The sequence below is a fragment of the Aotus nancymaae genome, unplaced genomic scaffold, assembly GCF_030222135.1.
Source record: "Aotus nancymaae isolate 86718 unplaced genomic scaffold, 86718_ANA_hifiasm-v0.15.2.pri h1tg000053l, whole genome shotgun sequence".
Lineage (NCBI taxonomy): Eukaryota > Metazoa > Chordata > Mammalia > Primates > Aotidae > Aotus > Aotus nancymaae.
In genome coordinates, this window is record NW_026988467.1 from 26,624,909 (window position 1) to 26,696,412 (window position 71,504).

At 51.6% G+C, this 71,504-nt stretch overlaps 1 long non-coding RNA gene across 1 annotated transcript; it reads left to right on the plus strand.

The window, feature by feature from the left end:
- Nucleotides 1-20,016: 20,016 nt before the first annotated feature.
- LOC105708408 (uncharacterized) lies at nucleotides 20,017-24,392 on the plus strand. The gene is made up of 3 exons (XR_001105294.2): nucleotides 20,017-20,635; nucleotides 23,312-23,473; nucleotides 23,844-24,392. It is a non-coding gene; the product is annotated as an uncharacterized LOC105708408 (long non-coding RNA).
- The last annotated feature ends 47,112 nt before the right edge of the window (nucleotides 24,393-71,504 follow it).

The window sequence follows — 71,504 nt, forward strand, 5'->3', positions numbered from 1 at the left end:
GGAAGGCCCTGACCTGCGGACCCAGTCACGGCTAGCGAGGCCTCCAGCTCCCAGCACCAAGTCATTTTAACAGCTGAGGCTCCAGGCCCTTCGCTCCGGTTCCTGCTGGCCTGTGTGGAGCCTGCGACTATTCCTCCAACACCCATGGGTAAACGTCTCCTTTCCAGCAGATGGGAGGGTAATGGGCATCTGTGACATGTGGGGCCCTGCCTGAGGCCGGCAACCAGGGAGCCAGGTGAGAAGAAGGGGGCAAGTAAAGCCAGGACTGGGGGGCTGTGTGAGGGGGAGGCGGATGAGCCAAGACCTCAGTTCTCATGCCAGTCCCACCTATCAGCAAGCACCATGTTGCTCTTGCCCATCCGTAGACCAGAGGTGAGGTTTATGTCACCTGGTCCCAGGCAGGGCTCCCATTCGGGGCTCCCACTGGGGTTGGTGTGAGGATTAGAATAATTACCAGATGTAAAGCTGAGAACGGGGCAGAGCACACAGCAGGCGCCTACTGAGTGCTCGTGGTGATCGTTAGTCTAGACTCTAGGACGGAGGCTGGCTCTGTGCAGCATGCTCACCTCTGTCGTTAGACGCCAGACCCTGGGTGAGAGAGGCTGAGTGACCAGCTCACGGTCACATGGTCAGAAAAGCAGGACCAGGCTTCAAGTCTCCATCTGCCCCGAGGCCTGGGCTTGCAGAGTCCCCTTAGTGACACCTACTGGCCTGAATCACTGGATCCACTGCTCCCAGAGGGGCACTGGCCACCTTCCTCTGAGGAGGGATCAGCTGGAAGCAGGCTGCCCTCTCTGACCCACAGCATGTGGTGGACTCTGCCCACGTGTCACCCTGGGCCAGGCCTCTGTCCCCGACAGCCCTGAAACCGCCTCTTCTCTGGCCTTCCTGCCTCCATCTCCCCTTGGTGATCTGACCAATCACTTCCATGATCCCTGCTGGCCTGAGAATGAAGTCCACACACCTCACCTGGCATCCAAAACCGTTGTCACTCTGGCCTCACTGACATCTCTGGCCTTGTGGAGGCCACAGCCCCATGTACCACTTTGGTCCAGCCTCCGTGGACCATCCCCCACCACTCCCGGCCTTTGTGCATGCTGCTCCCTCCACCTGGGATGCCCTTTTCTACCTTGAATGCCAGATAAACTCCTACTCATACCTCAAAGCCCAACTAAGATTTTACCTCTCCCCCCCAGGGCTGACCACCTGCCCCATGTCCCCTTCTCTCCCATTCACAGGTTCTTCATGCCCTAACCCTGAATGGCTGTCATTCTCCATTTACAAGCCTTCCACCTTGGGAGACTCTCAGGGCTTTAATGGCCGAAGCCACGTCCAAGTACACAGAGTGTACTTGGAGAGTTTTGTCATCATTTGTTACTGAGCCCCATTGCCTTTGTACATGATGTCGTGTACAATTTCTTCCCACTCGTCCCCAGAGCTCTAGGTCTATCGTGGCTTTTTCTGGGAACAGTAGGTTATAGAAAATGAGTTTGCATTAGGTCCCTTAATTGGGCCTCTGAGACCGAGGCTCCACTAGCTTTCAGCAGCTGCTTCAATACTTTGATATACTGTTGCTGTGAGCTGATAACTGTTGTCCCATGATGAAACCCTAGCTTGAAAATCCCCTCGAACTTGGAAATCCAAGTAATTGGAACCCAACGCGCACCAATGACTTACTGTGCAGTCACGTCACTTTCATTTTCAAGGGTTCCGTCACCGTTGTTGCAGCGTTGCTCACATGGGCACCACCTGCCTGGTCTGCCCCGCACACCCTGGCCGAGCGACGATGAAAGGAGTACTCAGACACAGGTGTGCAGTGTAAGAGCAGCTAGGCGACTGCCCGGCTCTAGTGGCCAGAGAGCAGCCCCGAGTAGCCGGAACTACTTGCTTTTATTCAGTGCAGGCACGATGCTGAAAACCTGGAGCAAACACAACCCGCAGGTAATTAACATTTATCATTCCCCTTTCAGGGAGTGTCACATGTGCGGATGATCAAAGCTCAGTTCTTGGTCAACATAAGTAAACAAATCTGTTTAAGATAAATTACCCACACTCCCTTGTACCTACTCCTTGCCCTTTGCCTCAGGGTTATAGAACAGCTACCTTCAGCTGTTTTGCCCCAGGGCTCTGCCAGAACCTTCCAACCTTTCAGAAGGTTTGCGTCCTTTCCCTGTAGTTTTTCCCACCACTCTGACCAATCCCCCACAGTCACTCACTCATTCATTCACCTACTCATGCACAGGTCTGCACGGAGCACCCACTCCAGGTTCCAGGAGCTGCGGCTACAGCACAGAGAGTCAAAGCCTTCCCGCAGGAGTCTGTTCAATACACACCCTAGAAAGCATGTGATCATGCCTGAAATTAAGCACTCTGAAGGAGAGGAAATGGACACTCCGAAAGGGCAAACAAATTTAGATCAAGGCTGGGCTGGCAGTCAGAAAAGTGTCCTGAGGAGGCCACAGGATGTACAGACTTGAAGGGAGACAGGAGCCAACATGGTCACACAGGGGGCAGGTCCCAAGTGGAGGGAGCAGGGGAGTAGGCACTCCGGGGACGGAGAAGAGTGTCCAAGAGGGACCTGGGGCCTGGGACCTCCAGGGAGGGGGACCGCGGTGGGGGCAATGAGGTCAGAGCTGTGGTGGGGGTCAGGTCACTGCAGTCCTTATGGCCCTGAAGGGTGGAGACCCAGTTATGAGCAGAGGGAGTCCCTGACAGGATCCAAGCAGGAACACGACATGATCAAATTTTCATTTTGAGCCTGTCACTCTGCTGATGGGTGAGAAATGGATGTGGAGCCAGGTAGGAGGAGGTGAGGCAGCTATGGGCTGTGATCAGGGTCAGGGGAATGAAGAAAACAGGGGGAGACTCAAGGGGAAATTCAGAGGTTGGTTGGAACAAAGAATGAATGACCACTTGGGCGAGGGGCTGATGGCAGTGTTATGGGGAGTCAGGCAGTGGAACTGCCCCTCAGATTCCCCCCACTTCCAGCACTTGGCAGTCCAGGTCCCGGGGTGATCGGGGCCCCCAGCATCATGACTGAAGAGCTGTGTCCACCTCTGAATAATCCCCATGTGCTCTCTCAGGTGGAACTTGCTGCCCTGATGGGGCTGAGACACAGAGTTGGAGGAGGAACCAGGCTGGGGGCATGAGGTGTCTCCCTCTGAATCTTCCTGATGGGTTGGGTGACCTTGTGCAAGACCCTGCCCTCCTCTGGGCCTCAGTTTCCCCATCTGTAAAAATGAAGAAGTCCCTTCCAGCTTCAAGCTTTACCAGTGAAACCAGTCTGCCACCCCCAGTCCTCCCCCACCACCACATGAGCAAGGCCACAAGAGTGCACAGGGTTTTGGGGCAAGGTGACCACCAGTGAAGTTCAAATGGAGTCTTCCATGGAGGCCCCAGAACCCGGTGTCCTCCCTGTGGTGGTCTCGGTGGGAACTGAAGGGGTGGGTTACTGCTGTGATGTTCAGAAAATGGCCCAAGTACTCTCCACACCTACCCACCCTGGCATGAATTCAGTTTGGTAAAGTGGTAGTTATGCTGGAAATTTAATCAGCATTTTGGATGATAAAGGAATTGAAAAATAAATTGCAAGTGTCAAGCACTGCATTAGGGGAAGTGATGGAATGAGGCAGGGGGCTGGTTTTCATAATTGCAGGATTAAGAACCAAGGGTGACGGGGCCAGAGGAAAGGGGGCATCCCATGTGCTGGAGCTGGATCAAACCAGCTCATGGAGCTGATGGGTAAACGTTAAAGAGTTTTGTCAGCATGCTATTTAAACACAGACCACTATTAAAATTAAATTAAATATTATTAAATTAAATTAAATATACTATTGCTAACATCTGATGAAAAAATTACATTAAACACAAAGGTAATAGGTACTCAGAATTAACTCCTAATTCTTTTTTCATATTGTGCCATTGCATATGCCTTTGAGATTATTTACAGCTATCATATCTATTGAGGTTAATCTATTTGAGGTTACTTACAGCTATTGTATGGTGGAAATACTATGTCATAGCATGTTACGTGTTTCTCTCTCAAACTTCCTGTTCAGTGACAATTCACTGAGAGCTTGATGTTGACCATGGTGGAAGTATTTATACCACAGAGATGGGCAAACACCGCTAGTCAGGGCTTATTTTCCTGAAGAGCCAGTTGTTAAACATTTACCAGTACACTACTGAGTTGGGAAAGAGGAGAAGGCAAAGGCAAGAATAGGAGGAGATTCCAGCCTGGAGGCGGAGTTAGCATTAGAGACCATCCAGCCCCAATCCCGAGCCACCACACACACACTGCTTCTTGGGCAGCTGAGCACACACACACACACACGCACACATACACGTGCACGCATGCACACGCACACACACACATGCACACATACACACACGTGCACGCATACACACACACGCATGCACGCACACGCACACACATGCACACATACACACACGCGTGCGCGCACACGCACGCACACACGCATATGCACACACGCACACATGCACACATGTGCATACACACGTGCACGTGCACACACATGCACACATGCGCACGCACATGCACACACACATGCACACACATGCTCCCTGAACCTCGTGACTCAGGAGGGCCCAGGGCCACCTCGGGCTCCTGCCTGTGGACAATGCCTCTCCCTGCCCAGGGCTGCCCATCTGCACAGCAGTGTGGGCATCGGGCAGAGGCTTGGCAGGGCTGGCTCTGCCTCCTACCTCTCCCTGAGCTGCCCCATCTTTTCATGGAGCTTGGACTCTGACAGCCCAGTGCACCCCGGCATTGAGGGGGGGCTTGTGATTGTCCCCCACACCTTGCACTCATTGTCCTGTGAGACCCTCCTTGACCATGGTTTCAGAAAGTCTTTGAAACATGGAGGCTGTCACCACACAGACGCACTGGCAGGCATGCTTACTGTAATGGTGGCAGGAGCTGAGCCGCAGCCATCTCTGTGGTTGGAAGCCTGGTCTCCTTTGTCCCACCTTACATGGGTTGCTTGAGTTACCTACTTGACTCATGAAGACACTTGAGCTTATGTCTCAGCCTGCTCTTTACACAGATAGGTAAACTGAGCCCACAGAGGGGCAGGGACTCCTCTGTCCACCCTATCCTGGAATGCCACAGGCTTGAGGACAGGAACAGATACAATGGGGTTACCATTATATCCCCAGTGCCCAGAACCAGCCTGGCATTTAGGTGCACAATAGGCATTTGTGCAGTGTTGAACTTGTTGACTCACTCAGTGAGTTAGAGACACAGCCACAGCTCCCAATTCTCAGGCCAGGATCTCCCCAGCCCCAGCTGGTTCTCCCTTTACTGCCAGAGCCCAAGACACTGCCTTCTTCCTCATACATGTGGACAGGCGTACCCTGACCTCAATCAGCTCAAATGCCTAACAGCCCGTTCCGAGTTAACCCCAGAGAGGAAGGCGAGCCTTCTGCAGGAACCATCATTTATCATAATCTTTTTGACCACGAGGGTTGTTTTTAACATTTAATAAAAGTGTGGGGCCCCCACTTGCTACAAGCTGTCCTTGTAAATTGGAGGTAGCAGAGAGCAGCGGTGGTGAAGGCTGTGGTTTCGGGCAGAACTGAGGTCAAATATTCCATTCACCACATCTGGCTGTGTGTCTTTGGATATGGCACTTTAATTCTCTGAGCCTCAATTTCCTCATCCATAAATGGGGATAACAGTACCTACCCTCAACAGGTGTTGTGGGGACTAAATGAAATATCCCAAGTAAATCACTAAGCCCAGGGCCCCGGAACACAGTAGGTTCTTAAGGAATGGTGGCTGCTATTATTAGATCACTGCCCCAGCGACTACCATGAGATCCCAATGATGGAGGAAATATACAATGGACAAAGGCTGCTAGAAGTGCAGAAATGTTTCTCAGTAGCACATGCAGAGAGTACAGTGGGGCTCTGTTATGCGGCAGGCCAATTATTCTGTCTAGAAACAGCACTTGGTACCCAGGTGAAGTCAGGGCCCCTTGCAGTCAGCACCCAACAGTTTTGGGCCCCTAGGTTGGAAACACCACCCGTGGCTGTAGTCAAAACCAGTGGAGAGTTCTGCACTTCAGTTGGGGTGGCGGTAACAGGCGCCACCGGCCCAGCCTGGCCTCCCTTCCTACCTCCAGGCCATTTCCTGAGTCAGAGAGGGCAAATCCTCCCCTGTTCACCCCTCCAACCCCAGACACTCAGGCCTGAGTGGTTTTCTTCCCTATGAATACAACATCATCTCACAGGATGGACCAAGTGATGTAATAAAACTGGCTCGTTGTATCCCTGTACATGGAGCCATTTAATGAACACATGACTGCTGGCCCTCCATGGCCCCTGAGCCATATGCAAATAAAACAGGTTCCACAGTGTCACTTAATTAGCTAGGGAGGGGCAGGACACGGGGAGAGGGAGGAGAGAGTATGGGACAGAGGTAGAGAAAGAGGGGTGGGAGGAAGGAAAGAGGTGGTTAGGAGAGGGTCAGAGAGGATGAGGAAGGGCAGGAGGGAGGAGAAAGGGTGGGGAAGGGGAGAGGTAATGAGCAAGGAAGGGAAGAGGTGGAGAGATAGGTTTTTAAAAATGTGTATTTGACTCTTCAAATCTCCCCTGAACAGAGGACAGGGTTGGGCAGTCTCATTCCCATTGGAAGTCAGGACACCAAGTCCCACTCTGTGCTATGCAGGGTACTGGGTGCTGGGGACCCATGGTGGATGAGACAGACAGGGTCTTCCCTTGTGAGACTCACAGTCTGGTGGAGGAGGCAGGCACTCAGCAAATAATCACATCCATAACACACAGATATGCGGGCCAGCGGTGTGGTCATCATATGGTGATGTTTAGAAGAAGTGCAGGACAGCAGTTCAGAGGGTGAGCTCTGAAGAGTCACTGTCTGGGTGGGCATCCCAGCCTTGCTACACACAGGTTGTGTGACCTTGGACTAATTACTTAATCTCTCCGGACCTCAGTTTTCTCATCTGTAAAATGAAAGCAAAATACCTAGTTCACAGGATTATTGGAAGAACTAATGTAGCCAGTATGTATAAAGCAATTTGAACACTGCCTGTGACAGAGTAAGCACTTGGTAAATGTTAGCTGAGAACACTGACAGCTAAAAAGGAGGGAAAAGGGTTGGAGGCTTCTGAACTAAATCAAGAGGGTATGCTAGGTCATCTCTGCAAAGCTACTTAAGACCTGAGGGCTTATCCAGATGTCAAGAAGAAAGAAGGAAGAGACGCCTTGGGCATTTGTTTTTTGTTTGTTTGCATCCTCAATATATCCTCCTTCTCTGTTTAACATCGCTCTAATTTTCCTTTGTGAAACAAATGACTCCCCATCTCAATCCATCCAGGTGGAGCTGATGCCACCCTGTGACTTCAGAGTGGGCCCACCACCCCTGCCCGTCCCATCAGCGATTCTTCCACTCTGCAAGGATGGAGAAGTAGGCAGAAGATCCAAGCCAGGCCAGAGAGTCATACTCTGTTCATCTGTTGTGCATTGCTATAAAGGAATAGCAACACGAATGGATAATTTATGAAGAAATGAGGTTTATTTGACTCACAGTTCTGCAGACTGTACAAGCATGGCGCCAGGATCTACTCAGCTTCTGGGGAGGCCTCAGGAAGCTTTCATTCATGACCGATGGTGAAGAGGGAGCAGATATGTCACATGGAGAGAGGAAGCAAGACAAAGTGGGGGAGGTCCCAGACTTTTTAACAATCGGATCTCACAGTAACTCACTGCAATGGGGATGGAGCTAAGTGATTCATGAAGATTCACCTCCGTGCTCCCACCAGGCCCCACCTCCAATACTGGGGATCACATTTCAACATGAGATGTGGAAGGCACACACATTCAGACCATATCACACACCAAGAACTTTTACTAAAATTATCAGGAAAGAGAGTGGTGAAGCCAGTGTGGTGTAAATGTGGGGATTTCCATAGGATGGCATTTCCCACCAGAGGGGAGAGCATGCCTGAGGATAACTCCATGTAAAAGCACTGGTCAGGAGATGGAAGACAAGGTTATAAGATGCTATCCCTTAAGCCACTGGATTCAGCTGTGCTGAAAGCCATCAACCCTCAGACATTTTAGTTGAATGGGTCAATAGATGCCACATTCCTTCTCTGCTTTGTTTAAACCTACAGGGCTTAGATTTCCACCCTGGAACTGAAACTGTACTAACAAGTAAAGCACATTCTTGGCCAAAAAAGATGACTTGGAATGAAGCTTCACAAAATCCCCAAATAATGGCAATAAGCCTGCAGCACTGTGGACAAGGTGAGAGGAGCCTCTGTGTATCAGACTTAGGGGGACCAAGAAGGCCTGTTGTGAGCTGGGTAAGGGGTGAGGACCAAAGTGGAGGCTAAACGACTCACTGTACTCAGCGAGACGACTTCAGTTTCCTAGGATAGATGTCCTCCAGGGCCATCCCCAGGAGCCTCACTTCTCCCCGAACCCAGACCCAGCTTTGTCCACTCCTGAAAAGTCCAGAATCAAAGGGCTTTGGCCAATCAGGACTGGAAGGGACCATTGATAACACTCATCTTTTCTTTCCTTTTGCATTGGCTAAGTAGTATGTATGAGTACGTTCTCGTGGATGTAGTGCATTCTCATGCAGGTATCTGGTAAAAAGTCTGGCCATGCGGAGAAAGAAAATAACCTTGATTTACAGGTAAGGGTGGGCCCAGGCACCTAAATTGCGGGGAGGGTTCCGTGAGATAATGCGCGTAGAGTGAACAGTGCCTGGTACTTAGCGAGTGCCCCAGAGTGTTCCTGGTGCTCTTGTAGCACACTGTGGATGCTCGTCTGTTTCTGCGAAGGCTCCTGCATTGATCTCAGGGGACCTAAAGGGCAAGGACCAGACTGATTCGCCTCCTTTTCCTGGGAGCCTAGAACAGGCTCTGTGAAGAATCCAGATTAGCAAAGTTTAATGAAAAGATGCATGAAGGAGGAGTTGGGGTGCCAGTGTGTCGGGGGACCCAGAAAGGGTCTCTGAGGGCAGATGATTGACAGAGGGGTGGCCCCAGATTCCTCCACCCCATTTCTTACACCTAAAAAGCAAGAAGTCCTCACTCTGTGGCTGGCTAATGGAATGCATCCCCACACCTGTGGAAAATGAGTGCTGAGTCCCTTTCATGGAGGAGGAGAGTGAGGTCACCCTCTTGGTTTCTGTCCAAGGCCAGCCTTTGGGGTGATTCATATGGGTCATTTGTCAGTGCAGACCTGGCCTCAGGGGCTGTGGGACCACACTGAGTTGAAGGCAGCAGGTTCCCAGGAGCAGGGATTTCTCCTCTGCTTGCCAGAGGCCATCCTGCAGCTGGACTCAGTCATTCCTCCTGCCCCCACTGCGTCTCCCTGCCCATTCACTCAGCAGGAGCCCCTGTGTTCTGCAGCCCACACCTGGAAGTGCCCTCCTGTCTCTGCTCACTTTTGAAGAATCCAGTTAGTAGACATTCCATTTTCACAAAACACTCCTCTTGACATCCGTCCTCCCGAGCACGAGCATGGGCTAACCTGCTCCTCACCCACTCTCACCATCACGTGTCAGCACAATCTGCCCCCTCGAGGAGGCTCATCAAGCAATACTCAGCATGTGCTGAGTCAGCAGGTTGCTCTGGCCCTCTGGTCTTCATGCTGGGACAAGGCAGTCACCAAACCTTGTCTGGTTCAATGTTCGTCTCAAATCTCTGCACAACACACCACCACCAAAAACAAAGCCACTTACATGATGGGTCTTTTTTTTGGAGATGAAAACTAACCTTTAAAAATGAAGAGGAACCTAAGACATTCCCAGGTAAACAAGAATGGAGAGAATCTACTCCAAGCAGATCTACTGTAAAATGGGATTCCTTCAAACTGAAACGAAATGACCCCAAACAGTGACTTGAATCCACGTGAAGAAATCAAGAGCACCCTCAAGTAACTACACGGGTGGCACATGTTAGAGTCTCCACTCTGCTTCTGTCACTGTCCTCCTTACTTCAGCTAATACAACAGCCCTAGGCATCCATTTCAGCTCTTACTCACATCCATCCCTTCAATGCCATTCCCACTGTCATTCATTCATTCATTTATAAAAGGATGTATTTAGATATCAAAAATATATCCATTTGAACATTTTAATAGAAACACTTGTTTCATGGAGATATCCTGAAATCCCAAATCAAACTCAGTTAAAGTACATCTTGGTGTCCTTGCATTCTGTGTCAAATTTTAGCAAAATTGGCCAACTCTTTTGAAACTTATCATAGCATATATATAAATTTGAAATCCTTTAAGGCTGTATACAAAAGAGGGTCTTCAAGTTGCTTATAAAATTAAACACATTTCCCATGTAATCCAGAAATCCTCCTTATAGATATTAACCCAGGTAAATTGAATACTTCTGTTCACACAATAATTCATATACAGATATTTATAGCAGCTACATGCATAATTACCCAAACTGGAAACTACCAAGATGTCTCTCAATAGGTGCATGCAAATGGTGGTATAGCCATGTGATAAAATACTGCTCAGCTATATAGAGGAGCAAGTTTTATTCGCACACAGGAGAATATTGACCTGTTGAACAAATTTAATAATGTAGCGTAATATTTACAAATCATGTAGAAGTAAAACCTATAACAATAGCACAACGGTGGGAGAGGAGAAGTGGAAGTAGACTGCTGAAAAGGTTCTTAAAGTGAGAAATGGTGTAATGTCTCCCGGGCAGACTGTGCTAACGATGCCTGCTATAAACCCTCAAGCAACCACTAAGATGAAAAGTGTAGAGTTATAGTTAACAAGCCGACACAGAAGACAAAGTGGAATCATAAATAATATTCAGTCCAAAAGAAGGCAGAGAAAGAAGAAAGGTATACAAAGGACGAATAGAAAAATAACGAGATCTAAATTCAAACCCAATCAAATCACCATGACAATCTCCTTTCCCAGGGAAGGAAACCAAGACACAGAGAAGGAAAGGAGCCTGCCCAGCATTATGGAGAGAGTATGGAGGGGGCCTGGCCTTCAGCTCAGCCTGTGGGGCCTGCACTCTAACCCAATGGGGAGCTTTCCCTATGGCCAAAGACCTGGAAACGTCTGCTTCCCAGCATTTTGCCTTCTGCCCGATCCCTTGATCCATGTGGGCACAGGGCTGGAAGGAGCCACAGCAATGATCTGTTCAACCCCTTCATTTTATAGCTGGGGAAACTGAGGCCCTAGGAGGCAAAGGCGCTTGCCAAAGGTCATGTCCTGAAGTAAGGCCACAGCTGGAATCACAGCCCCGCTGCCAGCCGGGTCTCTCCCACCTCCCCCACTCCTGGGTTTCTTCGTTCCCCCCACAAACTGCTGTGGCGACACCCGCCCTTGGTTCTCCCTCATGTCCCGGCAGGCATTAATAAGAGTGCCCATCATTGCATTTGAATCATCTGGAAATGCTCCTGAGGTGCTTTCCAGGAACCATTTATTTGAATTTCTTCCTCCATATAAATACGTGCAGAGTCATCTGTCTTCCGCAATCGGTAAACACCGGGCTTCTGACAGTGTTAGTGACTTCTCACTTCTCAGAGGGCTCTTGGCCCGTCAGAGCTGGGAAACCCATGAGGGATCACTAGCGCCTGCTGGGGAAACTGAGGCTGGGAGAGAAGGGACTTTCTCGAGGAGGCACCTTGCAGGTAAGGAGTGAAGCAGAACCTGAACCCGGGTGTTTGGGCTCCTGGATTTAAATCTCCCCTGAACAGAGGGCGGGATTGGGCAGTCTCATTCCCATTGGAAGTTACATGGATTCTGCTTTTTCACTGGCGCTTGCACCTGCTCAGCCTCAAATGTGGCTTTGAGACTCAATTTCCAGGTGGGGTCATGAGGTCAAGGTCACCTTGTTTCTGCCCCTGAGCACCAAACCATCTGATTATTTTTTAAAATAGTTTCATAAAACAAATGATTCACACTCTCTGTGAAACATTCAACTGATACCAAAATCTAAAGAAACAGACTGTTAACGAGAGCCCTGAAGCAATGCCACTAGCTTTGGGGGGATACTCTGCTAATCATCCCTGGCTGCTTGTTCTTCACACTCTAGTTCATGCTCTGTCTCCTCCTGTCCAGCTCGGCACCAGGGAGGCTGCCCTGTGTGCACTACTTCAGGGGCGCTCATGACAGCTGGCTTCTGTTGGGTTCAGCCAACGGGAGGTGCTGCCAGGAGACCAGAAGATAGGAGGAGAGAAGGTCAGGGTACTTTTTCCTGCTTTTTCCTGGATTCAACTTCATGTCTGCAGGTGCAGGCTTATGCAAGGAGCAGCCTTAGGCAAGGAGCAGGTAGTCATGGTCAGGGGAGGCGATGACAGAGATGGCATCTCCTTCACTCCTCAGCTCCTCCCCAGCGTGCCCCGCTTCCTCCCTTTCCCCTGCATTAGCTTTTGCAGAGGACTCTTCGGGACCTGGCATTGTCTCTTTCTTTGTTCTTCATAGGCATCCCCAGCCACATTGCAAATGCCATGAAGGCAGGATGGAGTCTATCTTGATCACATGTACGCCTATTTCCCAGAACAGCATCTCTAGGTGCTTAATAAATAACTGTGTTATGGATGATGGGAAAAATGAAGAGCTCCCAGCCTGGAGGAGGATGTTGGAGGATATTGGAGGAGGATAGCCAGCGCTCAGTAAACCATCCTAGGGGTACAGGGGTGGTTTAGGGAGAAGTCATGGAGGAGAGGCCTGAGCAGGATGTAGGACAGGAAGGGGCAAACCTGGGTCAACACTCAGTCACTCCCTCCCTCCCTCAATAATCAGACATTCCCTGGGCACTTTCTTTTTTGTTTGTTTCTGTTTGAGACAGAGTCTCGCTCTGTTGCCAAGTTGGACTTCAGTGGCGCGATCTCGGCTCACCGCAACCTCCGCCGCCCAGGTTCAAGCGATTCCTCTGTCCTGGGCACTTTCTGCGCCCCAGGCACTGAGATGGAAGTAAATGCTGGGCACGTCAGACCCTGTACCTACCCTGAGGAGCTGTCAGTCCAAAGGGAGGGACAGATACTCCCCTAGGCACCTGAGATTAGAGAGAAAAGAGCTCTGGTAGGGTATGCGGTGACCGCCACTGGAGTGAAAGCAATATTTACTGAGCTACCAAATCCCCTGGGCCTTCGACTCTCAACCAAAAGAGTCCAGCTGCTTTCACCTAAGAGGGAATGTAGTTGCTTGTAGAGCTGAGAGAGACAGCAGGGAATAGCCTCAGGCACAGCTGGGCTCAGGGACTCCAATGACATCACTGGATGGCCCATACTCCTCATGTTTCTCCACGTTTGCTTCTGCCTGTGTAGGAGCAACTTTCTCTTTGCTGTGGGATTTATTCATGAGGTAGGAAAGGGAAGGTGGAAGGGGAATCATAACCATTGGCAGCCCTAAGCTTAGGTCATCCCATCCAGTGACTCCAGCGGGGAGAGAAGGGCTCTCTCTTATAGCCATAGATAAGGTCTCAATGAAGGATTCTAATAGGCTGATTTTGGCCACATGCTCTTCTTGGACCAATCACTATTTCCTGGGGGAATGGATTGCTGTGATTGGTTTAGTCTAAGCTGATACCTCTCTCTAAGGAGAGGGGTGGAATAGAGTCACTGACCGATAATCTGGTCAGAGTATCAGGGTCTGGGGAGTGCAGGAAGCTTACTTTCCCAAAGGAAGGGTGACAGGAGTGATAGGTGCCAAAAACAGAGGGAAAGAGATGCCGGATGAACCAAAACAGCCCAAGTGCAAATTGCAGTAGATATTATGATTTCCTTTTATAAACAGAGAAACTGAGTCTCAGAGAAGCTAAGAAATTGGCATAAATTAGCAAGTGGCACAACAGACCCTTGAACCCTTCTCTGCTAGACAAAAGTGCCCCATGTTTTAGCCCATGGACGGCAGTGCTTCCCAGGAATACCGGCCTCTGCAGGCATCTCGGCACCTCCTGAGTTCCAGCAGGTTTAAACTCATAATTCCAGCTGAAATAGGAAGATTCTCAAAGCTCAGGCATTCAGGGCCCTCGCAGGCCCCATGGCTTACAAACCTCATCTTCATGATGGATTTAATTTAAGGCCCCCTTTCCTTCTGGATCACAGTGTGAAGGAAAATGCCGCTCCTGGCAATTTCTTGTCAACTGAGCCATGCTGGGAGTGAGCGCATCAAAGGGAACTGAGACCATGTCGGTGCTGCCAGGGGCAACGTCAACCTGGAGGTGCCGGGAGCATTAAGATGGCTGAGGCGTGAGCTGCTTGACATGTGACGATGTTCTCCAGTGAAGCACACAGCTCAGAGCACTCAGATTCAGCTAGAACCTCCACAAGCCTTCCCTTCTCCCCCGGCTCCTTTTCAGCAATCAGACCCTCCTATCCCTCCTGCCAGACCCAACCTGTCTGTTTCATTTAAGGAGTGATTCACAGCTTACAGCTCAACAGGGCTAGAGGGACCTTGTGGAGCCTTTATTCCAACCTCATTCATCTTTACAGATGAGAAAATAGAGCCCAGAGAGACTCAGACACTTGGTCAAGGTCAGAGAGTAAGTCAAGGGTGAGGCTGAACCAGAGAACATCAGGACCCCCAGAGGGAGGGTGTCTCATGTCCAGGTCCTGGCACGGACACTTTTACATGCATACTTAATCCTCACACAACGACCCTGTGCAGTGGGTGTTATTAGCCCCACTTTATCCTTGGGTAAAAGAAAGCTCTGAAAAATTAAATGCCATGCTCAAGGGCACACAGCTGAGTTTCAAACTGCTTTGATTAGCACAAAAGTCCAGCGCTGAAGCACTGTGTGGGTCATTTGTCCATTGGCTGTTTGCTCTCTGTGCCATGAACACCATGGTGTGATGCTGGATCCCAGCTGGCTGCATCTCCTGGACTCCCTCGCCTGCTGGCTTCCCTTTAGCACTGACAATGGAAAGTGTTAGTGAAGACTGAAATATGGGAGCTGGGGAGAAGCTGCTTCTGAAAGAGGTTCTGGCTGTACCAGGTAGCTACCAGCACAACGGTTCTTTGGTGACTCTGGCAATAGCTACAGTGGCCAGTTGCATCTGCCTGGGGTCTGGGTGGCTCTGGCAGCAGTGGACCTAGTGACGGATGACATCAGCAGGACATGCAGTCTTGAGCTCTGCAGCTCCACCTCCTCTGGTTTGTGCTGCCAGGACTAGGGCTTCTCTCTTTTTCTTTTCTTTTTTTGTTTTTTTGAGCTAGAGTTTTGCTCTCATTGCCTAGGCTGGAGTGCAGTGGTGCGATCTTGGCTCACTGCAACCTCTGTCTCCTGGTCTCAAATGATTCTCCTGCCTCAGCCTCTAAGTAGCTGGGATTACAGGCATCTGCCACCACACCCAGCTAATTTTTGTATTTTTAGTAGAGACGAGGTTTTGCCATGTTGGCCAAGCTGGTCTCGAACTCCTGACCTCAAGTGATCTGTCTGCCTTGGCCTCCCAAAGTGCTGGGATTACAGCTGTGAGCCACCGCCCCCAGCCTTCCTATCTTTTACTTTTTGTTCTTTCAGCCCTTTCACCACTTTTATAATCAGCTCCCTGCATTCAATCCCTTCCGTTTGCAATTTCTAGTGCACTTCCTGTTTTCTCTAAATGAGCCCTGAATGATATAGCACTTGGTATCAGCCGTGCCACCAGAAAACAAACCTTCAATAATGGGATTTGGGAGTGGGCTGTTCAACTTGATTAGGCTTAAACACAGTGAGAACCTCATGGCCAGAGACAATAGGATTGTGGTATTATGCCTTGGTGTTCAGGGACATTGAATCACTTAAATCATCACTTACGGTTGCCTGGGACAAAGTGCCTATTGAAGTCTGAGAACTGTCAGCCCTAGTGGCTGCTGCACTTGGCCTCTGAGGTAGTAATCATGACTATCAGAAGGAACGAGGGATGCAATGGCTACTTATGACAGTACTGGAGAGTTCATAGAAAGAAAATGACAGGCACCGCATTTCACCTCTCTGCTCAAAGCACGGACAGATAACCAGCGATTAGATTGCCCTCAAGGAAACTTTTGTGTTTTATAGCTACAGGGCAGACACAAATGAAAATCAGATCTAAAATGTCATCCTGTGGGTGGTAGAATTGCATCATCTGTTGGACTCCCAACCTTACTGTCTCTTACTTGAAAGCGAAGGCATTGATTGGGAAGGAGAAGGTCTCTAGGAATGAGGTGTATTCCATGTGCGTGTGCTGCCGCAACCCTTTTTCTAAATGACTTGTAAAACTGAGTAAGTCTTAGAGGCCAGAAAGGCCCTGCAGCAATGCCAGTCTCCAGGCCTGTGCCCTGACACCTGGGCCTTATAACCCAGTCTGTCTGGTGGAACCCGAGCCTCTATACAAGGAGAGATGCTGTCTGGGGCCAGCGGCAAGCACCAGTAGGAGACCCAAGCCCCAGTAAGAGACACCAGCAGCACAGCTGCCTAGGACTTTGGTGCAAAGCCATGTCCTCTTCTATAGATAACTAGTCTGCATCTGAGAAATAGCTCTTGGCTTTCTACTGAGCCCTGGTGTAACCAAGTGGCTTCATTTTTTCTAAGAAAAAGAAAATGAGTTACTATTGTTTTATAATGATTTTCTCTTCTTTTCTCCTCTCCCCTTTCCCTATTCCCTGTTTCCTACATAGCCCTTTCAGAAGTGCAGATGTGACCTTTCACCTCCAGGGGATGGCCCTCCAGGACTTGCCTGGGACTTTCACCCGTCAGGAAGGTATATGGAAAGCATGCCTGCTTTGCCTCTTTTATGACTTATTTCTGCCCAGGAAGGCACCAACTCAGCTGTCTGGTAGTTAAGACACCAGGTCAGGTGGGGGACCCCCTTTTACGACTTATTTCTGCCCAGGAAGGCGCCAACTCAGCTGTCTGGTAGTTAAGACACCAGGTCAGGTGGGGGACCCCCTGCCCTCACACACTCCCCCGGTTACCTTATAAAAATGTCTGCTTTCTGCTCCAAAGGTGAAGCAGGACATTTAAAGGCAGGACACTTTTTACCCCTTCCCCAAGCTGGCTCTGAAATAAATTCCCTTTTCCTCTAGCAGGCCTCACTCTTGTTAATGGGACTCCACAATGTAGAGAGCAAGTAATCTGCTGTTCGGTTACACCGGTAGAGGCGGAATGCCTGACCCTGGGGCACCAAGTGACTGTGACCCAGGCAGCCAGTCTTGACCGGGTATTGTCTGGTCCACGGGGTTATAGAGTCAGCATGTGCAGCAGTAGCCCATCATCGCTCTGGGCCTGAGCACATCCTGGAGGCAGGCAAACTGCACGGGCCGGCGGCGAGAGTCTCAGCGAAGCAGGAACAGGCACAAGCAAACCTCTCGAACATCGACCTGGGAAGGAAATGGCTTTTTATTCAGCCGGGAGTCTCGGCAGACTTATGTCTCAAGAACCAAGCTTGCTGACTAGAAAATCCTGGCCTCTTTTAAGGCTCACAGTCTTAGACGGTACATGTGAGAGGGTCGGGATCGATGAGGTAAGCGAGGGGTACCTTAGGTGGGGTCTAATCGTGATTAAGCAAGAACAATGCCTTCCAGGTAGGATTCCTCCACACCGTGCCTGTGAGCTATAGATAGGATAGGAACTGGCGGGGGAGCAGAGTTGGGGGGTTGTTCATCTGTAACCTCCAGGTTCCTCTAGTGACACCGGTTTTTTCTCCTCCGCTGACCTTGTGCCTTCTATTTTCTTTCTTTTTTTTTTGAGACGGAGTTTCTCTCTTGTTACCCAGGCTGGAGTGCAATGGCGCGATCTCGGCTCACCGCAACCTCCGCCTCCTGGGTTCAAGCAATTCTCCTGCCTCAGCCTCCTGAGTAGCTGGGACTACAGGCACGCGCCACCATGCCCAGATAATTTTTTTATATTTTTAGTAGAGACGGGGTTTCACCTTGTTGACCAGTGCCTTCTATTTTCAACTTTCACTTCTCCTTCTGAAATGCAAGGCTAAGGGGACCTGGTCTTAGAAGTTTAAGAGGAAGGGGTCTCCTTCTTCATCAGAACATCCTCTCCAGTGGCACTGCCATCTTCTCCTCAACCCACGCCTGAGCCTCGAAGAGCCTTCTCCTTCATCCGTCGTATTTGTTTCCTGTGACTTCTGGAACAAATGACCCCAAACTTGGTGGCTTACAACAGGAGAAATATATTCTCTCGCAGTTCTGAAGTCTGGAATCAAGGTGCCAGCACGGCCAGGCTCTCTCCATAGGCCGTAGGGGAGAACCTGCCTTGTCTCTTCCAGCTTTGGGGCTCCTAGCACTCCTTGGCTCGTGGCTGCATCACACCAGTCTCTGCCTCCATCTTCGCACAGACTTCTCTGCCCTGTGTCTCTGTCTTCTCCTTTTCTGTCTCATAAAGATGCTTGTCATTGGATTTAAGGCTTACCTAATCCAGGATGATCTCATCTTGAGGTCTTTACCTTGATGATGACTGCAAAGATCCTTATTCCAAATAAGCTCAGATTCTGATGTCTGGGTGGGCACACCTTCTCAGAGGGAGAGGAAGAACCATAGACCCACATCAGCTGACATACGCTAGACCAGCCAGAGGGGATTCTGCAGCACTCCAGAGGGACCTGAGACGGGAGAAAGAAGTCCTCCCAGTGGGCAGGTCTTCAAGTGGCACATCTCTCTGTCCGCTTAGCTATGGGAAAATAGAGGCAAAGATCTGATTCATAGGCAGTGGCTAATTGTTCAGTCAAATGATCAGGGACTTGGAAAGAATAAGATGGAAGGATTGGCAGTAAGGAGATTACGGCCCCAAGTGCCCGCCAGCCCTGATGCTGGCACAGAAGTGGCCTGGACTGCACCTTGCCCCACGGTTCTGTGGATATCTCATTTCCATGGTATGAAGTTCACTTTTTATTCTGATGACCAACACGGGGGAGACGAAGTCCCATCCATACAGTGAGAGAGTGGCTCCTGAGGTGAGTCACGCCTCCCCTTCCACTGCCTTTTGGCTTCCTGCCAGCTCCTACATTCCATGGACGGGTAATTACATTTTACATAGTTTTCTTTTTTAATACTCCAATAAATATCACCTGTAAAAATCCATTGGCATTTTCTATACTTAATGCATAATAACTGGTCTTATAAATCTAAATTATCCCTATAAATCTAAATTAAATGCCCAGGTTTAAATGTATTCATCATTTAATTAATAAAGTGTGAGCACATAACCACTACTAATCTGTTTACTTCAAGCCAACTTTTCCTCTTTAAAGGATGTATTTCTCTGCAATGTGTGGGTGGGAGGAAGGAGGGATCCCAGGGTCCCTGGAAAGTTTGCCAACTGTAGGCACTGCCCATCTTCAGGGTGCCCTCCAGAGCAGCCTGGGCCTCTTTGCACCTGGCCTCCTCCAGCCTCTGGGTCACTTTCCTTCCAGGGATAGAGGAGAAGGTGATCAGAGCGGCCTGAAGGTGTCGGTGTGAGCAGGAAACAAGAGGTCTGGCTTAGCCATGAAAGTGCTGTGTGACCTTGGACAAGTTGCTTACCCTCTCTGGGCCTTGGTTTCTCCTTCTCCATAATAAGGCAAGGACTAGATTGTCACAGAGGGCCTTCTTAGCAGCTGTGGGGAGGGAGTTGTGGGTTGTAGGGGGTTGACCCATGACAAGAGGTGTGACCTTCAAGTGACTTAACCTCAGTTTCTTCATCCCTACTTGCAGGGTAGTACGAGCCTCATAGGGTGTGGGGGAACCTGAGACAAGGAAATAGGTGGCGCGTGCTGAGTTCAGGGTCTGACCAGTCAGGTGTCCTGTGAATGTCAGCTGTTACTCTCCTCCCAGGGCCGCATCTCCTGGGTCGTTTGTCAGGTTATCAAAATGATATTAAGAAGATTTAGAGCAAGTAAAGTGAAAATTGGGAACACAGGGCTAAATTCTCAGTGCGCAGTGTCTGCATCTCCCCCAGGCTCTCGCTCCCTGAGCCCTGCCTTTGGTTTTAGCTCCTGCTGCCTCTGTTCCCAGTGTGCACAGCTCAAAGTCTGGGGCTCCAAAGGTCAATTTCTCTGAGCATCTGGATCTGGAATGAAATGTGCCTCCAAAAAGCCGAGAGCTCTCTCAGCATCGTGTTCACGTGTTCTCTGCACAGCTCAGGAGGCAGCAGCAGGGCTTTCAGGCAAGAGCAGCTCTTGGCATCCACAAGAACCTGGAACCCTCGGTGGGACCCAGGGCTGGGCCCCCAGCCCTCCTGGAGGACCCTGTCTGTAGGAGACTCCAGGATACAGCCTGGAGGTGAACCAAGGCAGGGTTTCCTAATTTGAGCAGGACAGTAGTGAAAAAATTGACCCACCTGTAACCAGACTCCAACAGAAGACTGAAGCTGTGCTTAGGAACTGCAGGACACCACTGCCCTTGACATTCCTGGGAGGATCCCTGAGCCTCCAGCAAGGCCAGGAGGGGAACTCCGGGAGGCTTGAAGTTTGCTTCCCACAGTTACGGGGAGCCGCATGACCTAGGAGGCCTCCACAGGAAACCCACCCTGAGATGAATGGGATCAACTGGGACCAGACTGGGCTATGCCAAGAGGTGAACGCTTGAATAACAGCATCTCAAAGAGATTCCTTTGTGTTTCTAGCTGTCAGTAAATATCTACCCAGCTACCCAGACTAAAAACCTGTTCATCGAGACCCACGATCCACTCTTCACCAACATCCAGGTGACCACTGAATCCCTGCTCACCCACCACCTCCCAGCTTCCTCACTAACAGCACCTGTGCACCCATCCCTGCTACCTTCATGGGTGACTGCCATGCGCAGTCCTGATGGACACTGAAGCCTCTCAACTGGGCCCAGTTCCACTACTCCCCCAGCTCTCCCTTCACTTCACCTGTCCCCCAGTCCTCCCTCCACGTCACCCTTCCCCCAGCCCTCCTTCCACTTCACCCTTCCCCCAGCCCTCTTTCCACTTCACCCTTCCCCCAGCCCTCCCTCCACTCTACCCCTCCCCCAGCCCTCCCTCCACTTTACCCCTCCCCCAGTCCTCCCTCCACTTCACCCTTCCCCCAGCCCTCCCTCCACTTCACCCCTCCCCCAGCCCTCCCTCCACTTCACCCCTCCCCCAGCCCTCCCTCCACTTCACCCCTCCCCCAGCCCTCCCTCCACTTCACCCCTCCCCCAGCCCTCCCTCCACTTCACCCCTCCCCCAGTCCTCCCTCCACTTCACCCCTCCCCCAGCCCTCCCTCCACTTCACCCCTCCCCCAGCCCTCCCTCCACTTCACCCCTCCCCCAGCCCTCCCTCCACTTCACCCCTCCCCCAGCCCTCCCTCCACTTCACCCCTCCCCCAGCCCTCCCTCCACTTCACCCCTCCCCCAGTCCTCCCTCCACTTCACCCTTCCCCCAGCCCTCCCTCCACTTCACCCCTCCCCCAGCCCTCCCTCCACTTCACCCCTCCCCCAGCCCTCCCTCCACTTCACCCCTCCCCCAGCCCTCCCTCCACTTCACCCCTCCCCCAGCCCTCCCTCCACTTCACCCCTCCCCCAGTCCTCCCTCCACTTCACCCTTCCCCCAGCCCTCCCTCCACTTCACCCCTCCCCCAGCCCTCCCTCCACTTCACCCCTCCCCCAGCCCTCCCTCCACTTCACCCCTCCCCCAGCCCTCCCTCCACTTCACCCCTCCCCCAGCCCTCCCTCCACCTCACCCCTCCCCCAGTCCTCCCTCCACTTCACCCTTCCCCCAGCCCTCCCTCCACTTCATCCCTCCCCCAGCCCTCCCTCCACTTCACCCCTCCCCCAGCCCTCCCTCCACTTCATCCCTCCCCCAGCCCTCCCTCCACTTCACCCCTCCCCCAGCCCTCCCTCCACTTCACCCCTCCCCCAGCCCTCCCTCCACTTCACCCCTCCCCCAGCCCTCCCTCCACTTCACCCCTCCCCCAGCCCTCCCTCCACTTCACCCCTCCCCTAGTCCTCCCCCCACTACACCCCTACCCAAGCCCTTTCTCCACTCCACTCCTCCCCAATCCCTCACTCTTCTCTACCCCTCCCCAGCTCTCTCTCCACTTCACCTGTCCCCCAGACCTCCCTTCACTACACCCCACCCCAACTCCTCTCCTCTCCACCGCTCCCTCACCTCTCCCTCCACTTCATTCCTCCCCAGCCCTCCTTCTACTACACCCCTCCCCCATCCCTCCCTCCACTCCACCCCTCCCCAGCCTTCCCTCCTCTCCACCCCTCCCTAACCCTCCCTCCACTCCACCCCTCCCCTAGCCCTCCTTCCACTCTACCCCTCCCCCAGCCCTCACTCCTCTCCAACCTTCCCTCATCTCCACTCCTCCCCCAGCTGTCCCTCTTCTTCACTTTTCCACCAGGCCTCCCTCAACTCCACCCCTCCCCCAGCTCACTCCACTTCACTCCCCCAGCTCTCCCTGCTCTCCACTCCTCCCCACCCCTTTCTTCCACTCCACCATTCCTCTAGCCTATCCCCTACTCCACTCCTCCCCCCATCCCTCCCTCCACTCCACCCCTCCCAGCCTACTCTCCATGCATTTCTAAAATGCACATCCCAGAGTCTCCTCAAGGCCTCCTGCTACCCAGGCTCCCCACCACACTCAAGGTCAAGGTCAGACCCCTCCTTGTGGCTCCTGAGGTCCCATGGGGTGCAGCCCCTGCTGCCTTATTTATCATTTTCTCAATCCTCGGCCACACCTCACCTCCCATGACCTGCGGGAGCCTCAGGGACTTGCTGTCCTGCTGGCATTTAACTCACTTGCCTTCTCCAGGGCCTTTGCATGAGCTCTTCCCTCGGCCCTGAAACCCCTCCCTCCTCACTGACCCCCTTGCCCTTGGGCCTCCAGGTCTGCATCCCGAGATGAATGAAATCAGCTGGGACCAGGATCTTCCCGACTGTCCAATCCAAGAGGGGCTTCCTCTGTGCCCCACAGTTCCATTCTCATCAGAAAACTGACCACCTAAATGGACCACCCATTTCTCTACTGCCTCCCTCATCTGACTGGGAGCCACCTGAGGGCAAAGGCACATCTCACCCATCCCTGTATCCCCAGGACCTGGCTTCAGGCCTGGCCCAGTCAAGGGCTTCAGTGCACATTGACAGAGGCATGAAGAATATCAAGTTGGCAGAGTGTGGAGGGGCAGTGTGTCCCAGTGGTCACACGGTGTGGCCAACACCATTTGTCACTAACACCCACCTGCCCTCCCTTCCTCCTTCTCTTGCCCTCATGGAGGATAGGTGCCTATTATTGGGAATAATTCTGATTGGTCTAAAGTAGCCATGGTAATCTCGTCTCTCTTGGCCAGTGATTGGCCCAGGATAAGGGACAGACTTATCTGGAATAATTCTGTGCCTTATTGCTCTCCTTCTTTCTGGCTGGCACTCAGACAAAATGCCTGACGCCGTGGCAGCCCCCTTGTGACCATGAGGTAGCAGAGAGACGAAACCTAACAAGCCAAGAATGGCAGAACCGAAAAGCAGAGACGCCTGGCATGTGATGGCATCATGAGTGCCCAGCACCAGCAATTGTCCTCTGGACCTCATTTCAGGTAAGAAAAATAAACCTGTATTTGCTAAAGCTACTATTAGTCAAGTTTTCTGTTACAGCCACACACAGTTGTCACAGATCCAGGCAGATCCCTATTCTGTCACTGACTAGTTGAGTGGCTTTGGACAAGCCACTTAGCTTGTGAGCCTCACTTTCATCCTCTGTCCAGTGGACTGCTCCCTTGTAGTATGCTTTTCGAGGCAGGGACAATAGCTGTCGTGTTCAGTGAAGAGCTCGTGCAAGCCTAACATTGCTAACATTCATCAAGAGCTTATTATGTGTCAGCAACTGATGGGAGCACTTTGCATAAATTATCTACCTTAGCTCTTCCCAGAACACCGGGAGATAAATAATATTATCACATTCTACAGATGAGAAACTGAGGCATAGAGTGGCCGAGGAACTCGTTCTGGGACCCGCAGCTGGTAAGTGACAGAGACGGATCATGAACCCAGAAAGTCCACGTTCAGCACGCACACTCCTGACCAAGATGGATCGTGAACCCAGAAAGTCCACGTTCAGCACGCACAATCCTGACCGAGACGGATCGTGAACCCAGAAAGTCCACGTTCAGCACGCACACTCCTGACCGCTGTGCTATCGACAGTGCCCTGGCACACGGTGGACGCTCAAAGCATAGTTGCTGAGTAATGAATGGACCAGAAGCAAGAGTTACTCAGGAACACACGGACCAGTCCAGCTCCTTCCACCACTGCCTCGGATTGCAGGGAAATGCTGGAGCAGGGATGAAGTGGGGAGCCCCTGAGCTTGCCCCCAACTCCCAATCAAGGCCACACTTAGGATTCTTGGCCCCTTTGGCGCATCGCTGGACTGGATTGACTAGACACCCTCTTAGGATCTTCTGTGATTGAGATCATGTTTGCTTTCATGTTAACTTTTATTACTTACTGATTTTTCCAGTTTGCTTTAGCTGTGTCTATTTTTATTTGCTTAAAGTAATAGATGCTGTTTGGTGAGAGCAGTAGGGTATGAATTCTATAATCACAGCCAGAGATCCTCTCCCATAGTAATGAGACCATTGCCCCCTGAGAGGCCAGGTGATGGGACCTGCCTATCACTCTGGCCACAAGGACTGGATTGGGAGGGCCTGAGGCGGAGGTGTTCTCTTCTCATCAGGGTTAGTGGTAGGAGCTGAGTGCGGGCGCGGGCTCTAGGTGAGGGGTCTGGGTCTGGGTCTGCAGGCAGAGGCAGAGGGTTCAGAGTGAATGCAGGGCTGTGTTCAGTGGGAGGAAAGGGAAGGCCTAGTGTGGAAGCCCCAGCAGTGCTCAGGTGGGAGGGGTGGTGGGACAGCGGGCAGGGCTGCCAGGCCAGCCAGGTCCCCAAGAGAAGGTGTGAATGGTCCCAATTCCCTCTCCATTCCTTTCACTGCTTTTGTTATCTCTCACCCCATTTATGCCTCTGGCAGGAAGAGGGACTTTTCTAGCTCCTAACCATTGTACATTGCTGCCCTGGCACACAGCAGGGGCTCGATAAAGAATCCTTCAGCAAATGAACCATCCCGTGCCATGAGCTGCTCGGCCACCTGTGTGCCAAAGTATTTGTCCCACCGTTCTTGGTAAATGAGTCATTTAGCATGCCAACTTTGCCAACAAGTTTATAAGGAGATGTTTACCTGAGAGTTGGGCTCTAGAAATGGATTTTCAGTGAATTGTCTAACTCGGAAGAAGAGTGACACAGTCTCAGAGAAAGGGGCAGGTTCTGGTAGGGCTGGGTGTGGCGGGAGATGCTGCTGCGGGGAGGTTGGGACGGGCCTGGGAGGGTGAGCCTAGGGATGTGCTCAGCCCGGAGGTGCTCCTAGAGGGCCCCGGGCTAGGGAAGCCATGCTTGTGTTTCGGTGGTAGAAAGGCTGGCCCAGGTGCCCTGTCCTCGGCCCTCACCCCTGCTTGTCTCCTGCTGACAGGAGGAGCAGGTGAGCACAGCCTGGGTCCTCTCAAGTCCACCGGGACCCTCATTCTTGCCTTTCCCTTATTTAATGGACGATTATTTTGATTTAAAGGCAACACTGAACCACAGCTGTGGCTGAGGAAGGAACACTGGCCAGTGAATGAGAAGATGTCAGTCAATTCCAGCAACCTCAGACCAATTGCTTCCCTCTTGGGGTCTCAGTTTTCTAGTCTGTAAAATGGGCTATTAAACTCAGTGCACTAAGGGCCCTTCCAGTGCCAATATTCTGGTTCCTTGGGCCGGTCTCAGACATCTCCATGGTCACTATGAGTCTATGTGTGGAAGGGACATTGATCAAGCACCTTCATTGCCTCCTTCAGCCCTCACCATGGTCCTTCCAGGGATTGTTCCTGTGACCCCATTTTCCAGACAAGGCATCCAGTGTCACCCAAGTGCCAGAGTATTTAAACCAGGCCAGAGTATCTCTGCAGCCCAAGCTTCAAACACCCCTGTACTCACCAGCTGTGAGGTTTTGGGTAAGTGGCCTCACCTCTCTGTACCTCAGCCTCCCTGTCTGTCAAACGGGGATAGTACTTACCTCAACAGGCTGATATGAAGGTTAAATGGGTTAGTATATGTAAGGTACTGGATTAGGCACTGGGCACACAGTAAGTGATCAATAGATGCTCACTGTTACTCTGCTCCCTGGAAACCCTACTGTTTGTTTTTCTTTTATTTTAGAGATAGGGTTTCACCATGTTGGCCAGGCTGGTCTCGAACTCCTGACCTCAGGTGATCCACCTGACTCAGCCTCCCAAAGTGCTGGGATTACAGGTGTGAGCCACCACACCCAGCCTCCTACTGAGTGTTGAGTGCACTGGAGGCTCCTTGTGAAGTTGGAGGGTGGTAGTGGTGAGAGTCATTGAAACGCTGAAGCCAGCAAGGTAAAGCCTGCTCAGTGTGGAGACGGCTCTTCCCAGCCCTCGCTCCGAGTTCCATGTCCCAAATCCTGTGCTGATTTGTGTTTAAGAACAATTAGAACACACGGACACAGGGAGGGGAACATCACACACTGGGGCCTGTCGGGGGTCGGGGGCTGGAGGAGGAATAGCAGGAGGTAGGGGGGAATTGGGGAGGGATAACATTAGGAGAAATGCCTAATGTAGATGATGGGGTGATGGATGCAGCAAACCACCATGGCATGTGTATACCTATGTAACAAACCTACACGTTCTGCACTTGTACTCCAGAACTTAAAGTATAATAATAATAATAAAAAGCAAAACAAACCACTTAAGGATACTTAAGTGTCAAGTAGGGTGAGATAAGAGGCCTTCTCCCGGAAGTCACCCTGAATTCTGCATCAAGCGGCTCTGCCCAGTTTCCTCTTCAACATGTTGTCAGCACCAGCACCCTCACACCAAAACTGATTATTGAGCGCCTACTATGTGCTGGGTACTGTGCTGCTGCTGAGCTTGCAATGCTGAGCCATACCTCCATTCAGCCCACCCTTGCTGTCCCAGAGCAGCTCAGAGCCTGGGTGCAGGTAGGGCACAGTTATCCAATAGCCACAGCACAATGTGGAATTAGAACGTGACAAGCTTCAGGAAGAAGGCAAATGTGCTGGGGTTTGTGCCTCTGTGTGTACCCACGAGTACATGCACATGCATGTGAGTGTGTACACACATGCCTGTGTCATTGTGTGTGCATGTATGTATGCATGTACCTCTGTGCATGTGCCTGTGTGTGCATCTTGTGCCCATGTACACGTGTGTGTGTGTATGTGTGTATGTGTAGTATGGGAGCTCAAAGAAGCATTCTCTTTCTGTCTCTTTTCACACACACAGCCTCTTCTGCCTGGTTAATTGCCTAAGATCGGCATCTTCCTCTTTTGGTCCCGCTCCCCACCTCTACCCCGCATCCCTCGCTGTCCCTTGCTCTGCTCCCTCAACCCTGCAGAAGAACCTGGCTAGGGCCCCGGGGAGGGTCACCTGTGCCCTTGACATGGTGGACCCTGGACCTCCCTGCTTCCCACCCACCCAGACAGTAACATCTATGAAGCTGTTTGTGAAGGAGGAAGATCCGGGCAGATGGAGATGAGCACACAGCTCCATACTTGATTACTCACTCGCATTAACGACAGTGGAGCAAGTTACCCGGATGACCAGTAGCCCCAGAGACATTTGCATAATTACGCCACTGTGGCACCATACCAATGAACCAGCCAATTCTGGCTCACACGTCTGATATGTCCCTGCCTCTATTGTCCCCCATGAGCACTCCATGAGGACAAGACCTGCCTCCCTTGTTTTCTGCTGCATTTGCAGGGGCTGGCACACATCAGATGCTCAGTAAATGTCCATTCCTTGCAGAAGTGTCAGGCCCTCCCTGCTGGCTGCCATGAACCTTGTGGGCTGGTGCAGGCCCAGCATTTGCTGCTGTACCTCCCCATCTCCCTGCAGCCGGGTGGTCACATCCCCCAAGCTCCCGACTTCACTCTCCCTCTTCCCTCCTGATACCGGAAGTCTCCGGAGAGACTTGGAAGTCTATTTGAGTTCAAATAAATAAGCACACACCTAAAAACACTGCTTGTCTTCCCCCACTTCTCTGCATCCATCCGAGTGCTGTTCTCACTTTCCCACCCCTCCAATCTCCAGCCCTCTGTGGCCTCCTTCTGCCCTCTCCCCAGGACCAATGGCCCCATTTGTTTTTGTTTTTTAAAGCAATAGAATGATTGAAGAACTAATAGTTGATCAAACATCACCTGCCTCCAAGTGGGGTACAGAGCAGCTAAGCAGAGACTGTCCCTGCTGAGTTGCAGGACAAGGGCCAAGTGTGGGCATTTGTGGCACCCGCATCACTGAGGGCCACTGAGGACCACAGCGTGCTAACCCACTGCCTACGTGTTGGTGGCCCAGGGCCTGTTACTTCCCTGCCCTGCCTAAGTTTTCTTAAGTGTAAAATGGAAATAACGATAATGCCACTTCCTAGGGTTGTATTAAATTCACATATTTTATCATTACTATTATAATAGAATATGATATTGTATTAATGTATAATACTATTATATAATATTATGATAATGATAAAATATATGAATTTGTATGAAACCAGGGCTAAACACTTAGGAAGTACTTAATTATTCTGGCTATCATAACGGCCTCATTATCATTCTCATTTTACTGAGCCTCACAACCACCTTCCAGGATGGGTGATAGGATGATAAGGAAACTGGGACTCAGAGGACAGCCACTTGCCCCAAGTCCCACAGCCCACAGCCTATGAGTGTAGCTTGCGTGTAGCCACAGAGAGAACGTGTGCTGGGCTCAGCCCTCCAGGACCTTTTCTCAGGCTGTTGCAAGCACATGAGTCAGGCACTGCAGAGAATGGCTCCAGGTTAGAGCAAAGAGGATGAAGAATCACAGACAAAAGCTCAGGGGAAGAGCCGAGGCTGAACCCAGATCTGCCTGACCTCAGACCCCTGTGGTTTTCATCATTTGTCCGTTCATCAGTTCACTCATTCAGCGAACACTTTCTGAGCCCTCACCACATGCAGTCCTCTTCTAGGCAAAGGAATCCCGGTGGTACAAGATAGACCCAGTTCCTTGCCCCAGGGGAACTGATATTCTATTGCAAGGAAAAGAAAATAAACCTGGCGTGTACAGCATCCAGTGCTGTGAAGAAATGAAAGCAGAGTGAGAGGGCAGAGAGCAGTGAGGGGCCAGCACATTGCAGTGCCTGTGAATGTTTCATTAGAAGGAATTTCAGGAGATGAGCTGTCCCCATCCCACTTGGCTTTGAGGTAGCTTGAAGTCTACTCTCCCTCTTCGTGGTATAAAATGATTCAACCAAAGGCACCCAAGACTGTTGCAGCCGGGGAATGTCCAGCCCCCAGACTCCCTGGGCCAGTACAGTTTCTATTAAATAACCAGTCCTTCATCAAGGTTTATTGAGGCCACCTCATGTCACACCCTTCAGATCCATTGTCTAGAGGGCAAGGACACACGGGCATATCCTAGGGATGTGGGAGATTTTTGTGCTCACAGAGGGACTCTGCCCAGGTATGGGGCTGCTTTGGAGAGGAGGTCAGGGGAGGCTTCCCAGAGGAGGTGGCACTTGATTTGGCTTTTGAACCAAGAATGTATTTTTTCCAGATGGAAGTGGATAAAGGGTGGGATGGTGGCTGCCCAGGTGGAGGAAGCAGCAAGTCGTTGTTTAAGCATCTGGGTTAGGAGTGTGGGCCTTAGAGTGAGGTGGGCAGAGGTTTAATCATGGCGGTCAACACTGGGCGACACCTCTCTGTGCCTTCATTTCCTTCCCTGTAAATCCTAACAGCCCCTTCCTTCCTCAGGGGGTGTTGTGAGGATTGAATGAATTGGCCCATGGAGCCCAGTTTGAGGAGTGCCTGGCCTGGAGTCAGCGCTGGGTAATGTTAGTGACCTGTTCAGGGGCAGAGCCCAGAGGCAGCAAGTACAGGGAGGGTGCAGGCTCTGAGACTGGAAGGGAGTGGCCTGACTCTAGCTCTGCTGCTTGCTAGGTGTGTGACCTCCAAGTGCTAGACCTGCCTCTGGGCCCGGTTTCCCATCTGTAAGCAGGAGCTCAGGCCCACCTTGCAGGGCTGCTGGGTGCATCCACTATAAGCCAGCAAAGCCCCCAGCTCAGAGCAGATGCCTCTGTGGTCATTGTAGGAGGCCCAGCTGCAGACAGAGCTCCTAGTGGGTGAGGGCTTTGGGAATTATCAACAGGGAGGGATAACAGGTGTTGTCAAGAGATCAGAAAGGCCTCCAGAGATCTCTGTAACCCTAGGCTGTTCTAGGTGGGGTGGGGCATGGGGGAGGGATCTCAAAGGGTAGAAAAACTGCAGCTCTTCCCAGGTTCTTCAGGAAGGACACAAATGCATAACAAAGGCTTCAACTGGACCAGATTATGAGTTTTCACACACTCCATCAGTCCTGGAAGGTAATTATTCCCATGTTATAAATAAGGAAATTGAGGCTCAGAGAGGAAGTGACCTGCAGAAAGTCATGCAAACTGAATTTGAACTCAGGTCTGTATTACTGTCTCTGTAAAGGCTGTCTGAGCAAGACAAGTTTTGGGGTTTTCTATATCATGGAATCCAGTCTCTTCCCAGTAGGGAAACCATTATTGGAGAAATGGTATGGAGTTCCATATTAGGAAGAATTCTCATCACTGCTCTGATGCTACAATAACTCCCAAATGCCTTGATAGATCTGTGGCACGGAAGCCTCTAGAAGCAGACTCTGAGCCCACTCTTAGACTGTCTAGCTCTCTCAGCCTTATCTGTGGTCCTCACCCGCCACACAGATTAAAAACATCTGAAGCTCAGAGAGGCTGAGGGAGCTCCCTGAGGTTGCATAGCAGGTTAGCAGCAGAGTTAGGCTCACACCCTGCCCCACCCAATTTTCAGGCCACTTAACCACCAGCTTCTAGATGGCTTCAGTGGGAGTCACATTCATGGATGTGTGTGAGTCCTGGTTAGGTGAATCGTGGGTCATATGGCTTGGAGCTGTGTCCCCACCCAAATCTCATGTGGAATTGTAACTCTCAATGATGGGGGAGGGATCTGGTGGGAGGCGATTGGATCACGGGAGTGGATTTCACCCGTGCTGTTCTTGTGATATTGAGTGAGTTCTCATGAGATCCTTACCACCTTTGTAAAATTGTAACAGAGGAAATTATGATAGTGAAAGAGATCAGATCTAACCGACTCCATCTTGCTTCTAATCTTTAAGCTGTCCTTGTTTATTCCTGGGCATAGGCTAAACTAACCTTGCAAAGAAATTCAGTTTCTGGTTTGACTCTGAAACAAAATTGAGAATAGCTCTTTCCCCAAAAAGACCTCCTTCTTGCCTGGGGACCAGTCCACTTTTGAAGGACTAACAACTTAGCTACAAGATTAGAAATTACAGTTTAAGGGTCATGCAGCCTCTGGCTCCAAGAGTCTGAACTTTCCCAAATTGCTCTTGGGGATAATATCACTATTGTAAAACCTAAGATCAGTGTTTGAGATGCTTTGCAGACCCTGCACTTGATGGATCAGCTGACACCACCCAGACTGGTGATCCGGCTTAACCAGTTCTGTCATCCCACCCAGGAACAGAAGACAGCAAGAAAACTCACTTCCAGTTCCTATGATTCCACCTCCAACCTGACCAATCAACACTCTCCACTTCCCAAGCCCGTACCCACCAAATTGCCTTTAAAAACTCTGGTTCCTGAATGTGAACACACAGGGAGACTGATTTGAGTAATAAGAAAGCTCTGGACTCCCAGCCAGCTCTACATGAATTACTCTTTCTCCATTTGCAATTCACCTGTCTTGATAAATCAGCTCTATCTAGGCAGCAGGCAAGGTGAACCCACCAGGGAGTTATGTTACAACATGGTGGTTTAAAAGCATGTGGTACTTCCAACCTCACTCTCTCTTGGTCTCCTGCCATCATGTGAGGAAGATGTTTGCTTCCCCTTCCCTTCCACCATGTTTGTAAGTTTCCTGAGGCCACTCAGTCATGTTTCCTGTTAAGTCTGTGAAACTGTGCGTTAACTAAACATCTTTTCTTTATAAATTATCTAGTCTCAGGTAGTTCTTTATAGCAGTGTGAGAACAGACTAATACAGAAAATTGGTGTAGAGAGTGGAGCACTGCTATAAAGATACCTGAAAATGTGGAAGCAACTTTGGAACTGGTTTAGGGAGAGGTTGGAACAGTCTGGAGGGCTCAGAGGAAGACAGGAAGATGTGAGAAAGTTTGGAACTTTCGAGAGTCTTGTTGAATAGTTTTGACCAAAATGCTGATAGTGATATGGAAAATGAAATCCAGGCTGAAGTGGTCTCAGATGGGGATGAGAAACTTATTGGGAACTAGAACAAAGGTCATTCTTGCTATGCTTTAGCAAAGAGACTAGCAGCATTGTGCCCCTGCTCTAGAGATCTGTGGAACTTTGAACTTGAAAGAGATAATTTAGGGTATCTGGCAGAAGAACTTTCTAAGCAGCCAAGCATTGAAGATGTGGCCTGGCTGCTCCTAAAAGCCTATGCTCATTTGCATAAAAAAAGAGATGGTCTGAAATTGGAACTTATATTTAAAAGGGAAGCAGAGTTTGAAAGTTTGGAAAATTTGCAGCCTGAACCATGTGGTAGAAAAGAAAAATCCATTTTCTGGAGAGGAATTAACCCCAAGCCAGCTGCAGAAATTTATATAAGAGGAGCCTAATGGTAATAGCCAAGACAACGGGGAAAATGTTTTCCAGGGACTTTCAAAGACCTTCACAGCAGACCCTCTAATCACAGGCCTGGGGGCCTAGGAGAGAAAAATGATGTTGTGGGCCAGGACAAGGGCCTCACTGTTCTGTGCAGCCTTGGGACATGACACCCTGTGTCCCAGCTGCTCCAGCTCCAGCCATGGCTAAAAGGGGCAAAGGTACAGCTTGGGCCGTTGCTTCAGGGGGTGCAAGCCCCAAGCCTTGGAGATTTCCATATGGTATTAGGCCTGTGGGTGCACAGAAGACAAGAATTGAGGTTTGGGAACCTCTACCTAGATTTCAGAGGATGTATGGAAATGTCTGGATGTTCAGGCAGAACTCTGTTGCAGGGGCAGAGCCCTCATGGAGAATCTCTACTAGAGCAGTGTGGAGGGGAAATGTAGGGTTGGAATCCCTACGGAGCCCCCACTGGGGCATGGCGAAGTGGAGCTGTGAAAAGAGGGCCACTGTTCTTTAGGGCCCAGGATGGTAGATCCACTGACAGCTTGCACCATACACCTGGAAAAGTCACAGGCACTCAGCACCAGCTGTGGTAAGGGGCTGTACCCTGCAAAGCCACAGAGGCAGAGCTGCTCAAAACCTTGGGAGTCTTTGCATCAGTGTGCCCTGGATGTGAGACATTGAGTCCAAAGAGATTATTTTGGAGCTTTAAGACTTAATGACTGCACTGCTGGGTTTCAGATTTGCATGGGACCTACAGTCCTTTTGTTTTGGCCAATTTCTCCCATTTGGAATGGGAGCATTTACCCGATGCCTGTACCCCTGTCGTATCTTGAAAGTAACTAATTTATTTTTTATTTTACAGGCTCATAATCAGAAGAGACTTGCCTTGTTTTAGATGAGATATTGGACTTGACTTTTGGGTTAATGCTGAAATGAGTTAAGACTTTGGGGACAGTTAGAAAGGCATGATTGTGTTTTGAAATGTGAGAAGAACATGAGACTTGGAAGGGGCCAGGGCCAGAACGATATGGTTTAGCTCTGCGTCCCCACCCAAATCTTACACTGAATTCTAACTCCTAATGTTGAGGGAAGGACCTGGTGGGGGGTGATTGGATAATGGGAGCAGATTTCTCTTACACTGTTCTTGTGATAGTGAGTGAGTTCTCATGAGATCTGATGGTTTAAAAGTGTGTGGCACTTCCCCCTTCGCTCTCTTTCTCTCTCTGCCTCTATGTGAAGAAGGTGCTTACTTCCCCTTTTCTTCTGCTATGAGTGTAAATTTCCTGAGGCTTCAAGTTATGCTTCTTATTAAGCCTGTGGAACTGTGAGTCAATTAAACCTCTTTTCTTCATAAATCACCCAGCCTCAGGTGGTTCTTCATAGCAGTGTGAACTAACTAATACAGAGGCCAAGTGGACTTGCAGGCCTGCTTTCCTGCCTGATGTCTCCCTGGGGCCCATACCATGGTTGGCATCCATAAACATTTATTGAATGATTGAAGAGATGAACCAGGCACCTTTATGTACATTATCTCACTTAATCCTACCCTGCAACGCAGGAAAGGTGAGCCTTATTATAGAAGTGTGGAAACCGAGGCTCAGAGACAGAAGACACCTTGGCTGAGATTTCAGGGCTGGTGAGAATTCAGCAAGGAGTTGGATAGCCGAGATGGAATCACCTTCTTCTCCCTACTCTTGACTTTTTTGAGTTCTAGTTGATCCCCCACCCACATATTAAATGTCTAAGTTCTGCTCTGCAGTGTTTCTCAGTGACCAAAGTACCCAACGGGAACCAGCCCCTGAAAACCTCTACTTTAAGCTTTGCTGAAATTTCCAAGGCCATGAATTGGTCTTAAGACAGAGAAAGGAGGGTGGACTACAGAGACTCCCATTTAAATTGCCCTGCCCCTTCTCCCTGGTGTTGATATGTAATGAAGTTAGGCCTCTGCTTCTTAGTAGGATCTGAGGACATGGCGGGGAGCAGGAGCAGGACCCATGCTCTGCTTCTGAATCCAGCCTGTGACCTGGCATTATCAGACTTAATATCAGACATGCTCAATTTGATCTCTATGTTTTCCAAGCTTAGCACAGCAGATTTTCCTCATTAATCTGCATTTATCCTTAAAGATGGTGCACCAAAGTCCAATGCCTTTTGACTTAGTTGGATGAACATGAAAAGGTCAAAAGACTTTCTCATAATTAGAAAGCTTCTCCCTTTTACTCTCTCTTCTCCCTCCTGCCTGCCTGCCTCCCACTGCTCTGGGCTTTTCTCCTCTGCTACCTTGCCCTGAAACTCCCAAGGCTGTGTTCACAGACTGACTCAGAAAGGCAACAGAACTGGTGGTGGTGAAGTGGAAGGAGACAGAACAGTCAAGTGATTAAGGGCCCGGGCTTGAGTCAGACAAATCCAAATTTGAACCCAGACTTTTCTACTCCCTTCAGACGACACCTGGAGCAAGAAACATCATATTACCAAGTCCTTATTTAAACATTTGTAAAATGGCCATAAGAATTGCACCTACTTCACAGGCTGAGATATTACATATGAAGTGCTTAGCACTTAGTGCCTGGAATGAGGGAGCTGATTAATAAGCTCTTGCATAAACGAAAATTTAGGGTGTGAAAAGGAAGCAGGGGTGTTACAGCTTCTTTGGCCCTGACCACAACTGAGGCACCGAACTCTTAGAGGTCTGGTTTTTCACTCAGGGAACAAAGAGATTAAATTGAGCGTAATCAGAGGACAGTGGAGCTGGAAGACCTGTTGGGGCCCATTCATGGAACAGGTAGAAAAACTGAAGTCTAATAGAACTCACTCAGGAGAAAGTGAATGGGAGATCGCAGTGTCACAGCTAGTTACCCTCTCTACCACACCCAGGTGACACAGTGACCTATGGTCAGGGGAGCTGAAAGAGCTCCTAGCAAGTATTTTGAGATAAAAGAAAATAAAATATGTTGAAATGTGGGGGATGCAGAAAATAGTACATAGGGGAACAATGTTCAGCACCAAATGCCTATGTTAGAAAGAAAAACATTTTCAAATTAACAACCTCAGTTTTAAGAAACTAGAAAAATAATAGCCGATTAAACCCAAAGTAAGCAGCAGAAAAAGAGTAAAGACAATAGCAGTCATTAATGAAATTGAAGACAGAAAAGCAATAGAAACCAAAAGGTAGTGCTTTCAGATCAATGAAATGAGAGTGTAGATAGCCAGAAAGATCAGGAAAAAGGATAGAGAAAATACGAATGCTTAATATTAGTAATGAGAGAGGTAACATCACTGCAGAGTATACTGATACTAAAAGAATAATAAGGAAATGTTATGACAATAAATTTGAAAACTTAGATGAAATGGTCAAATTTTTTGAAAGATACAAATTTTCTAAGCTCACTTAAGAAGAAATAGATAACCTGAATAGCCCTATATCTCTTTAACAAGTTGAATTTGTAGTTACCCACCCCTACCATAAAGAAAGCTCCAGCACCAGAAAGCTTGTCAGGTACATACAGTTAAGGGAGATATCTACAAATAACACCTCCCAACTTATTTTATGAGGCCAGCATCATCCTGATGCCAAAACCTGACAGAGACATCACAAAAAAAGAAAACTACAGGCCAATAACCCTCAAGAACATAGTTGTAAAAATTCTAAATGATATTTTAGCAGATAGAAATCAACGATAAATAAAAAAGAGAACACATCACAACCTAGCAGAGATTATCCATAAATGCAAGATTGGTTTAACATTCAAAAAATTAAAAAGGAAAGATTATAGGCAGAACTCAATAGATACAAAACAGCATTTGACAAAATTCAACATTAATTCTTGATGAGAACTTCCAGCAAACCAGGAAGAGAAGAAAACTTTCTCAGCCTCCCTTTCCTCTTCCCGCCCCTTCCCTTCTCCTGTAGCCTTGCCTTGCTTTGCTTTTCACATGGAGGATCAGAGCTCACTTTGTAAACATGCAGGTGGAAAAATTGAAGTCTAATAGAACTCACCCAGGAGAAAGTGAATGGGAGACCGCAGTGTCACAGCCAGTTATTCTCTCTACCACACCCAGGTGACACAGTGACCTATGGTTAGGAGAACTGAAGATGATACCATGGAGGGCGTGAGAATGAGGAATGCAGGACACTGGGCACTGGAGTCTGGAGGGCAGGAGGAGGCTCGTCTTCTGAAGGATCATGAGCATGGCTTGCAGGGAGCATTGCGGGATGATGAGAAGGTAGATATGACTAGCAAGATCAGCGGAACCAGGTGCCGACTAGGGCACCCTTGGCCCTGGGAGAACCTGGTATAACCAGCTCCAGACCTGGGCAGTCTGTGGCCACACTGTCTTGATTCCCAGGGCTCCTGCTCCTGCAGCTGGGATCCCCTGTCCCCCTGGATGGGTCTCTTTCATCCTGGGTTATTTCAAATGCAAAGCCCAGCTGGCGCGGGTGCCTCACACCTGTAATCTCAGCACTTTAGGAAGCAGAGTCAGGCAGATAGCCTGAAGTCGGGAGTTCGAGGCCAGCCCGGCCAATGTGGTGAAACCCTGTCTCTACTAAAAATACAAAAATTGGTCAGGTGTGGTGGCCCACGCCTGTAATCCCAGCTACTCGGGAAGCTGAGGCAGGAGAATAGCTTGAACCTGGGAGGTGGAGGTTGCGGTGAGCCAAAATCACTCCACTGCACTCCAGCCTGGGTGACAGAGCAAGACTCCATTAAAAAAAATAAACAAACAAAAAACCCCACAAAGCCCAGCTCCATTTGGCTATTAGAAATTTGTGAATGGAGGGGAAGGCATAGACTACACCCCCTCGCTGGCTGTCCTACACTTCCCCGTGCCCCCCTTTTCTTGAGGAAGCGGGCTTCTATCCCATCTCATGCACACTGCTTCTACCTGCTTCCCTCTACAAAGTCTTGGCACCAGCTGTCCCTGCCCCCTTAGGGTGTTGGCTTTTGTCACCACATGGGTTCCTACCTTCAAATAAATATTGCATTTTTCTTCCTAAGAAAAGTTCTGATGGACAAAAATACCTTCCTTGTGTTCCACAGGTATCCTTGTTTTACAGATGAAGAAACAGAGGCACAGAAGTCACGGCCAGGGAGAGATTTTGGCAGCGGAAGTTCCATGTGGGGGTGGCAGTTGAACCCTCAGTTTCCGCTCAGACAGGCTTGGGTCTGATCCCAGCTGAACCACTGGCCGGCCAGCTGTGACAGCACCCTGTCACAGGCCATTTGAAGAGTAAATGAGGTGACACATCTCAGGTGCTAGCAAAGTCCTGGTGCATAATAAATGCTCAAGTAAACACAGCTGCTGTTGTTCTTACTGGCATGCTGGCTGCATCTGCGAGCCTGCCTCTGCCCAGGCCCCGCCCCCAGACTTTCCCCTCTCTCCTTTCCCCATCATCTGATTCGTGTTCCTTTCTGCTTTCTACGACCAGATTAAAAGTCACTCCTCTATTTAAAATGCTGCCTGGCAGTCTGGCGAAAGATGAGGAAATGAAATTTGGGAATTAGACAGGCTTGAATGCAGATCTGTCTTCTTCCCTCATTAGCTAGAAGTCCTTAGACAGGTCCCTTAACCAAGCGTCAGCTGACTCACCTGCATATTGAAGACAGCGCTCTGTAGCCTGTGGCGTATGGTAAAAGCCAAATGCAACAACAGGTATGAAAGGGCTTTGCAAATGGCCAATGGCAAACGCCGGCTCAAACGTTGGCTTCTTTTCCTTCTCGCTTTCTGTGTCCCTTGGCAACCGGAGTGTTTAACCTGTTTTCTTTCCTTAGTTTAATGAAGACCCACTGTGTAGAAATAGCCGTGTTGGGGGTTAGATCACCGACCAAGCCTGGAGTTAGAGTCCACAGTTCTGAGCTTGAGTCAAGCTCCCCACAGTGCTGTGTGCTCTGTGCCCTGCAGACCCCTGGGCTCCCACTGGCCCTTCTGCCTCTCTGCCCCTCCCTCCCTCTGCTCCCCTACACAGCTCTACAGCGGCCCCCAAACACCTCTGGCTCTGCTGCCTCTACCTGGAACACCCCTCCCTCCTCTTGCTCCTCTTCCTGTCTCTCAGGGAAGCCCTTCCTGACCCCAAAGACCGAGGCACACACTACACAATTTGCAAATAATGAATGGCTTCTCTCCCAGCTGGTTTTGTGACGTCTAAGAGTTTCGGGACTGTGTCTGTCTGACTTACTCTTGTGTCCAGAGCTCTGCATAATACCTAGCCCGTGGTGTTTATGGAATCTCTATCCACTCAGTATCGCTGGCCATGTCACAGCCTTGCTGGGAGGCACTAGGCGTGTGTCTGTTCCTCTCTGGAACAGTGTCCCCTGGGCAGTGTAATGAAGGAGCTGGGGACGATGGCCTCCAGCCTTCTCCACTGCTACTTCTGTTCGCTTTGAAGGCAGCTCCTGGACAGTGGGGACAGCAGCCCACAGTCTGCTGATGTCAGCAGTACAGGCTTCAGGTGCTCCTGCCTCCCATGCCCTCCTTATAAATAGCTCTGTCTGAAAGCACTGGGGTCACCCCTCACCCCGCCCAGGACACACAGGTGGCCAATTACTCTCAGTGTCTTGAGGGCTGATGGGGAGGGGGTGTCAGATCTGCGTGGGGGCCTCAGCCCTGGAAAGAATCCACTGGCTCGGCCGGGTGCGGTGGCTCACGCCTGTAATCTCAGCACTTTGGGAGGCCAAGGTGGGCAGATCACAAGGTTAAGAGATCGAGAACATCCTGGACAACATGGTGAAACCCCATCTCTACCAAAAATACAAAAATTAGCTGGGCGTGGTGGTGTGTACCTGTAGTTCCAGCTACTCGGGAGGCTGAGGCAGGAGAATTGCTTGAATCTGGGAGGTGGAGATTGCAGTAAGCTGAGATTGTGCCACTGCACTCCAGCCTGGTGCCTGGCGACAGAACAAGACTCTGTGTCTCAACAAAAAAAAAAAAAAAAAAAAAAGGCCCCAGGCAGGGCCTGTAGCCGCCAGACAATCATTTGTGGCCTGAGAGTGGAAGTAATAGATGGCTCTGTGATTCCAATTATCCTCGGATCATTCAAATGACTCGGAATGGAGAGCCGGACTGTCCTGTTTGGATAGCAATGTGTGCAGTGCCCCCAACCCCCACCAGTTATCCCCTCTCCAAGCTCCAGGCTGCTCACTGCAGGGCTGGCCCAGGGGCTCACTAAACTCCCAGCTCTCCGTAGGGCTGCTAAGCACCCAGGCCTGAGTCGGTGGGCTCTGGTGGGTGCCCATTCCATTTGATTGTAGAAGGTCTAGGTGGGAGAAGATCCTACTAGGGCCATGGGGAAAATCAGGTTCTCCTCTGGGGGCCCTCAGGCAATCAATCTGAGCTCGCCCAGTGCCCGCTCTGTGACTTTGTGACTTTGTCCCACTGAGATGGGAGAATGATAACGTGCAGCTGGTAGGTCTGAAGCGAGGGCTTGTAGGAGAATGGCGTGAAATGGCTGGGTGCTTGGCACACGAAGGCCTTCTGTGAGTGGATTAGCCGGTGCTCTGGTGCATGTATAGGAAGCAACTCAAACTGGCTTAAGCAGAACAGCAAGGGACAGCTCCTGGAACCCATGGATGACAAGGCAGCCGGTGTCAGAAGGAGACAGGCCCAGGGCACAGCAGACTCCGCTTCTTCTTGCTCCATCTGCAGGGCAGAAGAGAGTGGCCCCTCAGTCCTGAGCACAAATGTCTCCTCCATCTGACAGAACAGCCCAGAAACAACTATTCTCTCGGTCCTGGATTTCTGACAGAGGGACTCCCCTGGGTCTGACCTGGATCTGTTCTCTGGTTGTCTACTCTGGCTTGCTTGCTGTCATCTAGAAGCAGGTTAAAAAGGCACAAGCCTCGCTTCTGGGAGGCAGGCCAGGAGGTGCTGAGGACGGCGAAGGGGTCAGCATGAGCTGGATGGAGTCCCTCCAGAGTTCCAGGCCCCACGTCAGCTCTGGGCCACCAAGGGAAACCTGGCTTGGGCCCTGTCCTTGAGAAGTTTACACCGCGGAGGGAAGACAGACGAGCATCCAGTGTGATTAGCAGGGCACAGGGAAGGCAGTGGCATGAGAACCAGGCTCCCCAGGCCCCTCTGCATGCCAGGCTCCACACGCCTGCTTCCTCTATGCCTGCTGAGTAGATGCGATGGTCTTCCCGAGAGGCAGAGCCAGCCACACAGCACAGACACGGCTGGGCCAGGGCTGGACCCCAAGCCTCCAGGCCTGGTTTGGGGATGGTGGCAATCAGGCCCCAAAGTGGTGGTTGGGGCAGCCATTCCGTGGCTCTGCTCCAGAGAGACCCCATCAAGCCAGGTCTCCCACAGCCATGCCAAAGATCCAGCATTTCTTAGCTACAATCCTGAGTCTGGGAGAGAAGCAGGAAATGACTCATCCTCTTTCTTGGACATAAACACAACTCTGTGCTATTAATATTTACCCAGGGGCTTCTCCAAAGGCCCCAGACAAGGGATCGTGAGGAGGGAAGGGTATGAACCATGACCTTTGCCCGGTCTGCAACTGCCTTCAAATGGAGCAGAGAGACTCTGAGTGCCAGAGTGAAACAGCTCTGTCTGTCCTCCCCATTTGACAGAGGGGGACACTGAGGTCCAGAGAGGACAGGGAGCCCGTCCGAGAAAACCCAACAGGGTGGTGGCAGAGGAGGGAACAGAATATGGGAGCATGAGGAAAGGGAAGAGCACAGGGCTGTCATCTGTCAAATGGGAAAGCAGGAACTGATTGGGGGATGTTTCCCTGAGATGTCAAATGGCCCCTCCAAGTGTCTGGCAAAGAACAGGTATTACACAAACTCATCAAAGTCATGGTGAGGATACCAGTGGTCTCCTCTGCCCCCACTTCCCAGTGTGCTTTGCACCGCCTCCCAAAGCCCTGTTTCTGCCCTGCTCCCCACCCCAACAGTGCATTGGACCAGGAGAAGACAGCTGCCCAGGCTTGGCCAATCAGAGTACCTGTGCTACCAATTCGAAATTGAGACAGAGAGGCTGGTTGGGTCTCCCGGTTGTATGAACTGATGATGCATACATTTCTGGTTTGTGAGAAATGAAAAAGGTAGAGACCCGAAGTCTTATGAGGTGGGTGGGAGAGAGTCACTCTGCATTCTGGCTGGTGTTCCCGTCTCCGGTCCGGGTCCCTCCTGAGTCCTGGCTGCATCTGAGAGACCAGGGTCCTTGTGCCAAACCGCCCTCTCCCCTGCAGCTGAGCAGATTCTGTCACTTGTGACTCAAGCAGCCCTGATTCCCACGAAGAAGAGGAACTTCCTGATGCTCAGAGGGGCCCAGAGCCAGATGGGCGCTGAGCTCAGGAGGGAGGTCACTGAGGTCCATGGGAGGGCAGGAGTCCCGCAGTGCTGGGGCATCCCAGGCCTCTCTCCTAATTAACTCCCCTCGCTGTTTTTTCTCCCTCCTGCTCTGAGTTCTTTCCTTCCTCATCTCCCACACCCAGCCCCTCCTGGGGTCCAGTCGTCCCTCAGGCATCATCTATAGCCCACTTGTGCCTGCTCATCCACTGGGCTGGCCACACTGGGACACAGAGAGGGACAAGGCCATGTCCCTGTCCTCAGGGAGACGCCAGTCTGGCTGAAGAAACAGACACAGAATCACAGCCTGGCCTGGCCAGTGCTGAGATGGGGGAAGATGCAGGAGGAGCTGGGGGAGCGGGGAGGGGGTGGCGGCTGCCAGGCCCTGGACATGGAGGCCGGGAGGGCTTCTAGGAGGAGGTGGTGTCTGGGCTGAGACCTGAAGGAGAAGTGGGGGAGCCAGGGGAAAGGGCTCTGGGGAGAAGGTTACTGCAGCAGCCAGGCACAGGCAGGGCACTGGCAGGGAGGGTAGCCTGGCTCCATTGGAAATGGCAGGTGGTTCTGCGTGGCCAGGGCAGGGTGGAGAGGGGGAACAGGGTGGGGAGGTGTGGAAAGATGGGGCTGGGGTCAGACCACAGAGGGCATGGGGAGGGCTATGGGAGGAAGTGGCCTGGCTGTAAGCATGGGGGAGGGGGTGTTCCAAGAGGATCTGGGCTCCTCAGACCACCCCCACCCCAGGAATGGCAGGGAGGAGGGAGAGGCTTCTCTCTTCCTCCCTCCCTCTGTCTTCTCTCTCTCTCTCCTCCCTCACCCAGCCTCTCTCTCTCTCTCTCACCCCTCTTCCTCCCTACTCCTCTCCTCCCTTCTCTCTTTCTCTAATACTCCCCCTTCCAGCATTTCTCTCCCTCTCTCTCTTCCTCCACCATCCCCTCCCCCCCACTCCCCTCCTCCCCACTGCCCTACCCTCCTCCCACTCCCCTCCCCTCCTCCCACTCCCCTCCCTCTCTCTGCAGACGCCTCCCCACTCCTCCCGGCCCCGCCCAGCCGCGCTTGTGAGGACCTGCGGCGCCACCTTCAGGCGGTGGCTGGGAGCCCTGCGAGGCGCCCCGACCAGGAGGAGGCGCGGGCCTGTCCCGCCCTGGAGGTGGTGGAGGTCCCTCCCCCACTGTCCCGGGGCCGCCCCGCCCCGCATCCTAGGCTCCGGCTGCTCCGCGCCCACGCCGGCATCTGCCCCTGCCGGCTCCGTCTCCCCTAACGGCCCTGATTACCAGCCAAGCTCGGCTCCCCAAGGCCCGGGCGCCAGAACTGATGACTTTAATAACAATCCCTTCCCTTTCCCCTGCTGCTCCTCCGGGTGCCTCCGGCCTGAGGACGCAGCGATCTCTGCTGTCCTGGGAGGGCGGCCGCACGGGGGTTCCACAGCCTCTTACTCCTAGGAGAGGGCTCAGCCAGGGCAGCGAGGGGAGACTCACTCAGGGTGGCCTAAGAGCCTGGCGCCGCGCGCTTGTTCGTCTGTGGCCAAACCGCAATTACTTTTGCACCATCCTAATGTTTGCTCCGTGACCACTCAGGGACGCCGCCCTACTCCTAGCGGGCTCTGGGACCGGGGACCCAGAGATGAAAAGACAGTGGGGTACAGTTCTTGCGCTGAGTGGTTGAAGCTGTGACATCGGCCTGTGACAGTTCCTGCGGGGCCCAGAGAAGGTGCTGGCACCCCGGGGGACTTCCAGAGGGTGAGGGAGGGGACTCTGAACTGGTTTCGCAGAGTGGGTGGCATCTGAGCCCGTTCATCCAGGTAGAGTAGGAGTTTGCGGGAGAAAGATGATGAGAAGGGCTTTCCAGGCAGAGGATAGGTGCCCAGAGGCGTGGAGGCTGGGAAGAGCAGAGGCTTTCAGAGACGGGGAGTTCTGTGTGGCTGAAGATGGAGGGGAAAGGGGTGGGTTAGGCTGGGGGAGCATCACGGGTCAGGCTAGAAAAGGCTTTGTGTGCTTTTTGCTAGCCCTGTATCGATATTCAGTACTGATACAATACAAGGTAATAGCAACAATCATACAAATTATTATTACTATTAATATTGTAGCCACTAATACTTATTAAGGGCTTCCTGTCTGCCTCGTGCTGTCTCAAGCACTTTACGTCTGTTGGCTGAGTTAATTTTGATGACAGCCCCGTGAGGTGGGCACGATGGGAGAAACAGGCACAGAGACATTGGGTAAGTTGTCTAAGATGGCTCAGCTACTGAATGGCAGAGCATCCTCTCTCTGGAGCCAGCTTTCCTTACTTTCACAGCACCCTTGCCCCCCACCCAAAACCTCCAATTTAATTTTTCTGAGATTCTGTTTCCCAAGGAGAAAAGCACCTTCACCCGTTTCCCCAGAGGCAATTTGCAGCTTGGAAGAAAAACAAGGGCCTGGAGAAAGCAACGTTTAACCCAAAGCCATGATTTGCCCATGCTGGGCTCTTGGGCATCAGTTGGCGACAAGCTGGCTGGATCGGCAGTCTGGGGCTGCCTGTCCTCCAGCCCCGAGTCCCTGGACCTGGCCAAAGTTGCCTCTTCTTGATCCTTACCCCAGGAAGCTTTGGCATTTCCAGAAACAGGAACCACGCCCAGCTACTGCCCCGGATGGAGGCACCAGCAGATCCGCACTGAAGGTTAGATGCAATATCGACCTCTTTTAGTGCTGAGAATCCAGCCCCAGGCTCCGCCTCTGAGAGCCCTGGGAAGTCAGGGGTTTTCAAGGGCCGATTACCAGCCTAGAGGTTTTCTCTGGCTGGGCCAAGAATGGGTGTCATCATGAAAGCAGACTTGCAAATGCACACCTTTTCCATAACCGAGCCAGAGGGTTGTTGCTGTTGCAACACTGGACTGGAGAGAAGAAATGAGAGAAAATTGACTTGTTTCCAGCAGTGATCCAGAAAGCAAGTGTGGAATCTGCTTTGTGTTTTTGGATTTTTTTTTCTCTCCCTTCCTTTCTGCATCTGTGCTTTATTGTGACTAGAACAGGGATGAGGCCGTGTGAGCAGAAATGGAGGTTACAGGACCAAGCGTCTGGACCAGACTAGATCTGCCAGTGGAGAGACCCAGCCAGGTTTGGGGCCTCTGTGATGACCAGGGAAGTCAAGCCTAGCCTCAGTAAGGACACGGGCAGTGCCGGATTTAATGACAGAGAAGAAGACACAGGATAGAGAGGCTCGAGAAGGGCAGGAACACCCTGTGGTCTAGCCCGTCTCCTCTCTGCCCTGCCCACTTTATGCTGCAGGTGCGATGGCTGGCCCCTGCCTCTCCTGCACGCCAGGCCCCTCCGTGCCCTGCTTCTTTGCACATGCTGTCTCCCTGCCAGGAATGCCCTTCTCCATTCATCCTTCCAGCCACGTGTCTCCTCCTTCATGAAGTCTTCAGAGGCTGCTCTTTACAACCCACATACTCATATACACGTATGTATATTTACATTTTGAGACGGAGTTTCGCTCTGTTACCAGGCTGGAGTGCAGTGGCGCTATCTTAGCTCACTGCCACCTCCGCCTCCCAGGTTCAAGCCATTCTCCTTCCTCAGCCTTCCCAATAGCTAAGACTATAGATGCACACCACACTTGGATAATTTTTTTTTTTTTTGTATTTTTAATAGAGACAGGGTTTTACCATGTTGGTCAGGCTGGTCTCGAACTCGTGACCTCAAGTGATCTGCTTGCCTCTGCCTCCGCCTCTCAAAGTACTGAGATTACAGGCGTGAGCCACCACACCTGGCCTACACATAGCTCTTTAAGATCTTCCCAGCCCCGGACATTCTCACTTGTAGAAACTCTTTCCCCCATCAGATCAAACGTAGTAAAATGCCCTCACAGCCCACATTCACTACAGATTATATGCGACTCTGCAAAAACTGGGTTGGAAAGGAAGGTGACCGTTTGATAATGTTATACTTTGTTGACATTTGATTAAACATTTATCCATTTCAACTTCACAGCTTCCCTTTTTTAATTTGAAGCCAAATAAATTGTTTTCCCAGACCGTCAACATTTTCATAGGCCCTTAAGAGCTCTTAGGTCTTGGCACTGTGCCCAGAACAGAGAGTCTGCTCCCATCAGGCTCCAGCCGGGCTATTGCAGGTGGAGTTTGGCTTCCCGGCTTGTTAGAGGGAGACCGTCTCCCCCGCAGCCCTGCCCTGAACCCGAGCTGCTTCCCTGATCTAATTAGCATCGCTGAGAATTAAACTGCACACTGGAGCGTGCTCCTGTTCCCCTGAGGGCGTCCCAGAACTAATACTGCTTAAATATGAAATGGTTCCTGCCCTTGGGGCCCAAGTCAAGGAGGCACGAACCAGAAACAAGAGTTGTAATTACTAGCTCTGATTAAGCAGTGTACGTTACACAATGCAATAAAATACAACTCTTCCAGCAATGAAATAGTTAACAGTACTTTGAGTTATTTCTCTTTTCTTTGAAGGGAGCACAGGCTATTTATTCTTTGCTCTCTTTCTATTCTTATGATTCCAGTTATTCATCTAGCTAAGTAAATTGCTGGGCGCCTATTGTGTGATCTACTCGGTAAATTACTGGGCGCCTACTGTGTGATGTACTCGGTAAACTGCTGGGCGCCTACTGTGTGATGTACTCGGTAAACTGCTGGGCGCCTACTGTGTGATGTACTCGGTAAACTGCTGGGCGCCTACTGTGTGATGTACTCGGTAAACTGCTGGGCGCCTACTGTGTGATGTACTCGTAAATTACTGGGCACCTACTGTGTGATGTACTCGGTAAACTGCTGAGCACCTACTGTGTGATGTACTCGGTAAATTGCTGAGCACCTACTGTGGCATACACTGGGAGCAGGGAAGAGAAAGAAACATGTCAAGGTGCTCACACTGCTGCGGCTCAAAGTCAGGAGGGGACTGTGGTCCCCCCCAAGGACAATTCACACAGACAAGCACACCATAGAACTCAGCCAAACATGCCATATGCAACAGATTACTTTAGAGCATAAGGGGAGGACTAACTCAGTTGGGGGTGATGTTGGGAGCTGATACTCAAGTTGAGACCTGAAGAAACAAATGACCTGAAGAGTGGGAGCCAGAGTGATCCAGGTAGCAGGAACTGCCTGTGCAAAGGCCCTGGGGTGGGAGCCAGTGCGTTTGTTGGAGGGACTGTGGAAGGCCCTGGGGCAGTGTGCGGTGAGGGCAAGCGTGGGGTTGTGGGGAGGAGGCAGCAGCCAGCCCTGTGGGGCCTCTTGAGTCCAGGATCCATGAGCAGCATAGATGGGTTTTAAGCAAGGAAATGACCTGGTCTCATTTGTTCTTTTTAAAATGACCCCTAGCTCCTCCAGGAGGTCAGAATGGGAGCAGGAGCCCAGTGAGGAGATGGAGGGGGGCGTCCAGGCAGAGCTGATGGCAGCTCTGATCAGAGCAGGAATCGTGGGGGTCTGCGAGTGAGGAAGTTGTCCACACAACTCCCGGGTTTCTGGCTGAGAAGCCGGGTGGATGGAGCTGCCATTTCCCGAGTAGAGAAGTGGGGAAGGCAGGAGCAGGAGCAGGAGCAGGCTCAGGGCTGAGAGCCCAGCATGGGGCGTGTGACTCCAGGGCTGCATCCCCAGAGAAAGGGAGGGGAAGCCAGAGCATCCTGGGGTGTGCAGGGAAGAACCTGCTGGAGACCCTGTGTGGGTGTCCTCTCTGGAGAGCAGCATGAGCCTCCTGGAGAGTGGGCAGAGGGTAGGGAAGGGATCAGAGTGAAGGGTGGTGACTGCCCTCACCCCCTCTAGCACCCCCTAGAGAGGACCCTGGAGGTGGCCATGGAGGGGTTCTGGTTGGTGGGAGGACCTGGGGCTGCTGTGATTGGTTTGCTCAGCTCTGCTCCTTCCCCACTTTGTCACCTGCTGGCCCTCTGATGACTGCCCAAGGCCCAGCTCTAGCCTTTGCTCCGGCTCTGACTCCCAGAATGGCTGGGGCCAGGTATGTGGAGGGCAGGTCCAGAGCCAAGGTGAAGGGCCCCTTATTCCCAGGCCACCTGCAGCTGTAATCCTGGCCTCCCCAGGTCCCTGCCCTCAGCTGCCCCAGATAGCTCTCAGCAAGAATGGAGATAAACCCTGCAAATCTCCATCCCTCTCTCCCTGCAGCGTGTCTGCATTCCCAGGGCTATGAGGGGCTACTGCCCATTGGTTTCATTTGATTTGTTGTGTTTATTTATAAGCTTTCTATTTCTCAAACCTGAATATCTCCCTCAAGCGAGTGAAATTTGCTCTGCCAAGGGCTTTTATGAGAAGTTACAGATGACACATGGGAAAGCGAAGAGCAGGTTTATTTTTGAACCCTGGGCTCTGAAAGACACTCTTTCTGTCCATCCATCAGCTCCCTCACTCTGGCAGAAACACTGGCTGATGTGCACAATATGCTTGGTCTTGTACTGGGGACCGGGGGTACAGAGACACCCAGGACGGATGTCCCGGATGAGCCCACAGTGTGGTAGGGCAGTGGGAGGAGGTCGGGACAGAAATAGGCTATGACAGCATGGTGGAATCAACATTCATTCATTCATTCTTCATTCAATAAATGCACCAGTGGCTGTGTGCCAGGCACTGTTCTAGGCACAGAGGCTGTGCTGTGAACATAACAAACTAGATCCAGCGCTGCCCCGTGGCACCCACAGTCTGGTAGGGAGACAGATGAGAAACAAACCAGCAAGTCCATAACCTGTCAGGTCACGGTCTCCAGGGAAGAAAAAGAAAGCAAGGGAAGACAAGGGCCAGGATGGGGATGGGGCTCAGCCCCAGCCAGAGGGCTCTGGTTGCCATGGAAATGGGCCGCTGGGGGAAGACTGGCCCCTGAGCAGAGCTGGATTGACCTGAGCCCAGGTGAGGCTGAGCCCCTGGGTTCCGTGACCACCATTCCCACTGTGCAGGCAGAAACAACCCTTCCCCACTTCAGAGCCCTCAGGGCAGAGGACTCAGGTTCCTCCTGGAGCAGCCTTCATCTACCACCAAGGTGCTGCCCACGGAGATGAGCAGAGCCCAGGCTGAGCTGGCACCTTCAGGTTTTGAGACCTCAGCTGCTGAGGCTGAAAATGGAGGCCCCTGCAGCAAGACAGGGAGGAACCAGGACTGAGCTTGTGACGGCCCAGAGGCTTCTGGCTCCACCTGCTCCTTTTCTGAGAAGAGCTGAGACCTCATGAGGGGTGCCCTCACAGTCCCCCAGACCAGCCCTAGAGGCACCTTCCCCACAGATGCCTCTCCCTGACATACAAAGCCCCAACCCAGCCAGGCCTCTTGGGGCCTCAGCCACTCCCGCCTCCATCCCCAGTAGCTGGGCTTCACTTTGCTACATTGACAGTGAGTGGCAGCCCAGGGAGAGCCCGTGTGTCCTGTTGGCCTACAGCGCACAGCAGTGCTCGGTCCCTGTTTCCCGACCCTCCGCCCACATGGCTGAGGCTGGTCCTGGATCCTGAAACCCACAGCCACCAGCTGCCACCTGTGTCCAAGCCACCCTTGCAGCATTCGGGCCTGGTGGACCTTCCCTGGCCCTGTCTGCTCCCTGGAGCCACTGGCCGCCCTGAGTGCCCTGCAGGGCACCGCTGTCCTTCTGCCCAGCAGCCCCCGTTCTCTTGGTGTCAGAACCCCCATCTTTCTTTGGGAACTGTCCCTCCCAACCCTGCTCAGTTCATGTGATTCTGTGGGGCAGGTCCGGGCACAGCCAGGCAAGGCCTTCCATCCACCGTGCAGTGAGTGGATCCCTGCCGGGCACGGGACCCAAGCTGAGTCAGGGAAACTCTTTGCTGGGATTTTGCTATGGTGGTGAGGAAGGAGGCCCTCTAGGTCTTCTGGGGCAGATGGAGTGGTTGGGGTGAGGCTTGGGGGACCCCACAGGAGATGTTAGGCATCTAAGTCCTTGTGGAATCAGGTAAGAACCTGGATCTCTCTATCACACACACACACACACACACACACACACACACACACACACACCCCTTCTGCACGGCCCAGCACTGGCAGCATATCCTGCTGGGAGCAGTGGGGGATTTAACTGTGAATTCCTAGCAGATCCCCTGAGCTGTGGAGGCATGGAAGGGAGGGGAGGGGAGGGCATGAGAGGGCAGGGGAGGGGAGGGAAGGGGAGGGAATGGGAGAGCGAGGGGGGAGCAGGAGGGGATACTGGTGATCACCCCTGCCCCTGGACCCTGGGTTATGCAGCCTAAACCCTGGCTTTGGAGCAGTGTCCTCACTAGCTACACACAGGATCACCTGGGAGCTTTGAGATGGCTTTTCCTGCAGGCTCAGCCCGGCACTATCATGGCATTAGGGGTGGGGCCATTGTGGGGTATCATGGTCAGACGGAAGCAGGGGCACTGGATCCAGGGCCGTTCCCTTCTGCTCTGCCAGCCTCAGCTACCATATGGGGCAGCCCTGGGTACTCACCTGGAGCCTGCAGGGGTGGGTCCTGGATGCCTGCCTGCTTCTCGCCCCATTCTGAGGAGGCAGCCGCCCAGGCTGTGGAAGCCACTGAAGAATGTTAGGCAGGAGGGCAATGTGATCGGCCTGTGTTTGGGACAATCACTCTGCCGGGTGATCCAGCTGTCCCAGCATTTGTGCAGCCCAGGGCGTGAGAACCAGTGGAGGCCACAGGCCAGTGACTGAACGTGAAACTTCACAAGTCACATCTGACAAATCCAACATGCTCCATTCCCCTGCCTGGACTGACACATTTTCAAAAGCACATGGAAAGCCAGGTTTGAATTTGGAATTCTCAGACCCCTCAGCATTCTGCTTTGCACGATGGTGGTGTTGAGAAGTTGGGACTGATCAAATTTGGGACCAGGCCCCCTCCTGTCCCCTCCCATGGCCCAGTCCCTCACCACAGTCTCACACAGTGTGCAACACCCCAAGCTGCAGGTCTGTGCTCTATTTGTGTACCTCCTCACACACAACTGCATGTCTGGGTCAACAGGTGGGCATAATGACACAAAGAAGAGGCCATGTGGTTCCAGGGAGTAGGCAGGGATTCTGGGGCTGGGGTATCTGGAGCTAGAGCAGGGACCCCTAAACCTGAGCCCCCCTCACTCAGGTCTTGGGGTGTTCAGGGTGGATGCATTGCAGGGCAGGTGGAGCTAAGGAACCAGTAGGAGGGCGTGGGGCTGTCTGGGCCAGAGATCACCAGGGGCTAAGATGGGGGAGAGGGGGGAGGTGAGGGAGAAGGGGACCCCAAAGGGCATAAGATGTTAAAACTGGCAAGATCAGATGGTGCCCGAGGTGTGGGGAGAGGGCGAGTTGGGAATGACCACTTGTTTCTGATTGGGGTGAACAGGGGCTGCAGGGCATGAGGCTGAGGAGCAGTTTGATGGGAAGATGAAGTTTTGGTTTTGAATGTTTCCAGTGGAGAGAGGCTGTGGGCCACGCAGAGAGCAGCAGTTGCAGGAGCCCCAGACGGAAAGGTCCAGAAGGCAGGGTGGCCTGTCCAGCTCTGCACTGCATGGGCAGCACTTAGAGTCCCTTGATGTGGACCACGGCTCAGGAGGAGCTTCAGCAGGAGGTGATCTGGGCATGAGCAGTGAGGACCCATGGACGTAGATGAGCTCACACAGAGGAAGAGAGGAGGGCACTGGGGAGAACTGGGACACTGTCAGTGGGGTTATGTATTAGTCCATTTTCACACTGCAGATAAAGACATACCCGGGACTGGGAAGAAAGAGAGGTTTAACGGACTTACAGTTCCACATGGCTGGGGAGGCCTCACAATCAATGGCAGAAGGCAGGGAGGAGCAAGTCACGTTTTACACGAATGGCGGCAAGCAGAGAGAGAGAGAGAGAGAGCTTGTGCAGGGGAGCTCCTCTTTATAAAACCATCGGATTTCTTGAGTCTTATTCACTAAGACCCACCCCAATCATTCAATTACGTCCTGCTGGGTCTCTCCCGCAACACATGGGAATTGTGGGAGCTACAGTTCCAGATTCAGGTAGGGACACAGAGCTAAGTCATATTAGGCTGCCATAACTGAAACAGACTGTGGCTTAGACGGCAGAAAGTTATCTTCTCACGGTTCCGGAGCCTGGAATTCCAAGATCAGGGTGCCAGCGTGATCAGGTTCTGGCGAGGGCTTTCTTCCTGGCTGTGAATGGCCATCGTCTTTCTGTGTCTTCACAGGATGGAGAAAAAGAGAATAAGCTCACTGCAGTCTCTTCCTACAAGGGCACTGTTGTCACCATAAGGCCCCACCCTCACACCCTCATCTGAATCTAATTTCCTCCCAAATTCCCATCTCCAAATGCCATTGCATTTTGAGTTAGGGATCAGCACATGAATTTGAGGGGACACAGTCAGTTCATAGAAGCAGCCAGCTGTAAAGAATGAGGAGAGAAAGGGAGGTGAGTAGGTGGCCCTGAGTGGGAGGAGGAATCTGGGAAAGTGTAGCAGAGTCTCAGAAGGACAGCAGAAGTGGGTCTAGCATGGGAATGAGGGCAGAAGCGTCTTCCCCGACAACACTAAGAAACCAGACTGTGATAACTGCTATGCAGTCATTTAAACAAGGTGCGCTGGAGGCTTGTGCCACCGGACACTGATTCCCACTGGAAGTTGAACGACACCTCATAGAAAGTCTCCTTTTGACCTTGGCTTCCAAGAAGATGGAGTAGGATTACAATGGCAGAGCTGGGGAGTAGATGGGGTGGTAGGTGAGGCGGGACAGGCAGGGCGCAGGGTTGGAACACTGAGGGAGCTGGTGCATCTGGGACAAAGGGCAAAAGGCTGGATTTGAGCAAAGGGCACCAAACAGAAGCAGTCAGGCCGGTGGAAATAAAAAGACAAGCTCCGAAGAGGAACCAGGGACAGAAATATCTGGATGCTCAGGATGTAGCGGACAGCCCGGGGCAGGGACAGGTGCTGCTGCCAGGGAAATGAAGTGTTGGTCTTGGGATCACATAGCCTTCGATTTCTCCAGCCTTAGATGAGAAGCAAAATGAAATGATAGTATCTGAAAGCCTTAGCATCTAATGAAGTCTTATAATTTTAGGATACTTGAATCATAGACTCTCAGAGACTGGTTTTTAAAATCACAGAAACACTGAATCTTAAATCTCTTCAGTGTCAAAATCTTGACCACCTCCTCCTCCTGGGTATGATAATGTGCATTCTGTGCTCAGCGCCTTGCACACATGTCATTTAGTCCCCATGACAACCCTGGGAAGTAGGAATGATTATTTTGCCTGATTTTCCAGATTAAGAAGCCACAGCTCAGTGAGGGTAAGTCAGTTGCTGAAGGTCAGGCACCTGGTAGGGCATGGCCGGGGTTTGGCCCAGATCTCTGGGCCTCTGAAGCCCATGGTCTCAGCCTCACTGCTGTTTGCCTCCTGCAAAGCCTCTCTGCTAGTGCTCACCCATCCTCCTTGCACACCTCCAGTGATGGGGAGCTCATTCCCCTCCCCAGGACCGCCCATCCATCCCAACTTTGGACACACCCCTTCTTCTCACCCATTGTCCAATCTGCCTTGGGAGACCGTGCAGAAGACAAACCTTTCCCCAGGACTCCTAGAGGAGGAGAGAGCAGCCACCTGAGGCGGGCCAGCGACTACACGGGAGAGAGGATTGAATTAGAAAAGCCCCGATGCCGCCCTGGCGAGAGATGAGGTTTATCCTGAGGGAGGGAAGCAACCAGAGACACCGGAGCAGGCCCCCCAGAAGACAGATGGTGATGGAGCTCAGAACACAGAGAAGGCAGCCACGCACGGGGAGCAGGGAACACAGGAATGCGATTCTCCTCCACAGTCAGAGTTATAGGGCCTAATGAGATTGGAATCGTAAGTGCCTCAATTTCCTCAGCTCCTATCTCTGAAAACTTATTCTGCAAATTGTGCCTTGTGTCATCCATCCTCCCAGATGGCTTTTTAAGTGAGGCTGTTTGTTAAGTGGGAGAAGAACAGGAAGACTGATCAGGAGGAGCAAACAGGCAGAGCTGGGGCAGACCCTGGGGAAGGAGACGCAGCCAGACCAGCAAGCGGGGTGAGAGTGTCCAGAGGGAGCTGGGGGATCCCCAGAAGGCATGGAGCATGTCCTTCCAGGATGGGACCCTTGGGCACAGCTGAGTACACATGACCAAGGTTCCAGTGACAGTCCTGACAGGTACTGGGCTCCAGTGTGAGCCCTGGGTGAGCACTTTGGGGTCACTGGTCCCAAACATCCTCCCACATCCCCAGGCAGCAGGTACTTTGAGTGTCCTCAGTCGCCAGAAGAGAAACTCAGAGAGGTGCTGGCACTTGCCCAAGGTCACACAGCTGATGAGAGGCTAACTAAGGATTGGATCCCAGGACTGTTGGACTCCAGAGCCCCAGCTCTTGACTGGGATGTCACATCACATAGTTGCAGACTGCGAGTGAGAACCTCTGGGCTTAAGGCCCAGATATCTGTGTCCTTAAAAGTCCCAGCCTGTTCTAGGATGCCCTGATGCACAGTCAAGGTTGAGAACCCCTGAGCCCCTGAGCTGCCCCAACCACCGCATTGTACAGACGGAGACACTGACAGCCTGAGCGGGGGCAGCACTTGCCTAGGGTCTCACCGCAGGCCGGAGGGCCTAGAACCCTCACCCTAGTCCCTGGTGAGTTCCCAAGGTGAGTGTTGGCGGAGCCGATCGCAGGGGAGGCATAAGGAGGTAGAACTGTCCTCTGTGGCAGGGGGAGGGCCTGATGGATTCTGTTTCCACTTCTGCATCTCGAGGCTTCCTTTTCCCCCTCCTTCCTCAGGGCAGCCCCGTTCCTCCTCCCAAGTCATGCTCTGGGGGCGAAGATGGATCACAGCTGTCCCTAGTCATAGATGGCGCAGCCACCACCCTGTGGCAGTCACTGTAGTCCGGGGTGCGCCGAGCAGCGGCTCAGTGAATGATTACGGAAGGGAAGGGGGCAGGGCTGGGGAGGGGCATGGCTCTGGGGCAGGGGGGCGCAGTGGAAAGCGCAGCATCTTCCTCTCGAGGCAGCCTCAGTCCAGGCCCCGCACCGTGCCCTCCCAAGCTCCAACTCACACGTGTCACACCAACCGGGAGGGGCCACGGGAGTCTCAAACAATGAATAATGCTGGAAGCTGGCAGGCACCTTATACTTGCAAATGGCGCCTTTGCGTCCCCCGGGAAAGGGGTGTCTGCCCCATTTCTTAGGCCATGGCAGAGTCTCTCAAGGTGGTGGGAGAAGGTAAGCCAGGGCAGCCTCCCCTCACCGCGAGCCTGGGTCCTCCTAGGTGAACTCTCACCTGACTGGATGCTGTGACCCCATTTCTGTCTCTAAAATGGTTAACTCTCTGGGCCAGGCTGGCCCTGCCCACAGGCTGGGATGGCTCCGCCTACAGGAAGCTGTCCTCATCCTGCCGACCTTCAGCCACTGACCTCCTTCCCTTCCCCAGCCTCTTCTGCAGCCTGAAATCCTCCTCAGGGTTCCCCCTTTGGCTGCTGAGGATCTCCCAAGGGTCCCTGGGGACTGGCTTTATTGTGACATTGTATCTGAAAGCAAGCTGGCCGTGAGCACCTCCCTGGACCTGCCTGGGTGTGAGGAGCCTGACTGGAGGCCCTTGGGGGTCACAGGAAGCCCATGGGGGTCCCGGAAAGCCCCGACACGGCACCTTGTCCCGGAGGCCCAGGAAACAGTAGTTTCACCTTGTGAACCCACAGGGACTTAGACCCGGACGTCTGAGGAGCCAACATCCTGTCTTGTGAGGCTCCAGTCCCTCAGGCAGGTGGGCCTCTGAGACCACTCCCCGGTCCCTCTCAGGCTGGGGCCTCCTGAATATGATTTTGTACCTGGAGCACAAGGGCAGGTGGGATGGGACCAGCTGCCCTGACTCCAGCCTGCTGCTTGTTTGTCATGAAACTTCCTGGGCCCCCGGGATCTGATTTGACGATCACATTGCTGGGAGTCAGGGGCCCCAGGCAGGGGCTCTGGCTGGGGGGCACAGGCAACCCCCATGCTGGGGGGGGCTAGTCAGGGTGACTTCAGGAAAGTGACTAAGTGATAAAGACCCCCAGCCTGGGATGCATCCCATTTCTTGATGCCCCAGTCCCAACTGCAGGAATCTGTGCTGGCAGTGGTCAGGGACCCAGGGAAACGGTGCCTAAATGTTCATGGCAGCCTGATGTGTGTGAGAACAGCCCCAGAAGCCTCCGAGCATCTGACAGTCGAGGATGGTGAGGTAAATGATGGTGCATCTAAATGAGGTACAATTACGAAGCTATTAACATCACGCTTTTGAGGAATTTTCAATGATGTGGGAAAATGCTGATGACAGAATGGTAAGGGAAGAGAAATGAGTATACAGTATGGTCCCAATTACATAATATTTTAGTACTGCAGAGAGAAAGATCAGATGATGATGATGACGATGATAATGATGATGATGGTGATCAGCAGAGCTGCTATTTATTGAGCACTTGCTGTGTGCCTGCATCTTCTTTCAATAGCTCATTTCACCTCATCCCGCCCCTGCGCGATGGCAGCGGAAATAACCCCATTTTACAGATGAGGAGAATGAGGCACAGAGAGGAGGTTAGTGACCTGCCAAGGAGCCATAGCTGAGACAGGACTTGAGCCCAGGCCTGGCTCCCTCCGAAACCCACTCTGTCCTCTCTACCACTCTCCGCGTCTGCCAGGCTGCAGGCAGGGCATGGGGCTGGCTGTGAAAGGTGTCCCAAGAGCTCCATGGAGGACGTGCTCATTGCAATGCGATTGGTTTCACCACTAGCCCCATCTTACGGACAGCAACTCAGGGACCTGCTGATGTCACGCGATGGGGCTGGACCAGGTCCACGGGCTATACCTCCCATGTTCCTCCCTCTACTGTGCGTGGCTGCTTGGGCTAGAGAGGGGCAGGCACAGCCATGGATCACCACAGCATCATAGCCAGGAGGAGGAGGTGGTCCATCACTGGGCCTTCACAGCACTGCTCTGGGCGTGGGCGACTGGGGTAGAGAACTCATCCTGGCACCCATCTTTCCAGGCTGACCCAGCTCCTCCTGGGGCAGCCCCAGTGACTCCCCTTGCTGGTTCTGTCCCTGCAGAGTCTTTGAGTTTATCCGAGTGTCTCTCCTGTGATCCGTACCCAGCAGGTGAAGGCTGGGCAGGAGGAGGGGAGGCAGCCAGCCAGTGGCTGCCTTGTAACCCACTGTAGGCTCATTAGAGCTGCATTTGAATCCATCACCTTCAGAGAAAGGCAAACTCTAGGGCAGGAGGATCCAGGAACCATCCATCACTCAAAGGCTCCTCACCTGGGGAAGCTGCAGTTCCTTCCCTGATTCGCTGATGAGTCATCAAAATTTTCCTCAACACTGATTTCTGCCAGACACTCCACCACCACCCCTACCCCTACCGCATAGGACCTGCATCTCCTCTGCCAAACCTGAGCCTTGCAGAAAACCAGCAGCAGAGCTGGCTGGCAGCCTCTCCATCCAGGCCAATGCGTCCACACTGAAGAGGAATCACAGAAGGTCACCTGGATCTCATCCTCCCCACCCCGAAGGTGTGAACATCTCATGGGCTGCTTGTGTTGAGAGATCAAGATATTCTCTGAAATGTGGCACAGCAGCCCAAGCAGAGGAGTGAGACTTCCTGGAAGGAAGAGGGGGGATTCGTACATTATTCTCCCCACCTGCCCTACTCCCTGCTGCCCCTTGTTGCCCACATCTCCTTCCTGGGGCTGCTTGGAACTTACTGTTTGAATATGGCCGCGCAGGTCACGCTTGGCCACTGGAGACTGCAGCCTGGGCCTCTCTCCCAGCACAAGCTCAGTTGCAGCCAGACCCCTTCTTGTAGCCATCAGCCAGTAAAGTGTGCTTTCACAGATGCTGGAAACGGGCGTGGGGGTTGGGATGTCAACGAACTCTGTGTGCGCGCGTTTTTCCTTCACAAGCATATTTCCTCCCCATTCTTCACAGCCCTGAAAGTCACAGGAAGGGAGAAAATTGAGTCACAAATAAGTAAGCTGTTAACCAGCTAGTTAAGAAACAGCTGAGCTCATGCTTGATTGATACCCAATCACTCCCTTCCCCTGAGACAGAGGAGCCTAAAATCTCTGGGCAGAGCAGACAGAAAGGAGTGCAAACAAGGGGCTGGGTAAAAGGTTTTAGGAACAAATATATCCCCTCAGCCAACGCCTATGTTCCCTCAAGCTAAGGACTTGCAAATGCCTGCAGGAGTAGAGTGATCATCCTTTCCCTTAAGACCATTCATCCCAGCCGGAAGAGGTGGCTCAGGCCTGTAACCCAGCATTCTGGGAGGCCAAGGTGGGCAGATCACCTGAGGTCAGGAGTTGGAGACCAACCTGACCAACATGGAGAAACCCCCATCTCTACTAAAAATACAGAATTAGCTGGGCATGGTCGCGGGTGCCCGTAATCCTAGCTACTAGGGAGGCTGAGGCAGGAGAATTGCTTGAACCCGGGAGGCGGAGGTTGTGGTGAGCTGCAATTGTGCCATTGCACTCCAGCCTGGGCAACAAGCATGAAACTCCGTCTCAAAAAAAAAAAGACCATTCATCCCACCAGGGACCATTTGAGTCTGTGAAAATGCCCTCTCAAATGAGCTGAAGTTCATTAGTTCATTTGTTCTTTCATTCATTCATTCATTCGTCTGAGCTCCTACTATGTGCCAGGCCCCAGACACACAGCAGTCAGTAGGTGCAATAGACATGTCTTTGTGGAATCAACATTTTACCGAGGAGAAAGATGACAAGCAAACAGCTACGCAGCCAGTCAGGCAGTGGAAAGGACAGAGGGAAGCAAAGAACAGGGTAAGGGGAATGGGGCTGCTGGGTGCAGGGCAGTTGATATTGCGTCATTCTGGCCACCACTGGGGAATGTCCACTCCATCACCTGGCCCATGGCCACCCGGTGCACTTGTGCTAGGACTTGCCAGCCCCAGACTCTGAGGGTCTTGCTTATCTCCTAGAGTCTCCCAGCATCCCACAGGGTCTCCTCGGCCAGCAGATGGGGATGGCTGGGACTTCCCAGGGCCACTGTGGCCACCACAAATGATACAGGGTTTGCAAAGCCAGCCTGGTCTTTGCCTTCCCTTCCCTTGGCCACACGCTGAGCATTTTAAAGTTAATTGGTTTTGCAATTAAAAGATGCAGAGAACAGGTGATGCCATTAATTTTACATAAATGTGTTCGGGAATAAAGTGTTCCAATCTTCTGCACGTCCTTAAATGGAGCGTGTGTTTACCTCCAAATGGGATGGCTTCTAGGCATATCAATCTGGGCAGCTCACACAGCTCAACAAGGAGAACTCCTCATCCTGCCTGCCTTTTGGGGGTGTTTTGTGAGGTTTGCTGGGTCTTGCAAAACATTATAGTTTAGGAGTAAGCATAATTTTCTCTATCTTATAGATGAAGATACAGAGGGTCAGGGAGGTCCAATGACTCACCCAAGGTACAATGCAAAGCTGAGACAGAGGAGAGAATTGAGGCACGGGAATTTCTGGCTTCCAGACTTGTTGCTCTTCCTGCCCCACTGCATATTTAGAAGACAAAAAAATGTATGAGTTTAAAAGAGAGAACGGAACACCTTTTGCCAAATGAAACAGCCTGGTATATTTTAGTGTCTGGTCTGTGTTGGCTCCATGCTTGGCCCTCAATTTACATCACCGTGTTCAACCCTCACAGTGGCCTCCAGCGGGGCATCGTGTTCCAGTTTTACAGATGAGGAAACCGAGGGTCAGAGAAGAGCAGTGGCCTGCTGCAGCCTACACAGCAGAGGTTTAGAGAGTCCGTGTCCTCTGGCTCCTGGACAAGGTTTCTTTCCACCGCATGTGTGTGGCTACGGGAAAAGCTTCTGAAAGCAATGAGAGAGAGGGGAACACAGGCCTTCTTCAAATACGTGAAGAGCACCTCTTTTTTTTTTTTTTTTGACATGGAGTCTCACTTTGTTGCCCAGGCTGGAGTGCAATGGCTCAAACTTGGCTCACTGCAATTTCCACCAGCCTCCTTCGCCACCGTCTGGGTTTAAGCGATTCTCCTGCCTCAGCCCACCAAGTAGGTGGAATTACGAGTGCCTGCCATCGCACCCAGCTACTTTTGTATTTTTAGTAGAGACAGAGTTTCACCATCTTGGCCAGGCTGGTCTTGAACTCCTGACCTCGTGATCCACCCACCTCAGTCTCCCAAAGTGCTGGGATTACAGGCGTGAGCCACCGCACCCTGCCAAAGCACATCTTTTAACACTCTATGTCTCTGAAGAGCGTTTCAACACTGACTAGAACCACTTTACATCTTTCTTGTATTTGATCCCTGCAACAGCCCTCCAAGATAGAGGTCATCATTCCCATTTTTCAGCGGAGGAAACTGAGATGCAGAGAAAGGCAGTAAACACACTGAGAATCCTACAACCAGCAAGTGAAGGAGGCAGAATTCAGGCCCAGGTTCCCTCACTCTACAGCCCCTTTCACCCAGGGCAGCGCCTGCTCTGTGGTCCCCGTGGTGCGCGGCGGGTTCCTGACACCCACTGAGAACACCCCTGTCCTTAGGGAGAGGCGTGAGGTGGGGCTGAGCAGCTGCAGTCTGTTGTGTCTGCTGGTTGCCTGCTTAGATCCTGGCTCTGCTGCTTTCAGCCATGGGCAGGCGTAACTGAGAAACAAGTTGCTCAGCTCTCTGGGCCTCAGATTTCTCAGCTGTACAATGGGCTTAGAATAGGATCTTGTAAATACAGGATGCTTTGGAGGATTGAGTGAGGAGGCAAAGTTCTATCCTGGCCCTTTCCGGTTTGCTTTATGGCACGCCCCTCATTCTATCATGATCTCACTTGTTTAATGAAGGGTTTTCACCTCCATCTGCTTAGCCTGAGCAACAGCCCCACAAAGGTATGGACCACATCTGTCTCAGTCCCACTGGTCTTTTTAAGTCACAGCCTGGGGCAAGGCACACAGTAGGTGTGAAAAGTTGCAAGTGAACGCATGCGTAAACTGGCACACAGTAGGTGAGGTGCTCAGTTAGTGGACATTTATTAGTGTTCTCTGAATCCTCTAGAGACCCACGTACGCATGCCCCAGGCGACCCTCTCCTCGCCTCTCCAAAGCCTCTCCTGACTCCATGCTCCCCCCACCCCTCAGCCCTCCCACCTCTGCCTCTCGTGTCATGGCGTTTCTGTGCAGCATGACCCTGAGGTTACTGGCCAAAATGGAGCCTCCCAGAACGTCCGTGTTTAGATGAGCACTGTCCTTCAAAAGCGTCCCCAGGATGCCGGTACCCTCTGAGCTCGTTCAAGTGCCACAGAAGCAAATCCTGAACAATCCTGAGCCCCGTCATCAGGCTTTCCTCTACTCCCTTGGTGCCCCCTGTGGCCCAGGGTCACATAGGGGGTCCTTTACTGAGCCTGGCCTTGAGTTTGGGTCTGTGTGACTTGGCGATCCTCCCATCCACTTGGCCAGACCCACTGCCTTATAATTTGGGGACCCACCGCCTTATGATCTGGGGCCACACCCGGGGCCTCCAAGTGCAGCCCAAACCTTACACCGATGGCCCCTGGAAGACACCCCCTTCTCTTCTCCAAGAGGAAACACGCCAGGACCTGTCCCTTCCCCTCCCCCACCTGGCCCCCAGTCAGGCTCCTCACACCCAGGCGGTCTCTCCCCATGTCAGGGTCTCTCTGACCATGTAAGGCCCTGAACTGAATGTCTTCAGGCCTTTCATCAGCACCTGCTGTGTGCTGGGCCCCGGTGCTCGAGTTGCCCAGCCCTGGAGGGAGCATCCTCTCCTTATTCCTGATATGCCCCAAAGTCTTGGGCTCTTAGCAGCCCAGGGAGGTCAAACAAGAGCTTTCTCTTCTTCAAACGCATCCCACACACTCCTGCCTCAAGGCTTTACACCTGCTCTTCCCTCTGCCCGGAGGGCTTTGCCTTCACGTGTTGAAATGACTTGGCTGCTATTTGGGTGTTTGGGCAAGACTGTAGTTGAGGTCCCTGAAATCCTGAAATTCTGTGATTCTGACATTTGACTCTAGGTTTTATAGTTTGAGATCCTATTAAAGTAAAGATTATAAGACTCAGCGATCTAAGAGTATAGGTTTTGATGACTGTGAGGCTCTAAAATGCTGACATTCTCAGAAGCGAACTCTGTCACTGGAGAAACTCCCATCAGAATACACCATCATCTTAGAGTGGCTTCTTTTCCTCTTCCTGGGTCCCCCAGCCAACCTCACAATACACCATGCGAGTGTGGCACTTTGTGGCTGAGACACTGGAAATTCTTTCTGCATTTCTGCCGTCACACACTCACCTTATCTGCATGCTCCAGTCTCCAGAATAAATATTAGATAATGATGAATCTTTGGAGATTATTTTAGATGTCGAGGAGCTAAATCTTCCAGGCAGGTTTTTGATACAGGGCACTAGTCCTGCCCTCTCTACAAGGTGGGGCTTGTGATTGGGCCACAGGGAGCCCAGAAGAGGGAATATAGTTCCTCTTTCCTGCCCCAGGGACTGAGAAAACCCTTTTGTCTGCAGAGGCTGCAGGCTAGGGGTGGGGACAGGTAGGAGGGAGACTATCTCCCAGCAGGTCTGAAAGGAAAAAACTAGCCCGAGCTTTTTTTGCTGTTGCTATTACTACCCTCCTTTTAAGGAAGAGGAAACTGCAACCCACAGAGGTTTTGTGAATTGCCTGAAGCCACAAACATAGCTAGATGGTAGCAGTCCAGTAACTTGCAACCTCCCCTGGGTACATAGCTCCTGCAAAGCTTGCGGGAGTTAATAGAGCAGCAAGAGGGAAGCTGAAGCCCCATTCATCGACGTCAACTGAACCTTCTTACAAACCTCCTCCTTTACGCCACACGAGTGCACCCTTCCCGTTTAATTAATCTGTAATGGTAATTAGATGTGGATTGATTATGAAAGGATGCATTTAGTCACATGTAACGCACAATAACATAGGAGGTAAACCAGGGTTCTTATCAATACAATCACCTTGCAAGCATCCTGTGAAGATCATTGCACCCTCTGCACTTGGAGCCTTAAAAGATACTGCCTAGTTCTTATTCATTAGTAAATCTTTACAAATTGATGGCCAAATGAAATTAATTGGCCACAGGGAGGGGTGTGTTTGATGCAGGCCATGAGTTTTATGGCCCAGTTGAGACAAGGCAAGAATAGGGAAAATTCTGTAAAGGAAGCGCCAGCCACATGGACACCCCCTCGGGTCACTGTCCCTCAAATGGCTCTCACGGGGTCTCCATCCCAGCCAGGATCTAAGCCACCATCCTCGCTCACCTGCACTGTAGCCTCAGCTTCAACTCTTGCTGGCTCTAATCTACCCTCTGCCCTGGCCACGTGAATGATCGTTCTAAAAGGCCAGCCTCACTGAAAACCTACCATGGCTCCGTATTTTCTAAAAACGCCTGGGCCTGGCATTCCAGATCCTCGGGATGGGGGCAGGCCTCTCTCTTCATCGCATCCCCCTCCACGGACCACCCTTGGCTCTGGTCGCACTGAGCAATGGTCCCAGCGTCCTGAACTAATTTCTCTTAAGCCTGTGGACTGCTGCCTTCCCATTGCTATCCCTCTGGCCACTTCACACTCACTATTAAAACCCAAGTGGGAGCTAAGCTATGAGGATGCAAAGGCATAAGAATGACACAATGGACTTTGGGGACTCAGGGGAAAGGTTGAAAAGGGGATGAGGGATAAAAGACTACCAACTGGGTGCAGTATATGCTGTTTGGGTGATGGGTGCACCAAAATCTCACAAATCACCACTAGAACTTACTCATGTAACTAAACACCACCTGTTCCCCAATAACCTATAGAAATACAAAAGCAATAATACGTAAAATAAAATATGTACTAAACAGCAACAACAACAAAACCCAATTTGCTTTACCTCCTCCAGGAAGTCTTCCCAGATAGCCCCAGACCGTCCTAATAGGGCCTGATTCAGTTACCTAGTCCTACAATAAAACGGCCTAACAAAACCCAGAGAACCTCACTGTCTAATGTCAAAACACAATTATGGCTCGTTCATCTGGGGTCGGCTATAGGTCGGCTAGGCAGTTCTGCAGCTCTGCAACTCTTGGCTGGACTCACTTACATGTCTGTGGGGTTCCACGGTTGCTGGCTGATGTAGGCTGACCTTGGCTGATGTAGATGAGCTTGGATGGGGTGACGGGAGAAACTTGGCTCTGTTCCGTGCGTCTCTCATCTCCCGAAGGCTGTCCAGCCATGTTCTCACCTCAGTGGTAAGAGGCAAGAGCCAGCCCAAGTGCGTCACAGAAGCGTCACGTCTGCTGACACCCCACTGCCCGAAGTAAGTCATATGGGGGAGCCATCTGCTTTCTGCCAAGGGGCAGGACATGCTGCCCACCCACAGCACTGCACAGTTACATGGAAAACGGTGCTGCTCGAGAGGGGATAAGAAATTGGGGACCAAGGATGCACTTTTTCACGAACCAAGATGCATAAGATGCATTTGTCTTTCAAAGCTCACAGGATTCCACAATGTAGTAACCTTTTTATTCTTTTTGTTTTTTTAAAATGGAGTCTCGCTCTGTTGCTAAGGCTGGAGTGCAGTAGCACAATCTTGACTCACTGCAACCTCTGCCTCCCAGGTTCAAGCAATTCTCTGCCTCAGCCTCCCCAGTAGCTGGGATTAAAGGCACCTACCACCACACCCTGCTAATTTTTGCATTTTTAGTACAGACAGGGTTTCACTATCTTGGCCAGACTGGTCTTGAACTCCTGACCTCGTGATCCACCGCCTCGACTTCCCAAAGTGCTGGGATTACAGGTGTGAGCCACCGTGACCGCCTGTAGTAACCTTTCAAATTTTTTAAACAGCTTTATTGTGCTACAACTGATTTTCAATAAACTGTATATATTTCACATACCAATTTGATGAGTTTGGCCTATGTTCATACTTGTGAAATCACCATCACAGTCCAGGTAACAGACATACCCATCACCCCCAGATGAGGTCCCCTGCCCCTGGGCCATCCCCTCTCCCATCACTCACTGCCATACCTGCCTCCTCTGCCCCAGACAATGATTCATCTGCTTGCCACAACTATCAGTTCATTTTCATTTTCTAGAATTGTATCTGCTGGAATCATACAGCATGTTCTCTTCCTCGTCTGGTTTCTTTCACTCCACGTAATTACACTGAGATTCCTCTATGTGATATGTATCAGCATTTCCTTTCTTTTTATTGCTGAAGAATGTTCATCGCGTGGATGAACCACATTTTGTTCCTCCATTCACCTGTTGATGGGTATTTGGATCATTTCCAGTTTGTGACTATAAATAAAGCTGCTAGAACATTTGTGCACAAATATGTGTATGGACATATGTCTTCTGTCACGAGTAAACACTTTGGAGCAGAATGACCAGATCATATGGTGGCGTGTGTTAAACTTTCTAAGAAACTGCCAGGCTGTTTCCCAAGATGGCTTTACGCTCTGCATTCTCGAAAAGAGCCCCAGTCACTCCTCATCCCCACAGCCCTTGGTGCTGTCAGCCGCCCTTTCATCTTAGTGGGGGTGAAGCGACATCCCACTGTGGTTTTATTTTGTCCTTCCCGATGGCTAGCGATATTGAGCATCTTTTAGTGAGCTTACTGCTCACTCCATCTCTTCATTGGTGATGTGTCTACTCGAAGAAAATCCATCATAATTAGGGTCTTCCTTTTATTATGGTTGAGTTTGAGGGTTATTCATGGGCTCTGGACGTATCTTTATCAGATATGTATTTGGCAAATATTTTCTCTGAGTCTGTGGCTTGTCCTGGGTGAGATTTTTTTTTTTTTTAATACATTGATCAATCAATAATTGGCAAGAACTTCACTGAGAAGATACGAGCTGACAGAATGAGTCAGGGTTCGATCCATTCCCTCCATAAAAATAGTAACAAGCAGAGGGGCTTGTGAAGCCTCATCAAATCCGTCCTCCTGTCCCCGGTGGCCTGGACTCTATACAGGAAAGCCATTCTAAAAATTCATGATGGCAGTGGGGTGGGAGTGGCACGGGGGAGGCGGACTAGGTCCGGAAAAGCGCGCCCTCCGGGACCTCGCACAGTATCATTTTGCTGATGCAAGATCGCCCTCTTATGGCCAAGGTGCTTCCAGCCACTGAGCTCTGCCCCTCCCTGGGGCTCTGCGAGGCACTGGAAGACAGATACATGGAAACATTCGTTTCGGCTCCCAAGTTTCTGATGAATACAAGTGTTTTCATTCGCTGGGCAAATATCTCAGTGGAGATGGAGGGAAACAGAACCGCGATTCAGGGAGTCCATTCCCGCTTCTCCGGATGCTGAGGGAGGGGAGGTGGGAGGTGGGGCTGGGAGGAAGAGACGACGCTTGCTCACATGCCAGGAAGAGCTCCCGTGTCCCCGGGGCCAAGAGCTTCCTGAGGGGCCCAGGCGTAATGTGAACACCACAGGACCTCGGCCCAAAACCCCTGAGATGTGGGGCCCCTGGCCGAGGATTTCTTGCGGTGGCCAGTGTCTCAGCACCTGCGGCTCTTGGGTCCAGCTCTCACCTGAACCCTCCAAACCCTCTCTGGCTGGCCTCCTGCAACCATTGGCCTTTCTCTGCACCACATTACCCAAGCCTAGGGAGCCCACCAGCCTCCTCCGTTTCCTGCAGGACCACAAAGAGGAGACTGACCTGCCGCTGACATTCCAGAAGATGAGGTCAAAGTGCGGGCGACCGCGGCATCAAAACAAAATGAAAACAGATGCCCCTGCCTGGGGCTCCGGAGATCTCCCTGGCTGGCCTCTGCCTTCTGTGGCCCCTGACCTGCTGCTCTGGTGTTGACAACCCCTCCAGGGCTCTCTCTACCATCCCCCAAAATGTCAGCTCCTCCTCATACTCCTCCCTCTCGGGCTGTCACGCCCCAACCCTGACTTCACATAGCTAAGTACGAGGCACTGAGTCCCACCCTTTGCTTATGCCTAAAGGCCCAGGAAAAGAGTCACCTGGCCCAGTCCTTGGTGACAGCACTGTAAGCAGATGAAGAAGGCCTGCCGTGCAGTGCACAGGAGCCTAGCCTGGAAGCCTGCGTTCAAATGTCCACTGCACCACCTACTTCCTGGCGAACTTCGGACTTCTGTAACTGCTGTGTGCTTCAATTTCCCCACATACAAAGGGGGAAATTATAAACTTCTAGAGTTTTCTAGAAGGTTAAGTGATTTGAAACCTTTGCTGGGTTTAAAATAGTGCCTGACACATAGTAAATGCTCATTTAGTGTGAATAAATACTCCTACCCACTCGCCCCACAAGCAGCTGGCTCTAAGTCGAATCCTGGACTGGCCTCCTTTCTCTTTAAGTGGATGATGTGAGTGGGAAAGCGTGCAGAAGATGAATATTTGCTCTTCCAGCCTAGAAAGCTCCAGAGGTCCGGCGAGGAAGGAGTTGTACTTCTGTGTATAGGAAGGAGCTGCCTGCAAGAGTGACTGCTGAGGCTGGGCCATGATGAGCTGAAGTGCTGCTGGTGGAGGCATGACGGGGAGGAGAGGAGGGGAGACAAGGGGCAGGCAGGCAGGGGGTCCCATGGCTGGGACTATGTTCTTTGGCGGTTTGAATCCGTACAAACCCTGCAGAGCTCTGGAAACTGTCAGCGATGGGTCAGACAAAGGTAACTCGTTCACTCACTCATTCTTTTCAGTGTTTATTCAACAAACACTTTATTGAGCATCTGTTGTACGTCAGGCCCTGGCTTAACACTAAGAAAGCCGCAGCAGCCACAAGACAGAAGCAATTTCTGCCTTCAGGAAGCTTACAGTCTAGGAGGAAGACAGACCTCAAACAGTGAAGAACAGAGTTGACTACTTCATCAAGGGGTCTGTGTCCCCTCAGGTCAAGGGCAGGAAAGGAAGGAAGGAAGTGGCTTTTTAGTGGAGATACAAAAGGACAGAGTGTTCTAGATAAGGTGTGGGGAGAAATGGGAAGAAGGAACATCAGGCCAAGGAACCAGCACATGCAAAGGCCTAGAGGCGGGAAGGGGCATGATTCTTTCTCTGGAGGAACTGCAGGGAGACCTGGGTGGCCGGAGGCTGGTGACTAACGGGACAAGGACCAGGATGAAGCCAGAGAGGCTGGCATGGTCAGGTCCCACGGGGCCTTGAAGGTCCCGTTATAAGACTGCTTTTCAAACAGAGTAGAGGGTGCTCACTGAAGGGCGGTGATGGAAAGCCAGATGACGTTGGCTGGGAGGGGCTTGGGCCAATTCTTATGTGAAACAGTGGGGGTGACCCACCTCCTTGATGATGTGATCACTAAACCTGTCACAAAACCCAGCCTCAGAAACCCCTGGAACAGGGGTTCCAGATACACTGGGGAGATTCATGCCTCCCTAAAATTCCAGCAACGAGATTCTGATCCCGTGATCTGAAACACAGATATCTGAGAAACATTCTTATGAAATTAGTAACACCCGGATTACTAAGAGCAACTTGGCAAGCCCATGGATGTCTTGGGATATTGTTTTCCCTGCCCATTTGGTTTCTCTTCAGATATTTTGGTGAGTTGGGATCTGGGAGATGAGACTCCAAAATCACTGTGCCTCTGGAGGAAGATTTCTTACCACATATGACAGAGGAACAGAGCAGGCATGTGCTTGCAGGCTCACACCTCCTAACACTGGGTGCAGATGCTCAGGAAAGCCCAGCCAAGTCTGTGAACATTCATTCCTAAATCACACCGATTTTTAAAGGCCAGCATTTCCCAAACTGGGCTCAGGAGAACATAAGTTCTGGGTGGTGGTACCTGGTGTTTTGAGAACAATGGCTGAATATGTTTGAGGAACATGGCATGCAACACACAGTGTCCTGCACGCTTAGCGACGTCCTGCATTATGAAAACTCTCAGAGGTTGCAAAGAAAGTTCCAGAGCAGCAACTAAAACTGACTCTCACAGTCCTTTCATTGAAAAGGGAAAACGGAACCAATAGTAGAAACAACACATTTCATGGTGACGGGCCTTTCCAACAAAGAACACTTGGCTACTTGACACTGACTGCTACAGCTACAGGGACCTTATTCTTCCCATTTCATCGCGAGCCCATCACAGTTTCTTTCATTTTATGTATTTTTTTTTTTTTTTCAGAGACAGGGTCTCATTCTGAAGCCCCAGCTGGAATGCAGTGGTGCAATCACGGCTCACTGTGGCTTTGAAGTCCTAGGCTCAAGAGATCCTCCCACCTTAGCCTCCCAAGTAGCTGGGACCACAGGTGTACACTGTCACACCCTACTAACTTTTTTATTTTTTGTAGAGATGGAGATTTTGCTCTGTTGCCCAGGCTGATCTCGAACTCCTGGCCTCAATCAATCCTCCTGCCTTGGCCTCCCAAAGCCTTGGGATTATAGCCATGGGCTACCACACCCAGCCCATCTGTCCCAATTTCATCCCACACTGCCGTGGCATTCATGGGATTAAGTCTGACCTTTATTCACTAGGCTTAATTTTCCTGCTTTGCTCCGAAGTCCACACCTCCTGCTGTGGTCTGAATGCTAGTGGCCCCCCAAAGTCATATGTTGAAATCTCACCTCCCAAGATGAAGGCATTAGGAGGTGGGGCCTTTGAGACGAGACTAAGTCATGGAGAGGGTGCTCATGAATGGGGTTCGTGCCATGGGAGCCCCTGCCTGCCTCCACCTCCCATCGCCCTGCCTCTCCCTCACACCTCCACCGAGAACACTTCAGCTCATTATGACACGGCCTCCACCGTCACAACCTCACAGCCATCTACCTCTCTCTGTCTCTCTCTCTCTCTTTTTCTGAGACAGAGTCTTACTCTGTTGCCCAGGCTGGAGTACAGCGGCATCATCTTGGCTCACTGTAGCCTCTGCTTCCTGGGTTCAAGCCATTCTCATGCCTCAGCCTCCCAAGTAGGTGGAGTTACAGGTGCACACTACCACACCCAACTACTTTTTGTATTTTTGGTAGAGATGGTGTTTCACCATGTTGGTCAGGCTGATCTTGAACTCCTGATCTCAGGTGATCCACCTGCCTCAGCCTCCCAAAGTGCTGGGATTACAGGTGTGAGCCACCACTGTGCCCAGCCCCATTCACTTCTCTGATCAAAGGGACCCCAGAGAGCTGCCTTGTCCCTTCCCTTCAGCCATGTCAGTACACAGCAAGAAGGTGCCATCTCTGCACCAGAAACCCATCCCCCACCAGATGCCAAACCTGCCAGCACTTTGATCCTGGATGTTTCAGCCTCCAGAACTGTGACAATTACATGTCTGTTGTTGGTAAACCACTTAATTTATGATATTTTATTATAGCAGCCTAAACAGACTAAGACAATTCTGTTTAAGTTTGCCCCTCCATTTTCTATCCTAGACTTGGAATTCTGGGTTCAGCCAGCACCCCAGGCCTGGGATCCGTGTGGGCTAAAGTAGAGCTGGAAGGGTATCGGCTGCAGGTCAGAAGAGTGAGTCCTGGCCCCTGCACTGCCACCAATGTGCTGTGTGACCCTGGCAGATCATGTGCCCACAACGGGCCTCAGTGTCACCAGCTGGAACCTGAGGGGGTTGGACCAGATGATCCCCTAGTTCTTCCCTCCTCGGGTGCTCCAAGAATCCCTAAGTCTGTATAGGAAAGCTGTGCCCAGATCGGCATAGGAAAACGGTGCTCGATCTATGATGATGGTCTCTCTTTGCGGGGAGAGAAAGGAGAACAAACATCGGTCGAACTGTGAACTGTGAGCACCATGACCAGAAACTGAAAGACACAGGCTCATGCTGGTCAGCGCTGGCCTGGGCAGGGAGCTTTAGTTCCCAGTGTGAGCTGAGCAAGATGCAGTCCTGACCAGAGCAAATGTGCCCCCTCCTCTGATATGTGGGTCACAGGATGAACTAAGCCAGTGAGAAGGAATAAAGCCCCTCCTTAGTGATGGAGCCTTGGGGGGCATGGCCCAGTGAGGAGGGACTGACACCTGATGGCGGGGGAGTGGATGTGGAAATCGGGGAGCCAGTGTCACCATCACCAGTATTAATTGTCAACGTCACTATCATCCTGGTTAGAGTAGAGCTAAGAATTATCAGGAGCCTACTATGCACCTGCCTCCTTCTCCAGAGCTCTTTGTAAAGCAGTAAGCCCAGGGCCCAGCACACAGTAGGTGTCCACATGCTGGTTGGACAGATTAATCCAGTGTCTGCTGCTGATGTCTATTTTTTGCTCTTGCCAAAACAGTATCTCCTCACATTTCTGCAGTTCACAGCCCAGTTCTCTGCAAACTTCTAAGAAGAGATTAAAGGAAAAGTCAGATAAGGCTGCCCACATCCCCAAGACAGAAGTGTCACTCATAAAGGTCCACCTGCTGTGAGCACAAGGCTGCCCCTTCGTGCCACTGGGGCCAGTTGGCATCTTCACACCCTGAGCACAATATAAAGCAAAGTGTCTCTGCAAAGCTGGGAATAAATCCCACACGTGTGTCCTACCCTTCTCAGGCACCTCTGGGGCCCCAGCGCTGACAACTCCTCTGTTCTATCAAGGTTCAGCTATCTTAACAGGGACTTTAAATAACTCCCCTCTGCTGCCAAGAAATGTGTGTCCTGCTGAGACATGTGCACTGTGAATAGACAACCAAGAGAGGTTCAAGGCCTGGCTGTTGTTGGACAATGACCACGAAGCTCCCTCCCTGACCTTCATCCTTTCAAAGCCAGTCTCCATGACTCAGCAGATCCACCA